This window comes from Thalassophryne amazonica, chromosome 5 (genome assembly GCF_902500255.1).
Source record: "Thalassophryne amazonica chromosome 5, fThaAma1.1, whole genome shotgun sequence".
Taxonomy (NCBI): domain Eukaryota; kingdom Metazoa; phylum Chordata; class Actinopteri; order Batrachoidiformes; family Batrachoididae; genus Thalassophryne; species Thalassophryne amazonica.
The window spans coordinates 103,107,108-103,179,196 of NC_047107.1; the positions used below are offsets into that span (position 1 = coordinate 103,107,108).

The window sequence follows — 72,089 nt, forward strand, 5'->3', positions numbered from 1 at the left end:
GTGACATATACAGAGTGAGATAAAGCTGGAAAAATAGTGATCAACACAATAAATAAACACCAAATACATCCAAAAAAAAAAACAATGGGTAAATGGGTGTCAGCCTCGGCTGGGGAACTAAATCAGAATCACAATCAGAATCATATTTATTGCCAAGTAAGTTCTCACATACTGTGCAAGGAATTTGGTCTGGTGTTATTGGTAAACAACAACAAAAAAGAAAAGGAAAAAACACTTCTGTAAGAAGTAAGAGTCAAATTATCAAATAGGCAAAACTATGTTCACTGTTAAATAAATACAACGTATGGGACTGTGCAAAAGCATGTGATTGGTGTACAGATGTACAGCACCTTTCAGTGCAGGGATGCCCAATCTGTACTTTGTGGTGGTGGTGGAGGGTGTAAATGAGGGGTTTCTGGCGTTATTTTTGCAGATGGAAAGAAGCTGTTTTTGTGTCTTGAGGTTTTACTCCTGATGAAGTTTGTGTCCTGGGTGAGAGGGATCGGCCGCTATCTTCCTTGCTCACCTCAGGCCCCTGGAGGTGTACAGGTTCTGAAGGGATGGCAGATTGCAGTCGATCACCTTATGTGCTGCGTGGATGATATCAATCAATCAATCAATCAATTTTTTTATATAGCGCCAAATCACAACAAACAGTTGCCCCAAGGCGCTTTATATTGTAAGGCAAGGCCATACAATAATTATGTAAAACCCCAACGGTCAAAACGACCCCCTGTGAGCAAGCACTTGGCTACAGTGGGAAGGAAAAACTCCCTTTTAACAGGAAGAAACCTCCAGCAGAACCAGGCTCAGGGAGGGGCAGTCTTCTGCTGGGACTGGTTGGGGCTGAGGGAGAGAACCAAGAAAAAGACATGCTGTGGAGGGGAGCAGAGATCGATCACTAATGATTAAATGCAGAGTGGTGCATACAGAGCAAAAAGAGAAAGAAACAGTGCATCATGGGAACCCCCCAGCAGTCTACGTCTATAGCAGCATAACTAAGGGATGGTTCAGGGTCACCTGATCCAGCCCTAACTATAAGCTTTAGCAAAAAGGAAAGTTTTAAGCCTAATCTTAAAAGTAGAGAGGGTGTCTGTCTCCCTGATCTGAATTGGGAGCTGGTTCCACAGGAGAGGAGCCTGAAAGCTGAAGGCTCTGCCTCCCATTCTACTCTTACAAACCCTAGGAACTACAAGTAAGCCTGCAGTCTGAGAGCGAAGCGCTCTATTGGGATGATATGGTACTACGAGGTCCCTAAGATAAGATGGGACCTGATTATTCAAAACCTTATAAGTAAGAAGAAGAATTTTAAATTCTATTCTAGAATTAACAGGAAGCCAATGAAGAGAGGCCAATATGGGTGAGATATGCTCTCTCCTTCTAGTCCCCGTCAGTACTCTAGCTGCAGCATTTTGAATTAACTGAAGGCTTTTTAGGGAACTTTTAGGACAACCTGATAATAATGAATTACAATAGTCCAGCCTAGAGGAAATAAATGCATGAATTAGTTTTTCAGCATCACTCTGAGACAAGACCTTTCTGATTTTAGAGATATTGCGTAAATGCAAAAAAGCAGTCCTACATATTTGTTTAATATGCGCTTTGAATGGCATATCCTGATCAAAAATGACTCCAAGATTTCTCACAGTATTACTAGAGGTCAGGGTAATGCCATCCAGAGTAAGGATCTGGTTAGACACCATGTTTCTAAGATTTGTGGGGCCAAGTACAATAACTTCAGTTTTATCTGAGTTTAAAAGCAGGAAATTAGAGGTCATCCATGTCTTTATGTCTGTAAGACAATCCTGCAGTTTAGCTAATTGGTGTGTGTCCTCTGGCTTCATGGATAGATAAAGCTGGGTATCATCTGCGTAACAATGAAAATTTAAGCAATACCGTCTAATAATACTGCCTAAGGGAAGCATGTATAAAGTAAATAAAATTGGTCCTAGCACAGAACCTTGTGGAACTCCATAATTAACTTTAGTCTGTGAAGAAGATTCCCCATTTACATGAACAAATTGTAATCTATTAGACAAATATGATTCAAACCACCGCAGCGCAGTGCCTTTAATACCTATGGCATGCTCTAATCTCTGTAATAAAATTTTATGGTCAACAGTATCAAAAGCAGCACTGAGGTCTAACAGAACAAGCACAGAGATGAGTCCACTGTCCGAGGCCATAAGAAGATCATTTGTAACCTTCACTAATGCTGTTTCTGTACTATGATGAATTCTAAAACCTGACTGAAACTCTTCAAATAGACCATTCCTCTGCAGATGATCAGTTAGCTGTTTTACAACTACCCTTTCAAGAATTTTTGAGAGAAAAGGAAGGTTGGAGATTGGCCTATAATTAGCTAAGATAGCTGGGTCAAGTGATGGCTTTTTAAGTAATGGTTTAATTACTGCCACCTTAAAAGCCTATGGTACATAGCCAACTAACAAAGATAGATTGATCATATTTAAGATCGAAGCATTAAATAATGGTAGGGCTTCCTTGAGCAGCCTGGTAGGAATGGGGTCTAATAAACATGTTGATGGTTTGGATGAAGTAACTAATGAGAATAACTCAGACAGAACAATCGGAGAGAAAGAGTCTAACCAAATACCGGCATCACTGAAAGCAGCCAAAGATAACGATACGTCTTTGGGATGGTTATGAGTAATTTTTTCTCTAATAGTTAAAATTTTGTTAGCAAAGAAAGTCATGAAGTCATTACTAGTTAAAGTTAATGGAATACTCAGCTCAATAGAGCTCTGACTCTTTGTCAGCCTGGCTACAGTGCTGAAAAGAAACCTGGGGTTGTTCTTATTTTCTTCAATTAGTGATGAGTAGAAAGATGTCCTAGCTTTACGGAGGGCTTTTTTATAGAGCAACAGACTCTTTTTCCAGGCTAAGTGAAGATCTTCTAAATTAGTGAGACGCCATTTCTCACAGTTAGTCAGAAATCATTTAGTCAGACAGCATTCTGACAGTTAGTGTGACTCGGGGGTGTTGACTCATTTAAACTAACATATTCATCCTGCTGTAACCAGGTTTCTGTTAGGCAGAATAAATCAATATGTTGATCAATTATTATATCATTTACCAACAGGGACTTAGAAGAGAGAGACCTAATGTTTAATAGACCACATTTAACTGTTTTAGTCTGTGGTGCAGTTGAAGGTGCTATATTATTTTTTCTTTTTGAATTTTTATGCTTAAATAGATTTTTGCTGGTTATTGGTAGTCTGGGAGCAGGCACCGTCTCTACGGGGATGGGGTAATGAGGGGATGGCAGGGGGAGAGAAGCTGCAGAGAGGTGTGTAAGACATTTCCTCTCCAACTTACGGGTTATCTGCTTTAAGCTACGAGTTTGTGAGTTATACCACGGAGTCAGACACTTCTGATTTAAAGCTCTCTTTTTCAGAGGAGCTACAGCATCCAAAGTTGTCTTCAATGAGGATGTAAAACTATTGACGAGATACTCTATCTCCCTTACAGAGTTTAGGTAGCTACTCTGCACTGTGTTGGTATATGGCATTAGAGAACATAAAGAAGGAATCATATCCTTAAACCTAGTTACAGCGCTTTCTGAAAGACTTCTAGTGTAATGAAACTTATTCCCCACTGCTGGGTAGTCCATCAGAGTAAATGTAAATGTTATTAAGAAATGATCAGACAGAAGGGAGTTTTCAGGGAATACTGTTAAGTCTTCTATTTCCATACCATAAGTCAGAACAAGATCTAAGATATGATTAAAGTGGTGGGTGGACTCATTTACTTTTTGAGCAAAGCCAATAGAGTCTAATAATAGATTAAATGCAGTGTTGAGGCTGTCATTCTCAGCATCTGTGTGGATGTTAAAATCGCCCACTATAATTATCTTATCTGAGCTAAGCACTAAGTCAGACAAAAGGTCTGAAAATTCACAGAGAAACTCACAGTAACGACCAGGTGGACGATAGATAATAACAAATAAAACTGTTTTTTGGGACTTCCAATTTGGATGGACAAGACTAAGAGACAAGCTTTCAAATGAATTAAAGCTCTGTCTGGGTTTTGGATTAATTAATAAGCTGGAATGGAAGATTGCTGCTAATCCTCCACCCCGGCCCGTGCTACGAGCATTCTGACAGTTAGTGTGACTCGGGGGTGTTGACTCATTTAAACTAACATATTCATCCTGCTGTAACCAGGTTTCTGTTAGGCAGAATAAATCAATATGTTGATCAATTATTATATCATTTACCAACAGGGACTTAGAAGAGAGAGACCTAATGTTTAATAGACCACATTTAACTGTTTTAGTCTGTGGTGCAGTTGAAGGTGCTATATTATTTTTTCTTTTTGAATTTTTATGCTTAAATAGATTTTTGCTGGTTATTGGTAGTCTGGGAGCAGGCACCGTCTCTACGGGGATGGGGTAATGAGGGGATGGCAGGGGGAAAGAAGCTGCAGAGAGGTGTGTAAGACTACAACTCTGCTTCCTGGTCCCAACCCTGGATAGTCACGGTTTGGAGGATTTAAGAAAATTGGCCAGATTTCTAGAAATGAGAGCTGCTCCCTCTAAAGTGGGATGGATGCCGTCTCTCCTAACAAGACCAGGTTTTCCCCAGAAGCTTTGCCAATTATCTATGAAGCCCACCTCATTTTTTGGACACCACTCAGACAGCCAGCAATTCAAGGAGAACATGCGGCTAAACATGTCACTCCCGGTCCGATTGGGGAGGGGCCCAGAGAAAACTACAGAGTCCGACATTGTTTTTGCAAAGTTACACACCGATTTAATGTTAATTTTAGTGACCTCCGATTGGCGTAACCGGGTGTCATTACTGCCGACGTGAATTACAATCTTACCAAATTTACGCTTAGCCTTAGCCAGCAGTTTCAAATTTCCTTCAATGTCGCCTGCTCTGGCCCCCGGAAGACAATTGACTATGGTTGCTGGTGTCGCTAACTTCACATTTCTCAAAACAGAGTCGCCAATAACCAGAGTTTGATCCTCGGCGGGTGTGTCGTCGAGTGGGAAAAAACGGTTAGAGATGTGAACGGGTTGGCGGTGTACACGGGGCTTCTGTTTAGGGCTACGCTTCCTCCTCACAGTCACCCAGTCGGCCTGCTTTCCCGGCTGCTCGGGATCTGCCAGGGGGGAACTAACGGCGGCTATGTCCAGAGATCAAGGATCCACCATGTAGAGTTTATTATGTCCAGAGTTTAAGGATCCAGTAACCAATTTCATATTTATTTACTTTAAGACTCAATAAAATGTTGTTCAATTTCAATTTAATCATCTTATAAAGCACCAAATTACAACAAAAGCCGTCTCAAGGTGCCTCACACAGAACAGTTCAACATAAAAAATTAAAATAAATAAATAAAAATAAAAAAATCAAATACCTAATTAAAAACAGAAGTAAAAGAATAAAACATAACAAAATAAAAACTACTCATAAGAAAGAGAATAAAAATAGGTTTTAAGTCTTGACTTAAAAATGTCCACGGTCTCCGACTGCCTCACTGAGGGACATGTACTGGCTAACCCAGAATGAGATTGCCCACTCAACAAACTTCCCCAGCCTTCTGGACATGATGAAGGGACTTGGGCTGTCGTACCTGGCTTTTCCCCTTTGGGTACCCCTAGAATGGCGAATTTTTAGCTTAAATTCTCAAAAGCTGCTGCCCCCCCCCCCCCCCCCGGTCGCTTCGCTGCCTCGACATTACCACTACCCTAAAATTTTATCCTAGCTAGAACCCTGTTATCTGTATATAATATTTTTTTTTCTTTGAAACAAAAATGTCCCTTCATGGACAGCGACATGACGTCTCCTAACCGGGCAAAATATTGATGAAGTACCCGGATGTTAATGCATTTTCAATGGAGATCCGCGACTGGACACACTCGCAAAAATGCTCGCAAAATACGTTACAAAATGCCATTTTGACCTGGATATTGAGCCAGTAAAATTAAATTACATTAAATTATGTCAGGAAAGTATTAAACTTACTTTGACACACACACATTCCCAAATATTAGTGTTGAAAGTTACACGGATCTGCGCTGTTTAAGCTGCTGAGCTGAGGCGTCCTGCTGCAGCAGCTGCTGTTCAAAGCAGCATGGCTCCTAAAACCATTACAATACATTTATATACATATTATATTTTTACACAATTATCCTTTATTGACTGAGTTTCATTCATGAAGTCAGTGGTGTGTGTGCACATCTCTATGTGTGGGTGTGACTGTGAGCGGCACAGCGCGGGTCATTATAATCTCATTATTTTAAGGTGCAAATGTTTGACCAGAACACTGCGTGATGATTTACCCTCTTTTAAGAGTTTGATAATCCTCTCCTTTGTTTCAATTGATATCTCTCATGTTGGAGCCATGATTCATGTCAGTCCACTTGGTGCAACAGCTCTCCAAGGTGTGTTCACTCCTTTTTAGATGCAGACTAACGAGCAGATCTGATTTGGTGCAGGTGTTGGTTTTGGGGATGAAAATTTACAGGGTGAGTACATAATTTATTCCTCAGAATTGAGTGAGTCCATATTTTTTTTCCCTCTGCTTGGTCTTAAAAAGTAACCGTTACTGACTGCCACAATTTTTTTTTCTTGATTTCTTATAGTGTTTCTTAAAGCCAGAAAGTTGCCATTTGAAATTACTTTAGTTTTGTGTCATGTCTGTGATCTGCTTTTTTTCTACAAAATTAAACAACTGAATGAACATCCTCCGAGGCCGGTGATTCCATAATTATTGCCAGGGGTTGTATTTAGTTTCTTTTGTCTGTATTAGCATATTTGATATTGGAGTAATCCAGAAGTAATTGAAAGTAATCAAATTACATTACTTTAATATTATGGTACTTGGATTACGTTACTGATTACATTTTTCAACAGGTAACTAGTAACTGTTGTTGTGTGGGCCGCTGAAGAGGAGGTACTGCTGGCCCACCACCACCAGAGGGCGCCCTGCCTGGAGTGCGGGCTCCAGGCTCCAGAGGGCGCCGCCGCCCCACAGGAGCTGCCTCGGTAACAGCTGTCACCCATCACCTGAGACAGCTGACGGCAATTATCACTGGGGTATATCAGCAGGACGGCATCTCCACCTCATCGCCGAGATATCGTTCTACCTGGAAGGCAATAATCTCAGCTGACTGCTTGACAGTAACCTTTGTGATTTTTGTGAGTGATTGCAGACTTTTTTTTCTCCAACGAGAGGTGGAGGTAGCTTCCCTGCCGTGCAGGTTGCTGGGTGCAAACGCGCCCACGTTTAATTGTGTTCTTGTTCCTCGCCAGCAGTACCAGGTCCGACACGCGGAGGCAGTGGCCACCTGGGAGTTCGGAACTTGGCGGCTCCAGTATTCCCGGGGTCCTGTGGCGGAGGAAACCGTGTGGTTCCGGTTCTACTTTGGAGAGGCGTCTCCTATCTTCGAGCCTGCCCACACGACACCTTTGTGAATTGAACTTTGTCCATTGTTGTAATTTGTTGTTTTTGTTGTGCACGTTCGCAACAGTAAAGTGTTGTTATTTGACCTATTCCATTGTCCGTTCATTTGCGCCCCCTGTTGTGGGTCCGTGTTCCTACACTTTCCCAACAACTGTATCGGAATACATTTTTAAAGTAACCCTCCCAACCCTGCAGACAGCAATGGAAGAGGAGATGATGGACTCAATGATGGCAGTGTGTCGGACTAGCGTCCTGTCAAGGGGCACTTATAGACTCCCATCTGTTTGATGCTACCAAATCAGTCGATAAGCAACGGCACCAATGGGCCTCAGGGCCTATATAGGACTTACTTCTTATTCTTCTGTATTCATACAGATAGTATTACCTCTGAGAAGGAGGCTCGTTTTTTCATCTCCATTTATCTGTTGCTTGTTTGGATCTGAATGAGGATCCTAGACTGTTTTTTAAGTCTCTATAATGCAGAAAGAGGGCATTTTTTAAAGTCAATTAATACCACAAAAAAGCAAAAAAATCAATAAATAAAATTTCCATGCTGATTTACTACCAGTGTGCACTGAGGATTATGTCTGTCAAATGGACAAAATAGCACATATTGTCCATTTAACACATCTGCCTTCATGAATATGCAATTTGTGGTGCGGCCACCCGTGGGCTAAAATTGTGGGTTGTGAACATGCAAATAGGTGAATTTAGCATATGCAATGATATTTATTAAGATCAAAAGTAAATGTGTTGGGTTTTAACTGCATGTGTACAGTATGTTACACGGGTAACAGTCTACAGTTAACAGTTTACATTGTGCTTGTTTCGTCAAGAACAAAACATCTCTATGTGTAACAAGTGGATCATAGTTCTGTGCTTTTCTGCGTGGAGCACAAAGTACATTTTAGAGCAACCCCTGATCATTGCTGTCCCTACTGTACTGGAATGTCATTTTCACGTAAAGGCTGCAATCAATTTCATGAAAACTGGTATAAAAATGAGTTTCTCTACGCATTATAGGTTTGCGGTGCATGCACCGAAAAGAAGCTTGCAATGAAATTCCAATTCACTAATTTTGTACTTACCCTTGCTTAGTCGACAAAACTCAGTCGACTAATCTTTTGATTTTATTCATTGCACAAAGCGCTTAGTCGGCAAAAGTTTCATGTTAGCTAACTAAAGTTTTTAACCTGATACAGAGGAGGCTAATCTTATTTCAGTCAACAAAACTCCAGTGTCTTACCTCAAAAATGGCGGCTATCATGTACCAGAAATTGATGGAGCAGGAAGGAAGGAGAGCCTTGCGGCGGGAGCGGGTGTTCTGGGACCAGAATAATCCATTGGAGATGTTTACAGACACCGAGGCCGGAAGAGCTTGACTCAGCCGTTTGTAGCAGATGACCAAACCTGAAGTAAACAAAACGCATTGGAGGCGTTTCTTGGGAACGGCACCGATGAGGCCACTTAATGCCCATCAAAATTGTCGAGTAACGCTAGACGGCTAATCTATAAATTTAGCCGTTGATGTGAAACAGAGATTAGACGGCTAATGTTGAGCGGCTAACCTTGGTTGACTAAGTTTAGTAGACTAAAAGTTTAGACTGCTTTATGAAACCTGGCCCTTGTGCTTCCTGTCTTACTGTAATCTAAGGCGGTGATATGCAGTCAATCTGGAGGATCCCGTGGTACTACTAGAATGACTTTGTATCAAACAAATGGTTACTTGGGAAGCATTATGAGGGTACGTCAGCTATGATATTTTAACCATGTGGTGCATTTCTCTGGGGTGCATTTCTCTGGGGTGGACTAGTTGCCTGCCATCCAAGACCCAGTGTTGCCCTGCAGATGCAGTGACGTGTGGCACCAGCACATGCTGCCAGACCTGATCTGACAAAGATCTGAATTAAACCAGTCACACAGATAAAATGTTCAGTCTTCACAGAGCCAATAATTTTCCAAGAGACTTGTCTTTATAAATCTTTGTGTCACAATCACATGTGCATTCGCTCAGTTATACCTGTTACTCCTACTGACTACAACAGACAATGCAAACAAAGATCTCGCCAGTGACCCTCATAAAAGAAAGGACAACCAAATGAGTAAAAAGAAAGGAATCGAGTTTTCTGGAAGTAATTAACATTTGGACAAATAAGAAAAAGAGGGAGAGTGATATCTTTTCTTAAGACTGGAGCTCAAGAGGGGAAATTTGATGATCCACTGGTTGTCACTTGTTTTTCTCAGTCTCACATTATTCTGTGCAGAAAATTTCACACTTCCAGGAGCGTCTGTCTAGAGAAAATTGTAAGGAGGCTTGTGTTCTGAGCTGGTAATCATCACCTTAAATACACTCTTAATATGCACTTATGTGACAGAGGCCAGCAGGACTCCCTGTGCATGTGAAAGTCAATAGCCCTCACTCCTCAGACAGCTAAAGGACACTGTGGCCACTCAGGCCAGAGCCCAGGTTTTAGCCGACTGGTCAGTGTCCGCCTCCTATGCGGGACATTGTGGGTTTGCATCCTGAGAGGAGCAAGTGGGAGGAATCAAATCACAACATAACGCAGAGCAAGCCACTACACTTACTTCCAGATTACCCATACTCCATTGCTCTTCCCATCCACCCCATGGTAGAATACGAGGTCTGTCAATAAAGTATAGGTCCTTTTTATTTTTTTTCAAAAACTATATGGATTTCATTCATATGTTTTTACGTCAGACATGCTTGAACCCTCGTGCCCATGCGTGAGTTTTTCCACGCCTGTCGGTGACGTCATTCGCCTGTGAGCACTCCTTGTGGGAGGAGTCGTCCAGCCCCTCGTCGGAATTCCTTTGTCTGAGAAGTTGCTGAGAGACTGGCGCTTTGTTTGATCAAAATTTTTTCTAAACCTGTGAGACACATCGAAGTGGACACGGTTCGAAAAATTAAGCTGGTTTTCAGTGAAAATTTTAACGGCTGATGAGAGATTTTGAGGTGATACTATCGCTTTAAGGACTTCCCACGGTGCGAGACGTCGTGCAGCGGTCCCAGGCGCCGTCGTCAGCCTGTTTCAAGCTGAAAACCTCCACATTTCAGGCTCTATTGATCCAGGACGTCGTGAGAGAACAGAGAAGTTTCAGAAGAAGTCGGTTTCAGCATTTTATCCGGATATTCCACTGTTAAAGGAGATTTTTTTAATGAAAGACGTGCGGACGGATGGCAGCGTCGGCTCGCAGCGTCGGCTCGCAGCCGCTGTGACGCTCCGCCACAGGAAAAACACCTCCGTTGGAAGCCTTAAGGACAAGTTGGAACATGTCCAGCTGTTAAACAATTTCTCATATACTCACTCCACTGAAAGCCATCAAAAGCCGCCTGGATTTTACAAATGGTTATCAACACGGAGGTGTTTTTCCTGTGCGCCGGCTGCGTCCCGACGCGCGGACCCATCCGCACGTCTTTCATTAAAAAAAATCTCCTTTAACAGTGGAATATCCGGATAAAATGCTGAAACCGACTTCTTCTGAAACTTCTCTGTTCTCTCACGACATCCTGGATCAATAGAGCATGAAATGTGGAGGTTTTCAGCTTGAAACAGGGTGACGACGGCGCCTGAGAGTGCTGCACGACGTCTCGCTCCGTGGGAAGTCCTTAAAGCGACAGTATCACCTCAAAATCTCTCATCAGCCGTTAAAATTTTCACCGAAAACCAGCTTAATTTTCGAACCGTGTCCACTTCGATGTGTCTCACAGGTTTAGAAAAAATTTTGATCAAACAAAGCGCCAGTCTCTCAGCAACTTCTCAGACAAAGGAATTCCGACGAGGGACTGGACGACTCCTCCCACAAGGAGTGCTCACAGGCGAATGACGTCACCGACAGGCGTGGAAAAACTCACGCATGCGCACGAGGGTTCAAGCATGTCTGACGTAAAAACATATGAATGAAATCCATATAGTTTTTGAAAAAAATAAGAAGGAAGTATACTTTATTGACAGCCCTCGTACATCTTGTACACACAGTCTACCTTTATTCCATCTATCACATCACATTCTCAATATACAACTGTAGTTTATTTGCATGAAGGAAAACTCAAAAATATTTTACTAATGTCATGATTTGTTTTATGTACACTAAGAAAATCTGTGGATAAATAATCCTGATGTCTGTTTTCTTCTTTTAGGATTTTTTTGATAAGTCTCTTTTTTTATTATCTTGTTAAGGCTTTATTGTGCTCGCTCATGTTTCTCCTTCCTGTTTATTATTCCTTGTGTTCTCCTTATGGTATCTCTTCCATGTTAGTATTCTACACATCCTCCAGTAAAATTCTCCTCCATGTTGGTTATTTCCCATGCTCTTATTCTGACATCTGCTATCCATGTTTACAGCAGCTTTACTTCTTGTCACTTGGGATTCTGGTTTCATGGGTACTGTTACTTCCTCCTTTATTTAATCACATACTATATAACTGTCCAAAGCCCTTCACTCCAGAGCCAGATTACCTTACTCTTATGTCTGCTTTCTTGCGTTGTTTCTGTTGTGTGGGCCGCTGAAAAGGAGGTACTGCTGGCCCACCACCACAAGATGGCGCCCTGCTTGAAGTGCGGGCTTCTAGCACGAGAGGGCGTCGGAGCGACCAGGAGTGACAGCTGTCACTCATCATCCGTACCAGCTGTCACTCATCCACTACTCATCACCACCACCATAAAGGCCGGACTGCAACTCCACCTCCCCGCCGAGAAATCAGCTACCATCCAGGTAATTTTCTCTGCTGACTCAAAACATTGAGTAATAATCTGAACTTCTTTGCAGCCGTTTTCCTGTGGTGTGTCCTTATCTGTGGGACTGGCGTTTGGTGTGATCAGCGACGGCTTCGCTTCACACCCCAACCAGATAAGTGGTTAGACAGGAGCTGCACGAGTGTGTGATTGGAGGTGGAGGTTCTCCCTCCTAATTGTGTACAGACTGTGGGATTACTGAGTGTGCGACCTCACACTCATCAGGACTATCTCTGTTCTCTGCCAGCAGTACCGGGTCTGACTGCTGAAGACAGCGGCCACCTGGGGCGCAGGGCTTGGCGGATCCGGTGTTCTTAAGCTCCGTTGGCAGTGGAAGCTGTGTGGGACCCGGCTCTTCTCTCGCCAGGCGTCTTCTATCGTCGAGCCTGCCCACACGTCACTTTGTGACTATCCAGGGTTGGGACCAGGAAGCAGAGTTGTAGTCTTACACACCTCTCTACAGCTTCTCTCCCCCTGCCATCCCCTCATTACCCCATCCCCGTAGAGACGGTGCCTGCTCCCAGACTACCAATAACCAGCAAAAATCTATTTAAGCATAAAAATTCAAAAAGAAAAAATAATATAGCACCTTCAACTGCACCACAGACTAAAACAGTTAAATGTGGTCTGTTAAACATTAGGTCTCTCTCTCTTCTAAGTCCCTGTTAGTAAATGATATAATAATTGATCAACATATTGATTTATTCTGCCTTACAGAAACCTGGTTACAGCAGGATGAATATGTTAGTTTAAATGAGTCAACACCCCGGAGTCACACTAACTGTCAGAATGCTCGTAGCACGGGCCGGGGCGGAGGATTAGCAGCAATCTTCCATTCCAGCTTATTAATTAATCAAAAACCCAGACAGAGCTTTAATTCATTTGAAAGCTTGTCTCTTAGTCTTGTCCATCCAAATTGGAAGTCCCAAAAACCAGTTTTATTTGTTATTATCTATCGTCCACCTGGTCGTTACTGTGAGTTTCTCTGTGAATTTTCAGACCTTTTGTCTGACTTAGTGCTTAGCTCAGATAAGATAATTATAGTGGGCGATTTTAACATCCACACAGATGCTGAGAATGACAGCCTCAACACTGCATTTAATCTATTATTAGACTCTATTGGCTTTGCTCAAAAAGTAAATGAGTCCACCCACCACTTTAATCATATCTTAGATCTTGTTCTGACTTATGGTATGGAAATAGAAGACTTAACAGTATTCCCTGAAAACTCCCTTCTGTCTGATCATTTCTTAATAACATTTACATTTACTCTGATGGACTACCCAGCAGTGGGGAATAAGTTTCATTACACTAGAAGTCTTTCAGAAAGCGCTGTAACTAGGTTTAAGGATATGATTCCTTCTTTATGTTCTCTAATGCCATATACCAACACAGTGCAGAGTAGCTACCTAAACTCTGTAAGGGAGATAGAGTATCTCGTCAATAGTTTTACATCCTCATTGAAGACAACTTTGGATGCTGTAGCTCCTCTGAAAAAGAGAGCTTTAAATCAGAAGTGTCTGACTCTGTGGTATAACTCACAAACTCGTAGCTTAAAGCAGATAACCCGTAAGTTGGAGAGGAAATGGCGTCTCACTAATTTAGAAGATCTTCACTTAGCCTGGAAAAAGAGTCTGTTGCTCTATAAAAAAGCCCTCCGTAAAGCTAGGACATCTTTCTACTCATCACTAATTGAAGAAAATAAGAACAACACCAGGTTTCTTTTCAGCACTGTAGCCAGGCTGACAAAGAGTCAGAGCTCTATTGAGCTGAGTATTCCATTAACTTTAACTAGTAATGACTTCATGACTTTCTTTGCTAACAAAATTTTAACTATTAGAGAAAAAATTACTCATAACCATCCCAAAGACGTATCGTTATCTTTGGCTGCTTTCAGTGATGCCGGTATTTGGTTAGACTCTTTCTCTCCGATTGTTCTGTCTGAGTTATTCTCATTAGTTACTTCATCCAAACCATCAACATGTTTATTAGACCCCATTCCTACCAGGCTGCTCAAGGAAGCCCTACCATTATTTAATGCTTCGATCTTAAATTTGATCAATCTATCTTTGTTAGTTGGCTATGTACCACAGGCTTTTAAGGTGGCAGTAATTAAACCATTACTTAAAAAGCCATCACTTGACCCAGCTATCTTAGCTAATTATAGGCCAATCTCCAACCTTCCTTTTCTCTCAAAAATTCTTGAAAGGGTAGTTGTAAAACAGCTAACTGATCATCTGCAGAGGAATGGTCTATTTGAAGAGTTTCAGTCAGGTTTTAGAATTCATCATAGTACAGAAACAGCATTAGTGAAGGTTACAAATGATCTTCTTATGGCCTCGGACAGTGGACTCATCTCTGTGCTTGTTCTGTTAGACCTCAGCGCTGCTTTTGATACTGTTGACCATAACATTTTATTACAGAGATTAGAGCATGCCATAGGTATTAAAGGCACTGCGCTGCGGTGGTTTGAACCATATTTGTCTAATAGATTACAATTTGTTGATGTAAATGGGGAATCTTCTTCACAGACTAAAGTTAATTATGGAGTTCCACAAGGTTCTGTGCATTGACCAATTTTATTCACTTTATACATGCTTCCCTTAGGCAGTATTATTAGACGGAGATGATACCCAGCTTTATCTATCCATGAAGCCAGAGGACACACACCAATTAGCTAAACTGCAGGATTGTCTTACAGACATAAAGACATGGATGACCTCTAATTTCCTGCTTTTAAACTCAGATAAAACTGAAGTTATTGTACTTGGCCCCACAAATCTTAGAAACATGGTGTCTAACCAGATCCTTACTCTGGATGGCATTACCCTGACCTCTAGTAATACTGTGAGAAATCTTGGAGTCATTTTTGATCAGGATATGTCATTCAAAGCGCATATTAAACAAATATGTAGGACTGCTTTTTTGCATTTACGCAATATCTCTAAAATCAGAAAGGTCTTGTCTCAGAGTGATGCTGAAAAACTAATTCATGCATTTATTTCCTCTAGGCTGGACTATTGTAATTCATTATTATCAGGTTGTCCTAAAAGTTCCCTAAAAAGCCTTCAGTTAATTCAAAATGCTGCAGCTAGAGTACTGACGGGGACTAGAAGGAGAGAGCATATCTCACCCATATTGGCCTCTCTTCATTGGCTTCCTGTTAATTCTAGAATAGAATTTAAAATTCTTCTTCTTACTTATAAGGTTTTGAATAATCAGGTCCCATCTTATCTTAGGGACCTCGTAGTACCATATCACCCCAATAGAGCGCTTCGCTCTCAGACTGCAGGCTTACTTGTAGTTCCTAGGGTTTGTAAGAGTAGAATGGGAGGCAGAGCCTTCAGCTTTCAGGCTCCTCTCCTGTGGAACCAGCTCCCAATTCAGATCAGGGAGACAGACACCCTCTCTACTTTTAAGATTAGGCTTAAAACTTTCCTTTTTGCTAAAGCTTATAGCTAGGGCTGGATCAGGTGACCCTGAACCATCCCTTAGTTATGCTGCTATAGACGTAGACTGCTGGGGGGTTCCCATGATGCACTGTTTCTTTCTCTTTTTGCTCTGTATGCACCACTCTGCATTTAATCATTAGTGATCGATCTCTGCTCCCCTCCACAGCATGTCTTTTTCCTGGTTCTCTCCCTCAGCCCCAACCAGTCCCAGCAGAAGACTGCCCCTCCCTGAGCCTGGTTCTGCTGGAGGTTTCTTCCTGTTAAAAGGGAGTTTTTCCTTCCCACTGTAGCCAAGTGCTTGCTCACAGGGGGTCGTTTTGACCGTTGGGGTTTTACATAATTATTGTATGGCCTTGCCTTACAATATAAAGCGCCTTGGGGCAACTGTTTGTTGTGATTTGGCGCTATATAAAAAAATTGATTGATTGATTGATTGAATTGACAGTCCACCATATTGTTATTGTCTGTACATCATTGTACAATTCACAACATTAAATTGTTACTTTTGGCTTATCCATTGTCCGTTCATTAACGCCCCCTGTTGTGGGTCCGTGTCACGACACTTTCACAACAGTTTCCTTGAGTTTGGACTACAGTTGCCGACCTACACTCACTCTATGTGCTCCCTGAGTTTTGACTGTCGTTTCCTGATCAGTCACCTTGTTATGAGGGCTAATTGTGTATTTGCACTCTGCTTATTTCACTGGATAACTTGTTTGCCGATTCTATCAATGTCTCAGACGCGCTGCTGTGGTCCGAAATGACGCATGCGCGGATGCAAAAGGCAGACCGATTTTTAGGGGCAGACCGTTCAGTCTGCAACACTGGGAAAAGCGGGGAAACCCCCTTCAACACTCTGTTTATTTCACTGGATAACTTGTTTGCCAATTCCACCATGGACATTGTTGTTGGACAGTATGTTTCATGGCCATGTCCTTGGTCTATTTGATAACTTCATATCTCCTCTGAGACGCCATGATGCATACTGTTCTTTTGCTTACCACGCACACAGACAAAACACAGTTTTATTTTTACACATATCATTTCAGATATACAAGTGGGCAGTCACCGCATTGCAAGCAGTCACCGCACATAAATTCAAATACATCTTTCAACCAATCACGTAGCTCCAATGATCCATGTGCAGAGCAACGCCACACCCATCTCAGTGCAGGGGGAAAGCAGGCAGAAAATGTAGGAAGAGCGCTGTGTGAGCAGCTTGCAAGCTGTTGTAGCAACTCTCTGTTTAGTGAAGGCAATATCTTTGAATACAACATCTGAAACTGAAGTCTGTTTCCTGTCAGTCTTCTTCTGAGTTCACTCCCCACATTAAACTACACATTAAAGCAGTGCTGCCGACCGAACGGTCCCCCTAAAAATTGTCCCCCCTGATGACGCGGTTCACGGATTATCACCTCATTTCTGCTTCAAACTGCACTCCAGTCATCATCTATCTCAGCGAGAGATATCTGAAGCTTTTGTACAACAATCATTTCCACATGAATTCAGCATTATTTCAACATAAAAAGCGGCGAAAGGGATCAGAGCGCCGCGGCAAAATGAGTTGCTAGCTGATGCATTCACTGCTCGTCAGACATTTCAACGCATCACAGAAATTTGCAGAGTTTCTGCATGAAATGGCCTTGTTTCTGCTTAAAACTGACTTTAGAATGATTTAAGAGGTTTTACCTTCATCATCTGATGGCTAATAATCCCATTAATCTATTTGATTGCTTTGGACTCCGTCTCAGACATGCTGCTGTGATCCGAAATGACGCATGCGCAGATGCAAAAGGCAGACCGATTTTTAGGGGCAGACCGTTCAGTCTGCAACACTGGGAAAAGCGGGGAAACCCCCTTCAACACTCTGTTTATTTCACTGGATAACTCGTTTGCCGATTCCACTACGGACACTGTTGCCAGACGGACTGATTTCCTGTGTACTGAATCCTCACCTGTGTTCTTGACCACTCTCATTTCCACCCAGATTACATTGTTGCACAAACATCCTCTGGTGCTTACTCTGACTGTTCCAGTAGCTGCTGTGCAGAATAAAATTATCTTTTAACAATCATCAGTGCTGTTCTCTGCTCAGGGCTCACCACTCTTGCCATTACAGTTTGATGGAAATTGGCCAAAGGATTTGGGTGGAGTAGGCAAACGAATGGAAAGATGAACGTTTCTCAAATTATTTTATTAAATTCTGTGCAAGAATATTCTTTGGCTCATGATGGAGTGAAAAAGTCTTCTCGGCCTTCAGATTTGCACATTTCAAAGCTTTGTCATAGGAATAAGCTTTTATTTAGCACACTGATACACTAGTGAAGGGTTGGGTTAACATAACCCGATTACTGTCTTGTCCTGCTGCCTGGTAGAGACGTTTTAAAAATATGCAGAAGACAAAGTTGTAATGAGACCTTGGTGGTTATGATTTGGTTCACAGTGAAGCAAAAGATGTGGCGCCAAATTCTGTGATCATACTTTCACCAAAACATCTAAAATGGTAATCAAATTATTGTGGTGAGGCAAATGTCTACTTATCGGTTAAAAGGTTTTCTTTGACAGATAATGAGTCCCCATCACTTTCAAACAAAAAGAAAAGGGGCCCTTACTAATGCCCCCATTCCACCAACATATGTAATTCCTTTTCTCCCTTTATGGTTTCAAATTCAGGAATACCTTTTATACAGTCTGTAAATATCAATCTAATGAAAAATTACAATGTATAAAAAAGAAGAATTATCTTCCAAAATCAATACAGTGATATGGCAAGAACTGTTGACAGGAACCCTATTCCATGCGGTGTCTCTGATAAGGAATTTTGTTATCATTTGAGGTTTTCAGGGCTGAAATTTCAAGTCGACACAAAATACTTCACAGCAAGCTAAGTGCTACGCACTATGTGCTAAGCACTAGCTCACCAGATGATACAAGTCTTGTTAAGTCACATTCTCAACCAGCCATTTAGACATAAATTCACCCTCCATCAGGCGCAGTTTTATGAAGTTGCACAGAAGGATGGGAATTGCTAAGATTTTATCGATATCTTGCCAATTTTTATTCTGCCTCCTGATCTTTCATGTGTCGATTCCTGTTCAAAATTTTATGTAGAAAAATCAAGTCCTACAGAGGTTTTCGTCATCAATGCAATTGTTTTCCTGACTGTTAGATGCAGAGTTTGATGTCCGCATAGAAATACTCACATACCGCCATAGGGGGTGCACTACTTGTTTTTACATGTATTTTACAAGGTTGGTAGGCTAAAGCATTTCTATCTCCACCTCCTTTGTAACCCTAGTGTGAAAAAGAAAGCTAGCGCTAACATATCATTTATTTTTGCATTTATGATGACAGATTATGGTTATTTTTGTCATGAGTTAGTGTGAAGGAGGCCAGTAGAAGTCATTGTGTATGTAATAGTCAATAAGCGAAGTGCACATCTCGCGCCGCACGGTGCATTATGGGTAGGCTAAATTTTTCGACTACCAATCCATAAGCTATGACAGCAGAAAGCAGTGAGGAGTGCTGTGAGTTGGATCATTTCAACCGCTGGAAAGTCGACGATTTAAAGCGTTTTTGTAAGCTCCGCGGATTGCCTGTTACAACCAGGACTATGTATGGCAGTGGACAGAAACGGAAGGAAGAGCTGGCTGCCTTTGCATATGCTGCATCGGTACAGAAACGACCACTGGTACCGACAATGGAGAAAGCTGCTGCCGAAAATGACCAGTCCTTGTTGATAATTGGAAATAAATTTCTGACCCCTTGAAGGCAACTGACGGATGGTTAGACAAAGTCCAGGGTCTGAAACTGTGGATATTGCAGAATATTTGCTAAGCAGGGATGAGAAATTGCTACTCCACCGGCTTCGTAATGACTACAAGGAAGGTGGGTCTCACATATAACATCTTTGGTGTCACGTTTGTTTTGATAAGTTGACAGACATACAATGATATGTGCATGCATGCAGTTTGTTTATAGAACATGTCAATATTACAATATTATGCAGCACGTCATTCATGACGCGTCATTACAGTCATAAGCCGATGCACGAAAACGGCGTCATCAACCACATTATAATTCGGCACAGTTTCAGGATATTGACAAAATAAATATGTGCAAGAAAATTACAATTTTAGTCCATGTTCTACATCCGTCTGGATCTTTCTTTTCTGTGGGGAAACTGTGTAGAGGTTTACAACCACATTTCTTCTTCTTTCCGTCTTTGTGTGGACTTGGCGGAGCTTTGCAATCATGTGTTTTCAGCCAGCTTTCAAGCCTATAAATTCCTTTTGAGCATTTGAAAACAGCACAATGCACACCTGTCATTATTGTATGCGTCGCTTAAGGCTTAAAGCCTTTGAAACAATCCCTGTAAGCCTTAACTTTTACAGTCCGCTAACGCTACTGTATACGAAATTCAATGGGAGCGGTGTGAGTTTGGTAGTTGGGATTTTTGCCCCGTTTGACTCACGCATGCGCAGATGAGTTGGGCACTTCGCTTATAGGCGTCACTCCCCAAAAAGTTAAAAGGGTTCTCTGGCCACTCAGGCCAGCACCCAGGTTTTAGCCAACTGGACAGAGCGTCCGCTTGCCATGCCAGACATCGTGAGCTCACATCCCAAGGGGACCAAGTGGAAGAAATCACAAACACAATGCAAAGTACAGCCACTACACTGGTGCCGTGACCTGGATGGGAGTGAGGTTCAAGTGGGGGTGAGTGTGATGGAGACCAGCAGGAATCGCTGTGCATATGCTAGTCAATAGGCCTCACTCCCCCAACAGCTAAAAGGATACTCTGGCCACTCAGGGCAAAACCCGGGTTTTAGATTAGATTAGATAGAACTTTATTAATCCCTTGGGAAGACTCCCTCAAGGAAACTGAGGTTCCAGCAGCATTGGACAGAGTATTAAAAGTAGAAGTAAGAAACAATTTGCAAAAAGTAAACACAAATATAAATACCAGAACTATGGGCTTACTGGCTACAACTGCTCCTTGTCTTCCTGTTACTCCTCCTCCCCCCGAGTGAGGAGTTGTACAGTCTGATGGTCTGAGGGACAAAGGAGTTTTTTAGTCTGTTGGTCCTGCACTTGGGAAGGAGCAGTCTGTGGCTGAAGAGGCTCCTTTGGTTGCTGATGATGGTGTGCAGTGGGTGACTTGCATAGTCCATAATGTCCAGCAGTTTGTCCAGTGTTGTCTTCTCTGCCACCATCACCAGAAAGTCCAGCTTCATGCCAACCACAGAGCCAGCCCGCCTGATCAGTTTGTCCAGCCTGGATGTGCCGACTGGTCAGAGCATCTGCCTCCCATGCCAGAGACTGTGAGTTTGTGTCCAGAAAGAAGCGAGTGGGAATGAGTGAGAGGGTCAAAGACACAATGCAGAATCAGAGTGAGTACTAGCTGCTACATTAGCATCGTAGTTTAATTCTGTGAGGCTTCCCTGTGCTGGTTACATGATGCAAAGAGGAAAAACCTGACAAAATATCTGTGGATGAAGGCCATCAGTTGGGTAAAATTCCCTGACAACTGCAAAAAGCAAAAAGCATGAACCCACATTTGTGTTCAATGCAGAACAGCATCTACCAGTGAACCAAAATATTTCATTTAGAACAACTATGGATTAAAAAGAGTGAAACATAAACCACAAATGGAGTGAACATTGTTGCCAGCAGACAGAAATAAACGTTGTGCAACAGCTCTTGATTCCCCAGGAAGAAGAAATGCTGCTGCCCAGCTCTCGGTTGTCTGGGCGACTGTGGGAAACAAAAATGCACTCTTGATCACCAGGAAGATTCCGGGGCGATCTTTCGCTGGTTCAGATTCCACGCCGCCAAAGGCACCCATGCAAGTACAACCATAGCCGGTCCATGCCAGACTCCAGGAGCCAGTTGTTGGTCCTCCGTTTACGACCACCACTGTTGAGTATGTTTGCTCGTTTGTGTTTGTATGAATGTCAGACATGAACAAGATAGTTTTGACTGATTTAAAACTATAATTTTATTTTTTAGATCATTCTACTTACTGCAAGAATTTTTTTTACTTTCACATTCATTAGCTCAAACTCTGTTGTCATGGAGGGGAGGGACAATTTCAGGAATATGAAAGTCTCACAGCTGAAAAAAATTCTTGCAGTAAAAAAAAAGACATGGATGTTGACGGCACACTGCATTCTGGGCTGATTTTTCCTATATGCAGTAGGGAGAAATCTGATGGATTGAAAAATTTAGGACCAATTCTTAGCTGGAAAAGTTTCTATCCCTAGTCCTGTGTGCACTGCAGTTTTAATCCGTCCTGGATGCCACTTTCAGATCCCACCAGTAGTGTTTCAGGAGCGGTGGTTCTTTTTTTGTGTGCGTGTTTAATCATGTTGAATGTTGTTATGATTGCACTGAAATGCGATCTTTAGGAGACACGGGGTGTTTTATTTTGAAAATTGACAAGATTCACTATGCCATTTGTTAGTTGACTTCCTGTCTGGTCCGATCTACTCCATGCAGTTTTAACACATTTGAGTCTACCTGCAACAGGTTTCTTTTCACGTCAAAAATTACATATGCAATTAATTTAAATTCATTAATCATGAAACAGGTAACTAATTAGTTACATTTTTGATTCACTTTAAAGCCCTAATTTTAACATGTCTGCCAAAATAGTTTTATAATTTGCCCATATAACTGAAGTCAAATGAAACATTACAGTATATTGAGACTGAATACTTTGTAACAGTAATAAACATAGCCACTTGTGCTTGAGGTTAAATTCATTATTTTCAGCTGGTTTCATATACGAGGGCTGTCCGTAAAGTATAGGTCCTTTTTATTTTTTTCAAAAACTATATGGATTTCATTCATATGTTTTTACGTCAGACATGCTTGAACCCTCGTGCGCATGCGTGAGTTTTTCCATGCCTGTCGGTGACGTCATTCGCCTGTGAGCACTCCTTGTGGGAGGAGTCATCCAGCCCCTCATCGGAATTCCTTTGTCTGAGAAGTTGCTGTGAGACTGGCGCTTTGTTTGATCAAAATTTTTTCTAAACCTGTGAGACACATCGAAGTGGACATGGTTCGAAAAATTAAGCTGGTTTTCAGTGAAAATTTTAACAGCTGATGAGAGATTTTGAGGTGATTCTGTCGCTTTAAGGACTTTTCACGGTGCGAGACGTCGCTCAGCGCTCTCAGGCAGCGTCATCAGCCTGTTTCAAGCTTAAAACCTCCACATTTCAGGCTCTATTGATCCAGGACGTCGTGAGAGAACAGAGAAGTTTCAGAAGAAGTCGGTTTCAGCATTTTATCCGGATATTCCACTGTTAAAGGAGATTTTTTTTAATGAAAGACGTGCGGATGCGCGGCGGCACAGGAAAAACACCTCCGTGTTGATAACCATTTGTTAAAATCCAGTTGGCTTTTGATGGCTTTCAGTGGAGTGAGTATATGAGAAATTGTTTATCAGCTGGAGATGTTCCAACTTGTCCTCAAGGCTTCCAACAGAGGTGTTTTTCCTGTGGCGGAGCGTCGCGGCGGAGGCGAGCCGACGCTGCAATCCGCCCGCACGTCTTTCATTAAAAAAATCTCCTTTAACAGTGGAATATCCGGATAAAATGCTGAAACCGACTTCTTCTGAAACTTCTCTGTTCTCTCACGACATCCTGGATCAACAGAGCCTGAAATGTGGAGGTTTTAAGTTTGAAACAGGCTGATGACGCCGCCTGAGAGCGCTGCGCGACGTCTCGCACCGTGAAAAGTCCTTAAAGCGACAGAATCACCTCAAAATCTCTTATCAGCTGTTAAAATTTTCACTGAAGACCAGCTTAATTTTTCGAACCATGTCCACTTCGATGTGTCTCACAGGTTTAGAAAAGTTTGATCAAACAAAGCGCCAGTCTCTCAGCAACTTCTCAAACAAAGGAATTCCGACGAGGGGCTGGACGACTCCTCCCACAAGGAGTGCTCACAGGCGAATGACGTCACCGACAGGCATGGAAAAACTCACGCATGCGCACGAGGGTTCAAGCATGTCTGACGTAAAAACATATGAATGAAATCCATATAGTTTTTGAAAAAAATAAAAAGGACCTATACTTTACGGACAGACCTCGTATATATCTTTTCATTAATTTTGGTGAATCTTGCAAATATGCAATCCAAGCCTTTTGGCCAATGTAAAAATGAAGATAGCTTTGATGGCTCAAACACAAAAGACTTGTCTTTAACTCGGAGCAGTTACCCAGTTGACTGAGGAAAAAAGTTCTCCCACAGAAGATTGTTCAGTCAAATATGAAAAGGAGACAATGAGGTGCACTCAGCAGGGAGCCTTTTATTACTGCTGTGAATCTTCTGTGAGTTAACAGTGATGGTATCAGGAGGACGGGGCCAGTCTACACTTTGGCCTGTCTTTCTCATGACGTACTTTACATGCCTCCAGTAATGACCTAATTCTTACCGATTTTCCCAGTGAGCCATTTCGTCTCCTTCACTCATCACTTCATTCAACAGCTTCTATAAATGGACTGGAGCAAAGGGACATAAATGAAGTGAAGCACCAGACACCAAAATCCAGCAGCTGCACAGATGTTAGGAAGCTGATTTTAGGACCTATTTAAACACATTGATGAGAAGTGGCTGAGGCTGGCTGATGTAGCAGATGCTCAAAAATCACTGAGAATCGCTAGAGAAAACTCACTCCAGGGGTCTAAATATCTTAGTCTAGCTTCTGTCTGTACTAATGTAAAATCTGACAATTTTACTCTGTCATGTGGTACACAACAAGGTTGTCCCCTCACCCCTTTACTTTTTGCTTTAACAATAAAGCCACTCTCAATAAGTCTCAGAACCTCAGAACAGAACATAGGGTTGCTCTGTATGCAGACGATTTACTTTTATATGTCACAAATCCAACTAGTTATTTAACATCTATTATGGCAGTACTCCAAAATTCTGGCTTTTTCTGGATATAGGCTTAACATACAAAAATGCGAATGCTTGCCTGTAAATGTAACAAACTGATCTTTCTTTCTATCTGAGTCATTCTGGTTTTAAGTATTTGGTGGTGAACTGAGGTAGCTGGCTCACCTCAGGCTCGGCGGGCCGCAAATTTTACTCCTTTATTGCCCAATATAAGGTCAAAGATGGGCTAATTTACCACTATCTCTTCTAGGTAGGATTAATATAGTGAAAATTCATGTTTTACCCAAGTTTTTATACCTATTTCAGTGTATTCCTTCATCAATCAAATGATTTCCTCATTTATATGAGGAGGTAAAACAAGTGTACATAAATCATTATTACAAAAAAATGTCAGCTCAGTAATGGTCTCTCTTTACCTAGTTTGATGATTTATTACTGGTCAGCTAACATTCAAAAATACATTTACTGACTAAAAGATGCTCATACAACTTGATGTCAATTAGAAGAAGCTCAGTCGTGATTGTCTACCTCTCCCTGCCTTATTATTTTCATCTCTCCCTGTGTCCTTGTCTCAGTACACAGATAATCCTGTTGTACTTGCCCCTCTTAAAATATGGTATCAATTTCAACTTCACTTCAAATGTGTTTCTGCTACTGCTCTTGGCCTATTATGTAAGAATCACTTCTTTCCTCCCTCCTTCTTAGACACTGCATTTCATCAATGGGGTAAGAAGGGCATTAAAGTGGATATGACACCTAAAAAATTAGGTAAAACTGATATAAATATCAAAATATATATACAGTATAGTAAGTTGAAAGTGGTTTTAATTATTATCACTGAGAAATAAAGTTTGTACAGTTTCTCAAAAGTGTGTTTCTTGGAAAGCGCGATGGTAGCGTTCCATCAGCGGTCACGTGATGCCGTGACGTCACAGCGCGTAGAGTCCCGTCTTTATCTGTTTGATTAACAACAGGAACAGATGGACCTCAGCATGGACAGTGACGAGATCGAGAACTTTTCTGACTCCTCTTCAAGTGTGGATTATTTCTGACTTGGATCCTGAGGATGTCGCAGCAGTGATTAGACCCTACAGATTGGAGCCGTATCTTTCGGATGAACATTCACAGCAGGAGCATTCTGGCAGCGAAAATAATGCCGACGGTGTTTATGGCGGAGCCGAAGCAGAGGCAAGAGACGTGCCAATTCCGATGGATTTTGAAAGGCTGCAGAATATGGAATGGTAAGGTAGGCTTTGATTTTTGTTGCTGCTGTTCAGGGCCACTGCTAAGGTTTTGGAGGCCCTAAGCATAACTGGTCAGGGAGGCCCCCCACCCCCATACAAGAGAACACCCCCCCCCCATACAACGAGAACACACACCCCCCCCCACACACACACACACACAAAAGTTCTACTCAAACCGTATACCGGACATACACAACCACAACAAATGCTAAAGTTTACCAGCAGGTGTCACCCTTTCCTTACGCTAAGGGGGAATGGAGCACTCTACAGTACCCCCACCAACTAAACTGCGTTTCTTTCCAGCATTCTGCTGACTGCACGCAAGCATGCATGTCTATTTTAAGCAGTGGATACGTAATTTACATACATATGCCTTAAATAAAAGTTCTGAAATTATTCTCACTATTCTTGGTATATTTATCAGCCTGTCAAATTTATAGTTGCTATCTGATCATGTTGTCAGGCAGAATAGATTTGGACCTAAGTAGTGCACTGACGGCTAACTAGGACTTTGTTGACTTATAAGGCACTCAAAATCTTCAAACTACACTGCCCAACTATTTGCAAACGTGCCACGTCTTGTAATATCAAGATTAGTTTAGCGTTTAAAGCTACATCAAATCAGCAAAGCCAACGCAACTTAGCTTAAGCAGCACCACTGAACATTAAGTAATCAAAACAATTTAAACCTTTAACACGTACTTACCAGCAAGGGATGCACGGGCATCATCTTTTTGTTTCTTTTTCCTCCGTTTTTCAGCTCCAGACTCCTGCTGTCGCTTCATTGTTTAATTGTGGCATAGTGGCAACTTGTCGTCTCGTGTCAGAATCGAATGTGGGCTAGCAGTGCTACTTCAGTTAGGCGCAGGGTTGCCAGATTGGGTGTTTTCCCATCCAATTGGTTTGTTTAGGGTAACAATATGGCACTGGACGAGTTTTTTGTATAGAATTGCCACACACATTTTAAAAATCAGTTCAAATTGTGCAGGATTTAGTGCCTCCATGTATTTTTGAGCATTTACTGGACTGGAAATCGTCACATCTGGCAACCCTGGTTAGGCGACACAGCGAACAGAGAAACACGCAAACAGGGCTGTACCATTTCAGGGAATCGGGGCGAGGGTGGATGGGGGCTTTATATTAGGCAAAAAACCGTTAATTTGCCCCATTTAAGTAATGGGGTAGGGGCCTACACAATGTTTAAAGACAAAAATGATGGGCCTATTCATAAATAATTCATATTGATTTTGAAATGTAATAATGTAATAATTTCAACACATTTTTCAGTCAATTGGAGGCCCTGCTGCTGTTTATAACACTCTAATTACAGTGGTCCCTCCTTTATCGCAGGAGTTACGTTCTAAAAATAACCCACGATAAGCGAAATCGGCGAAGTAGTCAGCGCTATTTTTTGCAATTATTATAGATGTTTTAAGGCTGTAAAACCCCTCACTACACACTTTATACGCCAGATTTGGTGCAGCTCCGCACAGCAGACAGGAGGGCGGTGTGAGTGGCCCAGAGGCATCAGAGGCAGTGAGAGCAATCGCAGTGAGGCCAACCAGTGCCGCGACCGGCCCGCCTGATAAGGACGCAGAACACAATGCGCTGTTAAAAAGAAAAAAAAAAGCATGCAAAATTGCACAAAAAAAATCCGCGAAACTGCAAGGCCGCAAAAGGTGAACCGCGTTATAGCGAGGGACCACTGTATAGCATTTTCAATTCGAGCGTCTGTTTACTGCCTTTGTTATTGTTTTGGAGCCGTGATAGTGTAGCTATTACTTGCGGACCACTGTCATTACCTTCGGGTTTTTGCCGTTTTCGAGTGCCTGGCATTGCATTCATCTGGGTTTAGTTACGTTATTTTCATAAAAGAATAGCAAATAAACGGCGAAAACAACACTGAACATGCCGCCGCCGTGTTTACTATGTAAGTTCCTTGACCATTTCAAGATTATTGTGAACATATTATTTGGGGTTGACATTTTATGTGTTCCTGCGAGCGGTGTGAGAACATGGAGACAGTAGAGGAAAGTGTCTGCTGTCGGGAGCAAATGCGTGTGTGCGAGCGGCAGCCGGACATTTCGTGCATCACACAACACTGCGGCTTTCGATCAATCTGCCTGGACTTGAAAAGGCTAAAACCTTTTGCCCTTGTGTTTGTGCAATATGCTGCGACACACTCGTCAGGCATATCAAAAAACAAGTCCCTGAGAGCTGTGTTAATCAAAGTTTCTGCCGCTAAAAAAAGTGTAAACAACGGCCACCAGGCGCACAAGCCGATACGGTCTACACGTAGTGACGTATTTTAGGTTTGGTGCTCAGCGGGAAGCTGGTCACGGGGCGTGCACATTTTTCAGTGGCGGGACGTTCAAATGTTATATATAACGGGAGAATTGTGTCCATTTTCCCAAAACGCTTAGGTTGACCGAATTATATAACCTTTGTTACATGTAATAAGACTATGTTGTCTTTAAGTGTCATATCCACTTTAAATGTTTCCATGATCTTTTAATGATAATACCGTTCTTAATTTTACTGATATGTCTTCCTTATATGCCTTGCTCTCATCTTATTTATTTTGTTTAGTTTTGTTTTTAAAATTACACATTATGCACCTACTAGTTTTATGAAGTTCCCCTCTCAGCCCCCTAAACAAGGAGAGGAAAATGGTGATAACACCAAATACTGGCTGGTTTTCTGACACCCCCCCCATGAAGCAAAACTGCACAGAGTTCTTTTATTGTATCCAGCCGAGGCACACAGGGGAATAATTATGCTGTCTAATCAGCATCTTGATATGCCACACCTGTGAGGTGGGATGGATTATCTCGGCAAAGGAGAAGTGCTCACTAACACAGATTTAAGCAGATTTGTGAAAAATATTTGAGAGAAATAGATTTTTTGTGTACAGAGAAAATGTTTTAGATCTTTGAGTTCAGCTTATGAAAAATGGGAGCAAAAACAAGTGTTGCATTTATATTTTTGTTCAGTATATATAAAGTCAGCATATAAATTCAGTATATATAAAGTCGCACCAGTGTATAAGTTGCATTTTCTTCGATTCTCATCATTTTACACAAGCCACACTGATGAACTCATTTTTTTTTTTTAATTCTGATTATGTCTTCATGCATTCTCTGTGTCTTAACAATTATGTCTTAATGCATTCCCGGCAGCACGGTGGATTAGTGGTTAGCACTGTTACCTCACAGCAAGAAGGTCATGGGTTCAATTCCCACCTGTAGCCTTTCTGTGTGGCGTGTCCATGTTCTACCCGTGTTTGCATGGGTTTCCTCCAGGTGCTCTGATTTCCACCCATATTTAAAAGACATGCAGGTTAGGTGAATTGGAAACTTTATAACTGTCCAGGTCTCTCTTACAAAAGAGATCTCAGACTCAATGGGACTAACCTGGTTAAAATTGAATTAAATTCACTGGCCTGATTAATTAAGAAGAAGGGCCTTTATTGTTATTGTACATACATACAACGAAATTTGTCCTCTGCATTTAACCCATTCTAATTACAGTTAGAGACAATCCAACCACTAAGAGCAGTGGGCTGCCACAGTCCGGCGCCCGGGGACCAACTCCAGATGTAGACATGCTGCCTTGGTCAGGGGCAGAGAAAGGAGCAGACCCTAAATAAGCATGTTTTTGATTGTGGGAGGAATGGCCTCCTATGGGGTAAGAGGCATGACCTTCAAGCTCAAGAGAAAATACCATGTGTGATTGAACACAGGCGACTTTTACACAAACACATAAGGTCATCATATGTAACAGCAGCCTGTCACCACAAGAAAATATAGCATCCATGATGAAGCACCCTGTTATTCCTACACTGAAGACACACTGTAATCACAAAATAAATTATTGTACGGACTCCCAGCAGCCCCCTCAGCCTGTCCTGCTGCCTGTCACAGGGACTAATCCCCTGTCATCACTGGGAAAGTGTAATAGACGACAATCCTCTGAAGCATTCCACAAAGTAATATTCTCAGTGACGAAACTATCTTCAAAGAGAAGAAAAACGGTGACACCTAAAATCGCCTTGCTTTTCACTCACTATTAATCATATTATGCTCAGTATACTGTAGTATAGTAGAGGTTGGGGGTTGGGGGGTGACATTATCAACTCCTGCTGACACCGTGTGTGTCAAATTGATAAAGCATGTATGTAAAATGGCAGCGCTGGCGTACAAAGGGAGTTAGATCATCATAATCCTCTGATAGCTGGAATCCTATTAGCCACGGGGCTGCGACTTACAATAAGAAGGGTCAGATTATTGCTGCAACCCGCCATCATCCAGTGTGGACGCCGCAGATCTCAGAGATTACAGCGCGCTTCTGTCTCGATCCATCCAAGCCGCACGCAAGGAGAACCGTAAATTCTGTCCAATAGCAGCAAAATAAGAGTTGACGTTTATTGCGGCTTTGCCCAGAATGAGAATCACAGCTGTGTGGTGCAACTGAATCTCACGTCGTATATCATAAGTGCTCGTCGTGCACGACAGCACGGGACCACATTACACCATCGGAACAACTCTTCAGAAATGTGTGTTCAATATATTTACAAAGACGTTTATGGGTTATATTTGCCGAGATAGAAGAGCTATTGTGTCCTGTACCCATGTGAAATGAAACTCGGGGGTGGAGCCCTGCAGGCTTTTTATTCAATGAAAATCAGCAGCAGTAAAATGCAACACAAATACCATATTTTCATGTGTATTTCTTTCATAGTCACGGAAAAACAAATGGTAATGCACAACTTTTGTCTGGATGTTATTGATTATGTCATTTTAGGCAGTTTAAAAAAATAATAATTACAGCAGGACTCCATACGTTCATCGAGTCCATATGTTCATCAAGGGATAACCATCTGACAGATCTGATCTCAACTCAGCTCAACTTTTGCTCAAGTTTTATTTGTCTCCAAAGTGCAGTTTCTTTGTCCCCAAAGGGCAATTACTCCTACAGCACTACAATACATTTATAACACAATAAAAGAGAAGAAATGCCCAACGGCTACATCAAAAGGGGAGCTGAACCGAATGCATTACGAGAGAAAAACACATCAGGAGTCTGGCTTGAAAAAACATTTTAAAAAATCTATCCTATATATATATATATATATATATATATATATATATCCTATATACCGCCTAATGTGCGGTTCTATTACTCTGTGTGCAGCGGTGTCAAGTGCGGCACATGCAGATCTGTCTCCAGCTGCTGTCTCCCTCGACAGATAAACTGAAGCACATGCTTCTTAGCCATGATTCGTTAGGCCAATTAACCATGAAACAAGCCATATTATTACAGTTATTTGTCATAAAATACTCACACAGAAACCATTCAGTCACTCTAACATTAGCTGATGCTGCAGATGCCGAGGCCGTAGTTTTCAGCACAGGTGAATGATTAAATCCATCAAGAATCACCGCTTGAAGGCGCTCACCTTAGTCGCATCATCAAACACGGACCGAAAATAATGTTAACCCTATAATGCTGTATGTATTACTTTTGATACATACATATCATGGGTCAGGCATGATGGTGTTAATTACAAATTAATAACAAAAGTAAAATTTCTTCTGCATGTTTATTGGGTGATCCCAAACCAGCTACAGAGGTGAATACTGCCACCTAGTGTATCAGAGTATGTGAAATCATGGCTTTACTTATTCTAAGTCAATATAATACAGAACATGAAACAATAAAATGAAAAATAAAATAATCAAAATGTGCAATAAATATGAACAAGTTTGGTAGTTTCAGCACAGTCATACAGCAATTTTAAAAGACAGAACAAGACCACTCTGTGAGTGCTGTAGCTTATTTGTAGCGTAAACCCACCACGTTGACGAGCTGACTCCAACGTGTGTTTAATTTTGTTTTGTTTTTTTATGAAAAATGCCTTCAACTTGGTCGCTTCTCTTCACCCCGGCAATGAAAGATACATCTGCTAATTAAATAAATAAGTGCAAATGAACAGATTTTTCTTATGAAACATTACTTACAATTACAATTCAATCAAATCTAATAAATATTACTTGTCAAAATATAAATCATGCTGAATAAAAATGTAAAATCAAACAATAAGATCTGTGATCTGTGTTGAGATCTGAACCAAACTGCATCTGTGATTCAAACCATTTATCAAAATATTTGCAATAGAGAAAATGGAACAAAAAGCATCCTATCTCACAGTGTCATAAAAGAGGAAAATCTGCATCTGAAAAAATGACAAAAAAATAAAAAAAAAATAAAAAAAATTCTGGGCTCTTTTACTTATGCAAACCAATATTCTGATCATCTTTCATCAAATATCTTAATTAAATTTCAAACAAGCAGCTGCAGTCTTGGTGACCACCAAACCTATGCTTTTGAAATGAAAGAAACTAACTAAGCTCATTTCAAGTGACACGTAACTTCAAGACAACATATTCCAAGACAGGGAGAGAAAGAAGAAGTGTTAGTTCATTCACACAAAATCCTTTCTGTAGGGTCGTGTGGAAATGTGACTGTGTTATTTGAGTTTTCCAATGTAACAGCTGTCAAACAATCAAAAAAACAGTCATTTATGTCTCTGATTTAGTTCATTTCTGTTCCCAAACTCTCTCACTCTCTGTCTCTTGGCCCCCATTCACTCTGTACCTCATCCTGAATTTTCAATTTCAATTCAGTCATCTTATAAAGCGCCAACTCACAACAAAAGCCGTCTCAAGGCGCCTCGCACAGAACAGTTCAACATAAAAAATTAAAATAAATAAATAAAATTAAAAAATTCAAATGCATAACAGAAGTAAAAGATAAAACAGATTAAAAAAATTAAAACTACTCATAAGAAAGACAATAAAAACAGATTTTAAGTCTTGACATAAAAATGTCCACAGACTCCGACTGCCTCATGGTCGCAGGAAGACCGTTCCACAGAGCGGGTGCATGACAAGAAAAAGGCTCTTTGACCTGCTGATTTCTTCTTCACCCTGGGAACACAGAAACGTCCCGCATCCTGCGACTGCAAAGCCCGGGCCGGCACGTAGGGTTCCACTAGACTGGCCAGATAAGACGGTGCCAGTCCATGAACAACTTTATAAGCCAATAATAAAACCTTAAAATATGATAATAAGACCTATGCTATGTAAATAATAATTTGCTCACTAATTTACTTACAAACCTCCAACCATGCGTACGCGTGGTGGAAAAGTGGCTTCATCACAGAGGTTAAGTCACCACCAGGAGAAAGGAGCATTAGGATGGATTAATGGGATTGACCGATTAATAATTGATGAGAAAAGGCATTTCATCCATGCAGTTTAAAGAGCCATTTATCTCGGTGCATTAAACCCGCAGGTCCACTGAAAATCTGGGATATTAATAAACGGAAATAAATCTACTGTGTAAATATTATTTTTGAGTGACTTTTGTGTGGAAATAAAGTTGACGTATAACTGACTTAGCACGTGTTGTTCAACAACACGGAATGTGTGCCGCAGGGGGACAATAAGTTTGAATGATTTTACTAAAACTGTATGTAAACTTGTGGTCTTTACTGTAAGCATCACCATGACATCACCACCACAGAACACTACAGGGTGAAGACAACAATTTGGTTTTTCATGAAATTAAAAATATTAGAGTCAATCATTAATTTGTCAGCTTGTAAAGACTTGATTTTTATCTGTAACAAATTAATCACAAATGCAGACGGATGCACAAACACAGTTGGATAAGTAAATCTTCTAAATTACATGTCTCACTGTGATTACGCGTGCTGTTCCATCTGTTTTATATGGTGAAAATGTAAACGTCTATTCCATGTGGGCTTGCAGCGCTCTCCTTGCTGTCTGCTGACTCCAGGACTTGTGTAACAGGCAGCAGCGACTCCCTTGACAGCCCTGCCAAATTTTAGCCACTTCCACAATCCAGACCTAAAGCGGTAGCAGGAAAGAGGGTGTGATGTCTGGATGGAAAGCAGGCAAATGATTAACAGCAGAATGTTCTGGCTGCTGGAAAATAACTGGAACAGACTTCACACCACCAATGTCACAGGCAGCCAGGAACTAAACCAGCGTGGAAGGAGATGTGGTGTAAATAGAGATGGCCATCAAAGTGGTCAAAGGTCCCCCAAATCCTATAGATACTGCAGTTCATCATGAGCACTAATGGTGCAAGAATGCATTATGCACAACAGTTGTTCCTGTCCCCGCTGTGACAAACACTGACATTGTGTGATACAGTTTGTACAAATGACCAAGAAATCAAAATTTTAAAAAATATATTTGTGATGGATTTTTATAAGTGACATCATGATGTCACATATGAAGTTAAATATACCATATTTTACAGACTACAAGTCAGGATTTTTATTTTTATTTTATTTTATTTTTTTGGTCCTATGACTTAATATATTATGCAGCAAATTATACATGAAAAAGTACTGCCTGATCATCTGTGGCAACAAGATGGTACCATCTACATGTGTGACAAGATCTGAAAGAGGTACTACGATTCCCACTGCAGAACAGAAGATGGCAGTAAACCACCATTAAGTTGGATGCCAACTGTCGTAAAACAGAAAGATCTGAATGAGAAGTATGCACTCGGTCTTTGACAATGAGTGAAATTAATAAATCATGTTCTCAAACTGAAAGACCATGTTCTTGAAAAAGAGGGAATGACCTTCATATGTTTTTGAATAAATAAAGGGAAAAACCATAATACTCTGCACTCCACTTCTTTGCACTTTGTGGAACTGCCAGAAGAGCAACGAGGAGGTCAGCTAGGCTAAGGTAAGGTTAACTGTAATGTTTTAAAAATATATAGGAGGTTTAAAGCATATAATTACATTTACTGCAGTGAGGTGAACATATCTGCCTGGCCCTTAGTGTTGATACATTACAATCACAAACCCCAGACACTGACTCAAACTCAGCTTCTCAAGTGCTGCAATTCTGGTATCCACTGATACCACAAACTACTACAGTTATACCCTGCATTGAATTTCCACCAGATTTGTTATGGTGTCTGGTGCAAATTCCTTGTGGTACCAGACAAAATGACCACACCTCACTTTGACACAAAAAAATCCCATTGGCACACACATATGCTAGGTATATGTGGAATTTAAAGTTGTATTCTGTGAGCTCCTTTTGGACAGGGGTGGATGCATGTCACACTGGTACTTTATGTAATCTGCATCAAAACCAAAAGAGGATTTCCCAGAAGAGGCTTTGTTCAGACTGACGGTAAAATTTAGGTGCATATCTTATTTGGGCAGCATGGTGGCTTAGTGGTTAACACGGTTACCTCACAGCAAAAAGGTTATGGGATCACTTCCTATCTGTGGTCTGGAGTTTGTATATTCTCCCCCTCGTTTGCACTGGTTCCATCCTGGTGCTCCGGCTTCCTCTCACTTCCACAGACATGCAGGTTAGGTGGATTGGAAACTTTAAATTGACTGTAGATGTGCGTGCCGGTGTGAATGTCTTTGTCTGCAATGGACTGGCGTCCTGTCTAGGGTGCACCCTGCCTCACGCCCTATGTTCGCTGGGATAGGCTCCGGCACCCAACCCCCCCACCCCACCCCCACCCCCACCCGGTGACCCGTAATTGGAGTAAGCAGGTATAGAAAATAAATGGATGGATATGTGATTTGAATCTGATCTTATGTTGCTAGTCTGAACAGTCAAAAGTCGCATGATCTGGATCAACCATGTTACAGATGCACAGTGTGAGTGGGTCCGGTACAACACCAGTATGCGATAGTGGAGTGAGATGGAGCAAGAGATTAATGTGACGCTCTAGTTCTTTTCAAATATGCCACTCCATACTTGCTCCACACTTCCCACATGCCCTGTGGGTGCTATGTCATTCCTATAGCAACCGATGTGGATAAGACACAAGGATCAGATCTGGTCAGATTTGAACCAGATATGGGATAAATCTAATTTGAACTGGCAGTCTGAACAAAGCTTTACTCTCGATCGACCAGCCTCTCTTTTTAGTTCTGCCCACTTAAAAGAAGGTCTAGATCCAAGCACTACGATGAGATGCTGATTGGCCAAGAGCATCTACATCATGAATGTGACCAAGTGGTCACACAAGCAGGTGATGTTAGAGGAGAAAAATAATTTTGACCTTTGACAAAGCAAGGCTCCATGCCCAAGTACCATATGACCTAAACCAAGAGCATCCATTGAAGCAACAATCCTGTCACCATTTCTGCAGTGCACCCTGATGGTCACAAATGGAAATGCACGTGTTTCACCCTGTGCGGGACGTCAAAGACTGGAAATGAGTCTACAAAGATCAAATGATGACTGAAGAAAGTGTTTTTAAGGAGGTAATGTCAGCACCCATGAATCAACAGTGGTTTCCGGTCTAAGAACATACATCAGAACACAAGAACCTGGTCTTTAAATAAAAGCCTCTGAGACGACAAACTTTCTACATGCAACTTCTTCCAGCTGGCTTCACCATTATTACTTTGCAAGACTTTGCTTTTTTCCCAGCAGAATTCACGGAAAGCCACTCTATAACGGCAGACCATAGATTTATCTCAATTTCGCAATACTCTGAAACTCAATTACAGACATGAAGAGACAAAACATCCCACAAGTTCAGATTTCAGGCTCCAGTCATGTCGCTCGACACGCCATGGACTTGACCTCTGGAGCATAAAGAAAATACATGACTTCATACTCCGCAGGCCCGTCTGCAGCCACGTTCAGACACTTATCTGATCATTAACAGTTTTTACCGAATCCAGAGGGGGCAATTACAGGCAAAGCAAAGCACGACTAAAGCTGTCGCTGTGCTCAGAGCCGAGACGGGATGTGAAAGAAGCAGCAAGAAACCGCCAATTCCTTCTGCTTCTGCTCAGTCGGGCCGGGAAAGTGGAGTTAATTTTGATTAATAGAGCCAATTAAGCAAATGAAAAGAAACTAACACCTAATGAATATATATGTCTTTAGTTTGGAGTGGCGAGGGGAGCAGTGACAAGCCTCTCCTGTTCTGAATGCATGCAGTAAATCACTCCAAACACTTAATCTGGGTTCCAGTCCTCTTAAAGTTTTCTACTAATGACCTTTGCAAAAGATCTCCCCAATTGCCGTTTCCAGTAATAGATATTAATCTGAAATATCTGCCATGTGTTACTTGAGGCTGATAATTTGTGTTTCGAAGAACCTGTTAAAACACAGACAAACAAATTGATGCCACTTATCACGAGTCAGGTAGTGGAATGTAAGCCAAAGTCAGTCAAATGTCACCGATGACGAATTTGTGGCAGTCTGAACTAAAAAAGCAGGGGAAGCTGAAGGTCTTTGAAGAAAACCAGATTGGCATCAATCTTCAGAGAGGATTAAGCTTTTCCCCGGCAGCTTTTAATACAACGGAAAAAATATTCCAGTTCAGAGGGCTGTCTCGGAATCGGAGATCAGTCATCATGTTGGTGCCTGAGTGTCTTTTTTGTTCCAACTACAGGGCTCCCACCATGGCCTGGGTGGGAGGAAATGGTAAAATCTGCCCCTTATTCGATACACCAGCAACATTTACCAGCAAAGATGGCTAATTTTATTGTAATGAGCAGACGTTGAACACCACTGCCATGTTCATTGAACAAACAAAACACCAAGATAATGGCAGTGCCTCAATTCCACCAGTTATTGAACTTCTCTTGATGTAATCTTGTGACATCACTGATGTTACAAATGTGATACATTTGTTAACTCTAGGAGATGTCTATGCAGAAAACCACATTTCAAGATCTCATGTCATTCTGTCCACCTATGGTCATGAGGGTTGGGTCGTGGCCAAAAGAACTAGATTGCGGGTACAAGCGGGCGGGGTTAATGTGACATGGGAAAGGGAACTTTGAGATCCCCTGCTGGAGCTGTTGTCCCCGCGATCCGATCCCGGATAAGCAGGTGAAGAGGAATGTATGTTGTTCCTGAGATATGGTCACTAATCTGCTTTGGTAGACCTATGACCATAATATTACCTCTACTGCAAGAGGACAGTCCAGTAGGTTTATCCACCAAACTTGATAAAAACAGCTTTGAGTAAACAGACATTTCAATCAAACCCACAGCTAGCCAACATTTAAATTACAGTGAAGGACTTTAAAATTTAAACCTCTGCAAAAAATAGTAAGGGACAGGATGCCACTCCACCTTTAAGACATGAAGTAAAAATGAAATATTTGCTGTCATAGTGAGTTACATATTCAACGACTAATATGTCACCTAGTTATCCTCAAAGTCTATGCTGGAAGGCAGGAAAACAATCAGAGATTTAATTTTTCCACTGATGCCATCGCAGGGGATGAAATCGTAGATGGTCTGTGTGTGCGCGTGCGTGTGTGTGTGTTTTCACACTGACTCAATTAAGAATTTTGACATAAAAAAGCTGTGGCACTGTGGCTTGGTCTTTTTCCCAGATCCACTTCCACTAAACTGGTAAAATCTACACTCAACAAAAATATAAACGCAACACTTTTGCTTTTGCTCCCATTTTGTATGAGATGAACTCAAAGATCTAAAACTTTTTCCACATACACAATATCACCATTTCCCTCAAATATTGTTCACAAACCAGTCTAAATCTGTGATAGTGAGCACTTCTTTGCTGAGATAATCCATCCCACCTCACAGGTGTGCCATATCAAGATGCTGATTAGACACCATGATTAGTGCACAGGTGTGCCTTAGACTGCCCACAATAAAAGGCCACTCTGAAAGGTGCAGTTTTATCACACAGCACAATGCCACAGATGTCGCAAGATTTGAGGGAGCGTGCAATTGGCATGCTGACAGCAGGAATGTCAACCAGAGCTGTTGCTCGTGTATTGAATGTTCATTTCTCTACCATAAGCCGTCTCCAAAGGCGTTTCAGAGAATTTGGCAGTACATCCAACCAGCCTCACAACCGCAGAACACGTGTAACCACACCAGCCCAGGACCTCCACATCCAGCATGTTCACCTCCAAGATCGTCTGAGACCAGCCACTCGGACAGCTGCTGAAACAATCGGTTTGCATAACCAAAGAATTTCTGCACAAACTGTCAGAAACCGTCTCAGGGAAGCTCATCTGCATGCTCGTCGTCCTCATCGGGGTCTCGACCTGACTCCAGTTCATCGTCGTAACCGACTTGAGTGGGCAAATGCTCCCATTCGCTGGCGTTTGGCATGTTGGAGAGGTGTTCTCTTCACGGATGAATCCCGGTTCACACTGTCCAGGGCAGATGGCAGACAGCGTGTGTGGCGTTGTGTGGGTGAGCGGTTTTCTGATGTCAGTGTTGTGGATCGAGTGGCCCATGGTGGCGGTGGGGTTATGGTATGTGCAGGCGTCTGTTATGGACAAAGAACACAGGTGCATTTTATTTATGGCATTTTGAATGCACAGAGATACCGTGATGAGATCCTGAGGCCCATTGTTGTGCCATACATCCAAGAACATCACCTCACGTTGCAGCAGGATAATGCATGGCCCCATGTTGCAAGGATCTGTACACAATTCTTGGAAGCTGAAAATGTCCCAGTTCTTGCATGGCCGGCATACTCACCGGACATGTCACCCACTGAGCATGTTTGGGATGCTCTGGACCGGCATATACGACAGCGTGTACCAGTTCCTGCCAATATCCAGCAACTTCGCACAGCCATTGAAGAGGAGTGGACCAACATTCCACAGGCCACAATTGACAACCTGATCAACTCTATGCAAAGGAGATGTGTTGCACTGCATGAGGCAAATGGTGGTCACACCAGATACTGACTGGTATCCCCCCCCAATAAAACAAAACTCCACCTTTCAGAGTGCCCTTTTATTGTGGACAGTCTAAGGCACACCTGTGCACTAATCATGGTGTCTAATCAGCATCTTGATATGGCACACCTGTGAGGTGGGATGGATTATCTCAGCAATGGAGAAGTGCTCACTATCACAAATGTAGACTGGTTTGTGAACAATATTTGAGGGAAATGGTGATATTGTGTATGTGGAAAAAGTTTTAGATCTTTGAGTTCATCTCATACAAAATGGGAGCAAAACCAAAAGTGTTGCGTTTATATTTTTGTTGAGTACTTTGTAAATCTTGATGCCCAAAAATACTTTTATATTTTTGAATGAAGCCCCCCTGTCCTATTGCAGAGTAGGTTGCTCTGTGGAACAGAAATTTGACTACTAATACTGTATATAGACCGGAGATCAATTCCAGGTGTGTGCTTCAGGCTACCTGTCTGTATCCTTGGACAAGACATTTCTTCTATATTATCCTCGTCCACCCTGGTGTAAATGTGTACTGGCCTTTGCTGGAATTAACCTGCAATCAACTGGTCGCCCATTCAGGGGGAGACACAGACTCATCCACATCATGCTATGGTCTTGATGGGCCTTAGACCCAGTATGCAACTTATTTCTAGTTCTACCACATCCTATCGGATATGTATAACTCCCAATATTATAACAAACACATACAGCAGTATTTGTCGGATACCTTGATGGTCGTAGTGACCTGTGACTCGAGTACAGACTGCGTTTGTCTTTCAGAGGTCAGTTGTAGTCTGTACAGCAATGAAGGTGAAACATGCAACATTGCGTCCAAGTAAACTTTTAGTCAGGTTCCTTGTGTAACTTCATTAAGGTTTTTTTTTTTTTTAAGATTTGGCAAACTATAGATTATTGTTATTATTACAACCCCTGGCAATAATTATGGAATCACTGGCCTCGGAGGATGTTCATTCAGTTGTTTAATTTTGTAGAAAAAAAGCAGATCACAGACATGACACAAAAGTAGTCATTTCAAATGGCAACTTTCTGGCTTTAAGAAACACTATAAGAAATCAGGAAAAATAATTGTGACAGTCAGTAACGGTTACTTTTTTAAACTATGGACCAAATACAAACAACATGGGAATGTTGTTAAAAGAAAACATACTGGTAGACCAAGGAAGACATCAAAGCGTCAAGACAGAAAACTTAAAGCAATATGTCTCAAAAATCGAAAAATGTACAACAAAACAAATGAGGAACGAATGGGAGGAAACTGGAGTCAACGTCTGTGACCGAACTGTAAGAAACCACCTAAAGGAAATGGGATTTACATACAGAAAAGCTAAACAAAAGCCATCATTAATGCCTAAACAGAAAAAAACAAGGTTACAATGGGCTAAGGAAAAGCAATCGTGGACTGTGGATGACTGGATGAAAGTCATATTCAGTGATGAATCTCGAATCTGCATTGGGCAAGGTGATGATGCTGGAACTTTTGTTTGGTGCTGTTCCAATGAGATTTATAAAGATGACTGCCTGAAGAGAACATGTAAATTTCCAGTCATTGATGATATGGGGCTGCATGTCAGGTAAAGGCACTGGGGAGATGGCTGTCATTACATCATCAATAAATGCACAAGTTTACGTTGATATTTTGGACACTTTTCTTATCCCATCAATTGAAAGGATGTTTGGGGATGATGAAATCATTTTTTCAAGATGATAATGCATCTTGCCATAGAGCAAAAACTGTGAAAACATTCCTTGCAAAAAGACACATAGGGTCAATGTCATGGCCTGCAAATAGTCCGGATCTTAATCCAATTGAAAATCTTTGGTGGAAGCTGAAGAAAATGGTCCATGACAAGGCTCCAACCTGCAAAGCTGATCTGGCAACAGCAATCAGAGAAAGTTGGAGCTAGATTGATGAAGAGTACTGTTTGTCACTCATTAAGTCCATGCCTCAGAGACTGCAAGCTGTTATAAAAGCCAGAGGTGGTGCAAGAAAATACTAGTGATGTGTTGGAGCAATCTTTTGTTTTTCATGATTCCATAATTTTTTCCTCAGAATTGAGAGATTCCATTTTTTTTTTCCCTCTGCTTGGTCTCAAAAAGTAACCATTACTGACTACCACAATTTTTTTCCTGATTTCTTATAGTGTTTCTTAAAGCCAGAAAGTTGCCATTTGAAACGACTTTAGTTTTGTGTCATGTCTGTGATCTGCTTTTTTTTCTACAAACATAAACAACTGAATGAACATCCTCCAAGGCCGGTGATTCCATAATTTTTGCCAGGGGTTGTATTGTTATTATTATTGTTGCTGTTGTTATTTTTTGTTTGTTTTGTTTTTATGCTGATGGAATTCAAAAAACAATGTTTCCATTCTTTTCCAAAGATTGTTATGGCCGGCATCTTGGGTTTCCAAAATTGGCAACCTCCGGAAACTTAACTTTTCACTTTCTTAACTTCTAGTTGTTTGTGGGTCAAGTTTTTCAACAAATAACAGTGCCATTCTTGGTTTAAGGGTTCATAACTAGATAGAATGCATGTTTATAAAAATAATAGGCAGTTACAAATATCTGGATCTGATTAGTAAGGAAGACACCCACATGAATCAGGTTCCTACGTTCCATGAGTCACTGACATTAGCTATGCACAATAAAATCAAAAATAGCAGCACACACTACTACTATTCATCAGAATCAGTAAAATGTAATTAGTATCTCTGGGTCCTTGCCCTCCAAATTTTTTATTTAGCTACTTCAATTAATATCCTGGGTTAATCAGAAGTGAAGAAAATGAAGTTAGTTTTCGAAGCTTTCCATTTTTAGAAATCCAAGATGGCTACCACAAGTAAAAACCTTTGACAAAAATGGAAAAATGGAAAGATGAATTTTGGCTTCTCATTTCATAAGCTTTTTTTTTTTTAAATGTATAGTTTATCAAATCTCTAAAAACGTTTAACAAAACTACATAAGGAACCTATTTTGAAGGTTGCTAATTTTGTAAACCCAAGATGCCGGCCGTATAGTTTTCCAAATCTCCAAAATATTTTAACAAAGCTTTAAATCATTACACAAGGAACCTGACTATTTGGGTCTTGGTCAAAGCTATAGAATCCAAGAGGAGGCCTTCTGTTAGTACTGTTTCTCCAGACTGATGGCTCTTGTTTAGATAACACATCATTGGTGCACTTCCATGAGGTTCAACAAAAAACAAACATTGGTATCTTTTTTGGTTGGACAAGTGGTCTTCTCCCTAATATGAAACTCTACTAGGTCAGTGGAGGGTTAAGTAACTTGCTTCAGGGTGCCTCGAGAGTTGTTGATGAAACAGCTAAACTGCTGCCATCCTTATATCAAGGACCGTGATGAGTCTCTAATCTCAAAATCACTTTGTCAAACATCAACATGCTTTTTCCTCCAGACTGCGCCACATCTTTTCTTTCCACATTAACTCCATGACAACCGCCAACGCCTCATTTGTACCAGTGACCCATAATGTTGCCCTCTTGATTTCAAAGGGTTCATTTTGTCAGGAAGGTGATTAAGAGTACTGTAGGTCACTCCAGTATATCTCAGTTCACCGTTACAGACTACAGCAGAAAATCTCAAATTGAAAAATCCTACTCCTCAAACTAAAAAAAATACAAACATAAAACACAGAGGGCCCCCCAGCAGGGCTGAGTCAGAGAGTTCCAGTCTGTCAAAAACCTACAGCAATCATTCTAAGATGTCTGAGAACAGAGATTTCTTGTCTTGGAGCCACAAGACCAACCTCTTGCTTCTGTGGTTGACCACAGAAATGAGGGAAATCATACAGCACTAAAATGAGGCCAGCCCACTCACTGGCTGTTTGTGAAGAGCAATGCACCATATCTCCGATTTTAAATGTAACTCCTCACCATAAATCTTCCTCACATTGGTATTTTTCTTGTCATTAAAGCTGCGTGGGTCCGTTGGACCGATGCCACCAGTGTCACGCATCTTGTGTCAGTATCTTCATGTTATAGCTTGGCTTATATGTGCAGAGGTTTGGGGTGAAGGTTTTTGGAATATTTTCAAGATATACAAGCCTATGTGTTCATAAGCCAAAAATGACAACTTTGCAGTAGTCTCAGGTCTCCGTGTCATGTTCCAAGAGTTCGTCTGCAAAACAGTGAATAGAGTTTTGTTTGCATTACTCAAATCCTTCCAAATTTAAGTGCATGTGTATTTGTATGCCAGCACTCTTCTATGTAGAATAGATAGTAGGATAAGGTGCTTGGCTAACAATACACAGACCTGGACAAGGCATGGTAGTGTTGTCCCAGCATCTGCATCGTCTCAGTGCCCAGACGATCCACTTCATGGTACGGAAACCAGGAATAAGCACCAACACCACTGGGCCTCTCAAGGCCTATTTAGGGCTTAACTTCAGATTCTTCTACTTCATTCTATCACAGAAACAGTCTTTGGAAATACTGCTCACTGGTGCAATAGACATTATAACATCTGAAAGATACACATATTTTTGTGCAACACACCAGTTGATGAAACCTCATTAACCAGAATTCCATTTGGTTCTAAGTGGCTGTGGAACAATAACTGGTGGGACTCAAACCAGGAAATATTGAAATACTTATTCTGCTGGGAAATAAATAATTGAAAACAAGGTCAACTCTTGTGCTGAAAATCCACTGCCAGTAAAAAATAAAAGGCATTTGAGTGCCTTGAGAAAATTAAGCCTGGCTCAAAAGAATGAATCAGTTCATATACTTCTGCTCTATGCCTAGGTTATGGGCTAGGACCTTGACAAATGTGGTTTGGACAAAATGTTTATTTTTTTTTGCTATTTTCAAGGCAACATTTACCCATAAAGACCACCTTCTAAGTTCCTTCCTATCATCTTCATGTGAACTCCTTCCACCCACAATCCCACATACTTGTCCTTTCTGTGCTGTAACTCACAGTCAGATGTCCTCATTCCACTTTAACACCCACCTTTCAAATGGCACTCAGTGGAAAGAACTATTATCACATCTTCCTCATAGGAGAATCCAGATGGTCAAAGTGCAGCAGTCTTTGAACCTGAGAGATCAAAGCCTGAAGTGCACAAACATGCTGTTTATCCTACATACATAAAAAAGGTGAATATTTAGACCTAGTCATTATTAAAAAGAAGTCCTGTGCAGTAAAAGTTAGATGACATAAAGTTTAATGAATGGCTCATAAAACTAGATTTAACCCAGCAGATCATCCAGGATCTCTCATACACGTTACAGTAGTGAACAAGCTGTTGCAAATTTGTAGCTTTAAACTTTGTGTGTACACTCAGCACGCCACCTGTGCACAAGACTCCATCTGAAGAGCGACATTTCTCAAGAATCTGAAAACATTTTATGGCTTCATACTACAGCATTTGAAAAACTAAGTCAGGCATTAGAGTGTCTGGGATTACAATTGTCTTAGATGAAGACAAACATCCAGACTTTCAATAACTTCCTGAACTCAGCCAAGAAAAGTGTATCTGTATGCAGTGAAAGTGTTGAACTTATAGAGACATTCGCCTAACTCGGCAGTGGCGTTCATGTCTCTGGGTCCTCGACCTTTAAGATCAAGAGATGCCTAGGATGCACTTAGAACTTCTGGAGTCGTGAGATCCCTAGACAGAGATGTTTGGCGATGTCAATACCTTTGCAAGGAGAATGACGGTCCACGTCTTTAAGGTCTTGGTGTTTCCTGTCTTAGTACTGAATGGTTGTGAGACTTGGACACTCAGTGACCTAAGGGGACAACTAGATGTGTTTGATACTAGAAGGATCCTTGGGTACTGCTGGAATGAGTGTCAAAGGAACAGATAGTGAAACAAATGAGGAGAAAGACTTAAAGACGGTACAGGATCATCAGCTGGAACATTTTGGACATGTGGTGTATTTCTTTGGGCATATCTAGCATGCAGGTGCCTCAGTGCTGACAAGGTGGAGAAGTCAAAATGGATGTCCTCTTTGGCTATGGCAGATAGATGGTTAGTTAAGAGAAGCAGGGATACATTGGTTGTCTGCCTAGGTGGTTGCCATCAAGGACCCAAGGCAATTCTGTAATGTGGTGGATGCGGGAACATGGTGCACCAGCGCATGCTGCCAGACCTGATCTGTCTTATACTCCCAAAATCATAAAACACACAAAAAATTTATTACAAAACGCATGTGCAGAATAATAAACACACAATTGTGCTACCGGAAGACCACATTTAGAATCCAAATTATAGGAATTAAACTTCAGAACATGACTTCAACCCAAATACATCACACGCAACAGGCACCCATTTCACAAAACACTAACATCTGTTTAGCAGTCCGCCAAGCACAAAGCGAGGTGAACAGGTCATAAAGCGTCGGTCCAATACAGAATGTGTGATAATGAGAACCATGCAAGCTTTCTCCTTCAATGAAGGATTTCAGCTTTGCTCCACAAACATCACGTAGTTGGGAAAGCTCTTGACGTTATTCCGCAGCAGCTCTATCAGTGAGAGTGCAAGGCCTCAAAAGAAAACAGTAGCCAATGTCAAGGAAAACATGGTTCTGTGAGAGGCTCTGCTGCTTCCAGCAATGAAAATAAAGCCTCCTCTGAGTCCAGACCATCTACAGACAGACAGACAGACAGACAGACTGACAGACTGAAGCTTCCCTCAAGCCAACCACAAGATGATCTGAAAGGGATCAATGTTCTCTTGTAGAACTTTGGGAAGAACAGAGGCTTTATGAGTGGACTGCTGACAGAAAGAGAAAATACTGTTTGGTTTTAAGGATACTATATCTGTGGAAGAGCAGAATCCTGGACGGGGAGCAGCGAGGAGCCTTTGTCTCTACAACCATACCGCAGGGTCTGGATTGAATTAGAACAACTTAATTGTCAGGTCTCTTATTTCAGTCCAGATGGCCGCTGATCTACAGGCTATGTATCTACAGGATATGTTTAGACAAAATATTGTAAGACCGGCTTCAGCATTTTAAATGATAATCACTTTAATTTTTTGAACTGTACACAATTTCTTTCATCTGATTTCACTTTCAGTGAACATATCACTATTTGTGCTTCCATATGACTACTTGCTGTCATTTTTTCTTTTTTTATTAGTATGGCATTTTCAACCAAGTATTCTTTTTTCTGCACCCTGCTATGTTCAGTGTGTACCCTGTTATTATCACTGAATGCTGGACATCAGTGTTTCCTGGCAGGTCTGTATTATTATAGGGCAATTGGGTGAGTTTTGCCAAGAATGTTGAATTTCTGGTGGTTTGTGCCATCATTGTTTATGAAGATGTATGACCACAAATCAGAAAAAAAAGATGTGGTGATATGGAAAATGCAAATTTAAAAAGAAAAATAAAACAGACACAGGGATCCTTGCATTTCCTATGATTTCTGTTTCATTTCAAACATAATGAAGCCAAGATATTTCATGTTTTGTGTGGCCAACTACATTCCATCTATATATTAATAGCCAAGTGGCCTCTGTGTGAGTGTGTGCACTGTGTGTGTGGGGAGTGATGACATTTGCTGTCTGGCATGCTTATGTATTTTGGGTCAAGGATGAATGCTGTGAAAATGGAAAGATGATAGGACTAATATTTTTTGACAAATAAGTGATTTTAGCTACCCAGTAAACAATGGATATTGTGCTGCAATGCACCATGTTCAGGGTTTGGGGGTTTTAAATGTTATTGTGGGTCATGTTAGTTGAACAGTGTTACTGTTATTGACTTATTGTGTTTTTATAGTTTGATTGGTTTAGTTCAGTTTAGTTAAGTGTCATGTTGCTATTACCATGAGCGACACAAATGTAATGTTGGCACCATGAGTGTAGTGCTTTTAATGGCTTCCACCACCATCTTTGTTTGTGAAATTAAAAGCACCTGCTTATAGCAGCTCTGCATGCGTGCAATTTTGATCACGCACAAACTGGGGAGAGCTGCCATTTACCATTTAGTATATGCTTATGTATTTTGTGTCAAGGATGAATACCGCCAAAACCAAACGTTAATAGGACTAATATTTTTAGAGAAGATGCATATATTAGCTAACAACAATAAACATTGATACTTACATTCTGGATTCCAGCAGGGGGCAGTAAATCATCTCTATATTAAAAGTGTGAGTGCATGTGTGCGTGATTTTATTCAGTACGTTCAATGTAAGTACATAATTTTGTAAATACATTAGAAAGTAAAAACACTTAAATCCACTGTGATCCATTTAAAAATCAAATGACAAAACAGAATAATAATAATTATCATCATGTGTACATAACAAGAACCTAAACATTTTACAAATACATTAAGACAGTAAATTAACATTACTGTAAATTAACACTACATGACATAATTAAGAAATAAAAGGGTTGCGTTCTTCTTCAAAAAACTGGTGAGGTCTAAGGTTCTAAAAACATCCTGGACTCACATGCCATTCCAACTCATTAAAGAAACTGCACAACTTATTACCACCCTTGAAAAATGTCATCTACATATTTTATAAACACTACCCAATCTAAAGCCCGTGGATCCCCACGGGCAACATGCTAGTTTGTTAATATAAACTCCTGCAATTAAGGCCTGCAACATATTCCAAAATATTAGGATTAAATCATCACGTTTACAGCCAGTTTTCTTGAAACAAATCAGGGGATGGATACATGAACACGTAATATGTCTTTGACTTCAATGACTTCAAACATTAAGAAATACAGCATATGGCACTGTATGGTAACCCTGTGGTAAGTAGATGGTAATCAAAATAATGAGTGACCATGCTGGAAGGAGACTAGTGAGGGAAGCCACCAAGGCCTCTGTGTGGATGTGAATAGAGAAACTGGGAATGGTGCAACATTTGCCTGTTTCATCCCTGGTTCTAGCTTCCTGTTGGAGTGGAGGATGGAAGACTTGTAAAAAAAGGAGAACAGCTTAAATCTGGGCTGGTGTTTTGCTTGTGCCTTCCAGCAAACTGCAGCTGAGATTTTGCATTTTCTTTTAAAGAAAATCCTCCTCTACACCCCTAAAAACTGTGCATAGTGCAACTTTTGACTCTTGCATTCCCAGCAATACAGCTTCACATGAAGAGAGGAACCTGTAGGTCTTTTGTTTTTTTACTTTTTTGTAACAGATTATACATTAAATTCTCTTTTACCTTGCATGGAAAAGTGAAAAGCATGTGTACTATCCACAGAAAGTTTAATTCTAGATTGGAGAGATTCGCTTCATTTGACTTATTGAATGAAGCCCCCAGTGTAAGTGCACATCCATAGTAACATCTGAGTGTGGAGCAGTTGTGTTTTATTAAAGGATTCTTGTCCTAAAGATCCTTTAATATTGTACATATGCAGAGAATTGTGATCTTATCCCTTATAGTTGCTTTACACTAAACATGATATAGTTTTCATGCAATATATAATCCCAAAGAATGGAAACTTTACTAAGATGTAAACCAAGCTACGACGACATTTCAGTCATTAAAATCTGCAACCATTTTCGTCATCAGCCGAGAATCTTTTCATTGCTGGAAAACTATATATATGGGAAAGTATAACATTATGCACAACAGAACGATTTTATTTAAAACTAAGGACACCATCTTAAAAACCTATAACGCATTGTGCAAGCGTATTCGGGTCATGCCCAACTCAACTTTATTTACAAGCCACCTAATCTCCGCGCAAAGTAAGACACAAGGCTCAAAGGGTTGTTGTAGTTTAATTATTTCATCAAAAGTGTGTTTGAGGCATAAACTACAGAAGCGTCTTGCATTCACTGGCTAAAAAAAAATTGACCACTGATCTCATAATTATGAGATCTTTTCTCGTAATTATGACATCAGGATCTCAGAAGTACGAGAAAAGATCTCAAATTACGAGATCAGGATCTCGTAATTAAGAGAAAATCTCATAATTACGAGATCAGGCTATTTTTATTTATTTATTTTTGTGAGTGTGTGTGTAATCACTTCTGTGCAATGTGCTTCCTTACTTCCAGTCCCTCGGTAAAGACAAGCATGAGAATTCCAGAGTCATAATCGAAAATTGGCCACTTTGTAACCTCCGACACTGCACTGTGATCACACACCACAGTGCACTCAAAGTATGGATTTCCCCCTAAACTATTCCTGGATGAGTGAAACTCCTCCAGCAAGGTGGGGCACGGGGCACACAGACTGGCATGCACCCGGGTGGGAGTGAGCCCAGCTTTGTCCCTCAGTGATCGGTGGGGCTGTGTGAGTGAAAGCTGGAAGACGCCCCGTGGTCCTCCCTGGACATTCATTCAGGAGCACTTCAGGGGAAAATCCACACTTTGTGTTTGACTGCAGTGTGTTATCTCGGCTGAGCTCAGCCCGCTTCTTTACTGAGGGACTGGAAGTAATTACGAGATCTTTCTCGTGATTGCGAGATCCTGATGTCGTAATTATGAGATCTTTTCTCGTAATTACGAGATCAGTGGTCTAATTTTTTTTATCTAGTGAATGCAATACGTTTCCATAATAAATAAACCAATCATATTGTCATTGCATTGAATTCCAGTGTGTACTGGAACAAGGTGCATTACTGCTTAGCTGGTGGAAATCGCACGCAAGAAAATAATTTATGGGAGTCTCACATATGCGCCAAAGCTCAATGAGCTGAAGCAGTTGACTTCCTTAGTCTTGCAACACAACCTCCTACTCCAGCAAACCACCTGATCTCTTCTATGTCATATCAGGTACAGGCAGACCCCTGCTTCTCTTGGACCTTCTGTATACTCACAGAGGAAGACTAACAGCTTGAAAGTGTGGTATGAACCAGGGATTTTAAAGATTTGTATTTTGCATTAGGTCTTACTTTAATTTAGGCTGTAATTTTTGTTTTCAATTCAGTTTTGTGTGAGTGTGATGGAAACAAGTGTTAAAGAACTTCACTGTGTGGACCAGCCCTCTGGGTCTGGTCTGCTTGAGGTTTCTTCCTCAAGAACACTTGAGGGAGTTTTTTTTCCTTACCACTGTCGCGTATGTGCTTGCTCAGGGACTGGTAAGATTGGACATATTGATTGGGCAGCTTTGTTGTGATTTGGTGCTATATAAATAAAATAAATTGAACTGGATAATCTGAGTGCACGTGTGTCAGGAACATGACTACGCAAGGTTTATCTGAATATTGTGGCATATGTTGTTTGCCTTGTGGTTGCTCCAGTTTTTGTTCACTACAGTGGATACAGCACAGATCCACATTTGGATTTGGCACAGGTTTTATGCCGGATGCCCTTCCTGATGAAACTCCAGTTGTACCTGGAGAAACACACGCCCTGGTCTTAAGAGGTCTCCCATCCAAGTACTAACCAAGACCCACAATCTCTCAGATCTGACAGGATCAGGCTTCCACAAAGCAGACTGGCTGCTGAATATTACAGCATATAAATAGCAGAAAAACTCACCGCGTGACTAAGAATCACCAAGTAAAACAGTACACCATTCATACTGAATAGGAAAATCTTCTCTTTTTTGTCCACGTCAAAGACAAATCTATCTGCTTCATTTGTGACTAAGCTGTGGCTTGAAACATCACCACAAATTATCCAAAATTCACAGAACATTACTTGTTTAAAAGCCATGTGGCATGCCAGGAAATTGCGTTGGTTGAAGTTGGAGCTGAAGGTTAATGGACAAAAACCGAGGCTTCTCTTCATCTGAGTCATCTTTTGGTTAAATGACTGTACTGCTAATGGCTTTTGTGCAGACCTGCTTCCAGTGATTTCACACCAAAGGATGTTCTCAGTATTTTACCATGGAAGAGGAAGACCTGAGGATATTCACAGCGAGTTCAAAGAGTTTATGATGAATCAACTGCCAATATATGGTTTGGTATAAATGAAAAACTGCTTCTTCCCACATAATTCATAATAATAATTCATAATTTTTATTGCATCAGCAAGATGTATACAGAAATGTATATAAAGACAATAAATAACACATCATAACAATATATATTGCCCTAAAAACAATATTAAAAACCATTTTAAAACCTGTTGGTGTATGTGTAATAATACAATAATTATAATAATACAATAATTTACATTTTCAAAACCATGCATAATTTTATAAATCTCGATTAGGTCACCTCTACTACGTCGGTCTTCTAAGGTAGTTAAACCTAATTCTAAAAGTCTCTCTTCATAAGACGTGCTGCAATTCTGGAAACAACTTTGTGGCCCTTCTCTGCACTTTTTCGAAAATATTTTTATCCTTCTCAGTGTATGGTGCCCAAACCTGAACACACTATTCAAGATGGGGATGAACAAAGGTCTTATACAAAAAAAAATTACTCTGTCAATAAATGAGAATGCCCTTTTTATTATGCCTAGAAGGCTATTTGCTTTGGATGTTGACACAGCAACATGCCTAGAAAAGGACAGGTCATGTGAAATCAAGACTCCAAGATCTTTTTCCTCTTTTTTCTCAGTCTCTAAATCTTTTTTATTCTTAACATAATCAAAACATGGGTTTTTCTTTCCCATGTGAATAACTCTACATTTGCATTTATTAAAATCAAGTAACCACTCCTCAGACCAAGCAATAAGATTATTTAAGTCTTTTTGGAGATCCTCCCCCACAGTCTTTAGCAGTGGTGGGCACAGATAACCAAAAAATTAACTTTGATAATAGATAATCAGATAACTGATAAACCACCCAAAAATGTACTGAAGTTACAGATAACCGATAAATTCCCGTATTGTCTCCGGTATAGTTGCAACTACTAACAAGCTGATTTTGAGTTTTAACACCAGGATTGCTTTTGGAAGCATCAAAAGCGACAGCAGACCCAAACAATGAATCAGCACTTTTGTCTTTCAGTGTCCTGCCCCCTGCTGGAAGTTCCAGTTTACTACATGGCTTCCAGCACAGACGCAACTGAGAGAAGCCAGAAAGCTCAACTCTACTCGATCACAGCACTGCCATCAGGCCGAGGTCTTGGAAAATAAAGCAGTGCTGACTTATGGTTTGGTGTATAAATAAAATGAATACTGATAGAATAACTCCATTAATGTCAAATCTGTCATTTGTGCAAAGTTAAGATATAACATATATCTTTTAATGTTGAATAATGCAGTAATTCTGAAGTTTTGTAACAAACAGACAGATGGCATTCTGGGTAAAATGTGCCTCTGCTACACTGATTGGTTGATTAATTCTATGTAGACTAACACAATGTGAGGTGTGTCGTGTGTTGGTGTTTACAGATAAATGTGCTTTTGTAAAATATGCCATTTTTTATTTGCAAAAAAAAAAAAAAAGAGCCACTTTCAGAAAAAAAAAAAAAAAAAGCCAAGTTGTAATTAGATAACCATCTGATATAACCGGTGTCAAAATAAATAGAACACTGCCAACTACTGGTGCCAGTGCGAGTTTTGGCCCCTTTTCAGCTGATTTTTAATTTGTGTGAGAATTTTTTGGATCGCACAGAGTTTCAGGTTAATGGTGCGTCCTGCATCGTTTAGTATACATGGAGTAACAAGCTGCGTTTAACATCTCACGACCACCTCTTGCACTGTGTCTGTGCAAACACCACAGACCTGTCTTGTAATGTTTTTTGTTTTGCTTTTAAACTTTGATGTCTCCCATCGAGAGTTTTTGTAAATTAAGTTTGAAGAAAAAAAAAAAACCCTTCTGTTTACATTTTGCTTCTGGAAACATGAGTCCGAAGTGTGGTTTTTGAACATACAATGTGTGTGAGAACATAAATCTGGCGCTCTGAACTTTTACACCATGTGGTGCTGTGGTACAGTGTCTGCCCAGCTTCACTCTGAATACTGCCATGAGAACTACTAGCCAGTAGATGGCAGTAGAGACCTTGAAAACTTGCCAAAACAAAATTCCAGATAATCTATGTTGCTACTTGCTATGTTTACGATCTGTGGAATTTAATAAAAGCAAACACAAAAACAATGTCTATAAACCCAGAGAATATATTCAAGAGAGTTTTAGGCACTAGAGTTTAATGCTGTTGTCCTGATCAGAGTGTATCAAATGCATTCTCCTGTCGTGAACATACTGAGATTACCCTATCACCCATAATGCACCTGGACAAAGCATGCCCACACTAAAACCTTAAAAATATGCGCATTACTTTAAAACTAAAACATATATCTGCTATTTTCACTTTATAAAACTTCAGAAGTGACGTTAATTTAAATAACTTGCCCGAAATAAGTTTGGTTAAAATTTGAACCATAAGTTAAAAATGTATGCCTCTGGATGACTTGGGTGAAATTAGCCACGTATCAGTAAAAGTTAAAAGAAATGGGATTTTTTTTGGTGACCAGTTCTCCTTTGTCTTCAGAGGACTAGCATGGTTTCTTCTACAAGCAGCTCTCCTCTGTTTGCAGAGGGTAGAACTACACATCTGTTCACCTTTGTTTACCACGTTAACGGTCTAAAAATTATTGGACAAAAATTTATCGGAAGATAATTAGTCCGATAATGGTTTTCACCACTGGTCTTTTGACAGATTCTTTATCATCTCAGGTCTTAAAGAACTTGATCATCTGCCATATGTAAGTGGAAGCCCTACTCCACCTTTTCCCTACAGTCAGCTCAGCTACAAATGAGGGCAACAAGCAGTTTGCATTTTCCACTTGATGGTGTTATTGGACGTGCCCAGCGCATGACGACTTAATTACAGAAGCGTGATAGATGCTATCACACTATCATTGAGCTTTTTGTCCATGCTTGACTGCATGACAGAAACAAAGTTTGATTTCTTTAAGAAAAATGTGTGACAATAGCTAGAGGCAAGATGTCTGGTAAATCACCATCAGAGGTATTATCTGGTTAGACAAACTGGGTTTTTACATTTAAAAATGTTTATTTCTTGCAAAGATTTACAAGATATAAAAGACAAAATGCCAAACACACTTATAAACAAATACACCTGTCTAGGAGCATATTCTGCTGACTTAGTTTATTTTTTATCGAGGAACCAATCAACATACATCCAGAGGTGGGTGCCCTGGCTTCACTCACGAACCTACCATCCTACCATGTGTTGTTTCTACCTCTGAACCTGAAAGAGGGGATTTCACTGATTAGCACCACTATCTATCTGCCTAAAGAGTTGAACTAATTACAATCAGGTGGTTTAATAGGTGGATAGAACAAATATCTGGTGGGACTTTTACTCACTGAAGCTTGGATTACGCACCACTGCATATGTCACAAAGCATTCACTCGGATTGGCATTTGCCTAAAATCGACTTCTTGTCTATTTTGGCCCTGCCCAGTTGGTTGCATAGCAACCACTTGTGCCTTGTCCCTGTAAAATGCCCACACTGATTGAAAATGAATGGCAGCTGGTCGCTTTGCCTCTGTCTCATGTAACTAATGTGCCATTTAAAAGATGTGTTCAGACATTTCACTGCCTCTGTGTAACTGTGCTGGCTGTAAAGGTGAAGCATAAAAACTGGTCCTGTGACTCCACCAACTGTTCCATGGACTGGATGCATTCCTCCATCATGAGTTGGTGTCCATCAGCATTACTAGCATGACTTGGGTGACAACCTTATTTAAAGTGGCATTACAGCACCATTTAAAAACATCATGTGGAAGTCAGATTCTTTGCTCAAGACCAAAAGGAAAAGAAAATCTGATAGCTCTCATGATGTTTCCATGTCATGGAGATATGAGGCAAACATAAATAAATACTGCACATTTGTATCTGAAAGCCGGCATCCAGATGTTTCTGAAATGCTTGTCCTCACAGTGTTTATGGAAAAGTCATACACAAGGGAACCTAGGTTGCTCTCTCACAACTTTATCAATGCTGTTGCCATGGCACCACAAACATAAGGTTTTGCAAAGCAGATTTTCAAGGTGCAGAAGAAGTTTGACCTCCCACCATCTTCTGTTCCATTCCCGACAGCTGGTTGCTGAGTGCATCTGTTTCAAAGTGTGTGTGCGTCGAATGGGGGCATTATGAGAATGTGTGTATTAACCACATCAACAGGAGAACCAGAGCGAGGAGACTGAAATCTGGGAAGTGACCTCAGTCCACCAGAATGTGGGTTTCACTGTTAAACGCCACATGAAAGGGGCTCCTCTGGGTTTTGTGGGAATCCATGATTTTTTTCCCCACTGCAGGAGTTTTCCAGTCATGGGCTTCATGTTAATCGTCAGGTCAATAGTGTTACTGAGTGATATATGATACATGAAAATGGTTACTCTGCTACTGTTCATATTACCTCTACAGACAATTCAATATACACGTAAGAGCTCAATCATTTCTGCAATTATTTCTCACTTGTCTTCACGATTACACTGGTTGATCCATTTCCAGGTAAATCAGCTTATTAAGCCTCAGTCCCACCGAATAATAAGCCATGAATAATGAGCCACGCATGGGTGTGTCAGCGTTTATTCGAAGAATGGTCCACATTTTAAGCCGTCATGTATCCTCTACTAAGACGCCTCTATGTGCCTCTCTATACCTCACATGCCACGTATCAGCCTCTATTGACCCACGAGCGACCTGTCATTTGAGCCCCATCCAGCCTTGAATGGCTCATCTCACCGCATATGATCCATGTAGCACCACGATAACGCAACGTTTGCGCATGTTTAGGCATGGGTTTGGTCCAAACCTCCAGCCCTCCCACACTTGGACCCTTTAAAGTGAGGGATTTCAATTCACAGCATCTATTCAAGATGTTGTAACATTTTTTAACAGCTAATCAGCTAACTGAAAAGTTATCTTTTATGAAGCTAAACCCACGAACCACCCAAAAAATTATCAAAAGCTACAGCTAACCGATAACTTTTATTGTCTCCGGTACACTTGCAACTACTAACAAGCTGATTTTGAGTTTTAACACCATGATCGCTTCTGGTAGCATCAAAGGTGACCACAAACCCAAACAATGAGTCAGCACTTCTGTCTTTGTGCACCCTGCCCACTGCTGGAACCTCCTCTTTACTACATATCTTGCAGGAGTGAAGCAGTTCAGGAGCTCAACTCTACACACACACACACACACACAAAAAAAAAAAAAACAGCATATAGCAGTGTCGCCATGAGGCAGAGGTCTTGGAAAATAAAGCAGTTTTGACTTATGGTTTTGATTTATAAATCAAATTAATCCGGATAGAATAACTCCATTAATTCAATTCTGTCATTTGTACAAAGTTAAAATACAACACGTCTTTTAATTTTAAATAATGCACTAATTTTGAAGTTTTGTAACAAACACAGACAGATGCCAAAGGGCTTATGGGTAAAATGAGCCACAGCTTACACTGATTGGTTGACTCATTCATTATATGTAAAAACCAACACGTTAATGTGAGGTGTGTGTTGCCGTTTACATATAAATGTGCTTTTAGAAAATATGCCATTTCTTATTTGTAAAAAAAAAAAAAAAAAGCCATTTGCAAAAGCCAAAAGTCAAGTTGTGATTAGACAATCGTCTGATATAACCGGGGTCAAAATAAATAGAACACTGCCATCTACTGGTGCCCAGACACTCAGACCCTAACCCATAATCCTTTGCATGCCAGACAGTTACTGTGTTTTAAACAACACAGAGAGAAAACACGACCATGCTTGTAAATGAAGGTTATACAACCAAAATGTACATTTTTATTTCTTTAGCTGCAGCAAGAGGCTGCAAAAACTCTCTGGCATGCAAAGGATTATGAGATATCTCAATACTTAGGGCAAATACTGCCATGAACACTACTGGCCAGGAGATGGCAGTAGACACCCTGAAAACATGCTAAAACAAATAATCCATGTCTGCGTGGAATTTAATAAACACAAACCAAATTTCAGACATCTTATATGTATTACTCTGGAACAAAGAGGACAGACAGTGTTTGACATAAGCAAACCGTGTGAAGCCTGATCAGAGCATCTCAAATGAATTTCTGCTGTCATGAACTTTACGGTACTCATAATGCACTGCGGATACACCATGTCCACACTAAAACATTTAAAATTAGTGCAATATTTTAAAACTAAAACATATATCTGATATTTTCACTTTATAAAACTTCAGACGTGACGTTAATTTAAATAACTTGTCCAAAATTAGTTTGGTTAAAATTTTAACCATAAGTTAAAACTATATGTCTCTGGATGACTTTGGTGATACTGCCAGCTAATTAGTCAAGATAAATTATTTTTTCCTGATCTCATTTTGTTTCAGTTCTCCTCTGATTTTATAGGATACAGCGGTTTCTCCTGAAACCAGCTCTCCTCTGTTTGCGGTGGATAGAAATATACATCTATTAAAAACCATTTAACAGGTAGGCTCTAAAATCTTTCATATCAGACTTCAAAAATGTTTATTAACTGTTAAAACTTTATTCACTAAGTCTGCAATAATATATTAGCGGTCTAAAAATTAACAGACCAAAAGTTATCAGAAGATAATTGATCCGCTGATGGTTTTCGAATCCGATAATGAAAACATTAGCTTCGATAATTAGCAGTTAGCGGATTAGCAGAACTGTGCCCACCACTGCTTCCAGAGTCATTAAATGCAGCAGTTCTGCATGTTCACTCAGCTCTCTATGACCAAAAACAAAAAAAAGAGACACCACAATGAGGTGGCCGCTTTAATTATATACACCCGCAACTGTGTGGATCACCCCCCCCCCAAAAAAAAAACACAACACAACACAAAACACATCCACAGACCAGCTAGAACCGAACCACGGGTTCCTGGACAGTCACCTCTGTGCTTCTCACTGGCTTTATTTCTTCTGTAGCTTAGTCGTTTTGACACCGGTGATCCAACTTTTAACTTTGTTTTCATCCGTTACTCTCTGTAAAATCGTTCTTTTGCGCACTCGCGTTCTACATAAATGCTTGTCTTGAGTGCAAGTCATTCTGTCAGTGCGCACAGAGCGCGCCTCATCTGATCCACTATAACAAGACTTTAAATTTATCATAAACACACTTTTACAGCTGCTTATAAAGAAGGAATGAACATGCCACTGTTTTACCAAGCTATTAGCCTCTACTGGTGGTTGGCTCTCACTGCGGTATTGTATCACTTCCTGTTCTGGAGCACAGCGGTATTTTGCTGTATCTGTTAGCTGTTTAATCTGCGTAGTTAGATTGATCTAGATAACTAGATAACGATTTGTTTTACAGTGTAATCTTCACGTGCCTTAACTAAAGCACTCCCTCTGCTGAATCACCTCTAAATTATTTACACATTATTCACTTTGTGTGTTTTTAGGAATCTGCTAGCTTAGCGCAGCTACTAGCTCTTAGCCGGTTTAGCATGGCGGCTTCTACTGTCTCTCCGGCACTTCTCTGCTCTGGGTGTGAAATGTTTAGTTATTCCTCGGCCTCCTTTAGCAGTAATGGTACTTGTAATAAGTGTAGCTTATTCGTAGCTTTGGAGGCCAGGCTGGGCGAATTGGAGACTCGGCTCCGCACCTTGGAAAATCCTACAGCTAGCCAGGGCCCTGTAGTTGGTGCGGACCAAGGTAGCTTAGCCGCCGTTAGCTGTCCCCCAGCAGATCCCGAGCAGCCGGGAAAGCAGGCCGGCTGGGTGACTGTGAGGAGGAAGCGTAGTCCTAAACATAAGCCCCCTGTACACCACCAACCCGTTCACATCTCTAACCGTTTTTCCCCACTCGGCGACACACCCGCCGAGGATCAAACTCTGGTTATTGGCGACTCTGTTTTGAGAAATGTGAAGTTAACACCAGCAACCATAGTCAATTGTTTCCGGGGACCAGAGCAGGCGACACTGAAGGAAATTTGAAACTGCTGGCTAAGGCTAAGCGTAAATTCAGTAAGATTGTAATTCACGTCGGCAGTAATGACACCCAGTTACACCAATCAGAGGTCACTAAAATTAATACTGAATCGGTGTGTAACTTTGCAAAAACAATGTCGGACTCTGTAGTTTTCTCTGGGCCCCTCCACAATCGGACCAGGAGTGACATGTTTAGCCGCATGTTCTCCTTGAATTGCTGGCTGTCTGAGTGGTGTCCAAAAAATGAGGTGGGCTTCATAGATAATTGGCAAAGCTTCTGGGGAAAACCTGGTCTTGTTAGGAGAGAGGGCATCCATCCCACTTTGGATGGAGCAGCTCTCATTTCTAGAAATTTGGCCAATTTTATTAAACCCTCCAAACCGTGACTACCCAGGGTTGGGACCAGGAAACAGAGTTGTAGTCTTACACACCTCTCTGCAGCTTCTCTCACCCTGCCATCCCCCCAATACCCCATCCCCGTAGAGACGGTGCCTGCTCCCAGACCACCAACAACCAGTAAAAATCTATTTAAGCATAAAAATTCAAAAAGAAAAAATAATATAGCACCTTCAACTGCACCGCAGACTAAACAGTTAAATGTGGTCTATTAAACATTAGGTGTCTCTCTTCTAAGTCCCTGTTAGTAAATGATATAATAATTGATCAACATATTGATTTATTCTGCCTTACAGAAACCTGGTTACAGCAGGATGAATATGTTAGTTTAAATGAGTCAACACCCCCAAGTTACACTAACTGTCAGAATGCTCGTAGCACGGGGCGAGGGGGAGGATTATCAGCAATCTTCCACTCCAGCTTATTAATTGATCAAAAACCCAGACAGATCTTTAATTCATTTGAAAGCTTGACTCTTAGTCTTGTCCATCCAAATTGGAAGTCTCAAAAACCAATTTTATTTGTTGTTATCTATCGTCCACCTGGTCGTTACTGTGAGTTTCTCTGTGAATTTTCAGACCTTTTGTCTGACTTAGTGCTTAGCTCACATAAGATAATTATAGTGGGTGATTTTAACATCCACACAGATGCTGAGAATGACAGCCTCAACACTGCATTTAATCTATTATTAGACTCAATTGGCTTTGCTCAAAATGTAAATGAGTCCACCCACCACTTTAATCATACTTTAGATCTTGTTTTGACTTATGGTATGGAAATTGAAGACTTAACAGTATTCCCTGAAAACCCCCTTCTGTCTGATCATTTCTTAATAACATTTACATTTACTTTAATGGATTACCCAGCAGTGGGGAATAAGTTTCATTACAGTAGAAGTCTTTCGGAAAGAGCTGTAACTAGGTTTAAGGATATGATTCTTTCTTTGTTATGTTCTCCAATGCCATATACCAACACAGGGCAGAATAGCTACCTAAACTCTGTGAGTGAGATAGATTATCTCGTCAATAGTTTTACATCCTCATTGGGCACAACTTTGGATGCTGTAGCTCCTCTGAAAAAGAGAGCGTTAAATTAGAAGTGCCTGACTCCGTGGTATAACTCACAAACTCGCAGCTTAAAGCAGATAACCCGTAAGTTGGAGAGGAAATGGCGTCTCACTAATTTAGAAGATCTTCACTTAGCCTAGAAAAAGAGTGTGGTGCTCTATAAAAAAGCCCTCCGTAAAGCTAGGACATCTTACTACTCATCACTAATTGAAGAAAATAAGAACCCCAGGTTTCTTTTCAGCACTGTAGCCAGGCTGACAAAGAGTCAGAGCTCTATTGAGCCGAGTATTCCTTTAACTTTAACTAGTAATGACTTCATGACTTTCTTTGCTAATAAAATTTTAACTACTAGAGAAAAAATTACTCATAACCATCCCAAAGACATATTGTTATCTTTGGCTGCTTTCAGTAATGGTGGTATTTGGTTAGACTCTTTCTCTACGATTGTTCTGTCTGAGTTATTTTCATTAATTGGACAATGCTTGTGGCGTCCCACAGGGGTCAGTATTGGGTCCAAAACTGTTTCTAATTTATATAAATGATATTGTCAATGTTTCCAAAATATTAAAATTAGTATTATTTGCAGATGACACAAGCATTTTTTGTTCAGGGGGGGATTTGCAGGAGTTACTGAGGAGGATCAGTATGGAAATGGGAAAATTGAAAATATGGTTTGACAGAAATAAATTATCATTAAACTTAAGTAAAACAAAATACATGTTATTTGGCTATTGTAATACAGATATACAGGTTCAGTTACAAGTCGAGGGGGTAGATATTGAAAGGGTACATGAAAATAAGTTTCTGGGGGTGATAATAGATGATAAGATAAACTGGAAGACTCATATAAAACATATACAAAGTAAACTGTCAAGAAGCATTTCAGTTCTAAACAAAGCGAAACATATTCTGGACCACAACTCACTCCGCATTCTTTACTGCTCACTGGTTTTACCATATTTACAGTACTGTGCAGAGGTATGGGGTAATACTTATAAAGGTACAACACAATCACTGTCAGTAATGCAGAAAAGAGCTATAAGAATTATTCATAATACTGGCTATAGAGATCATACAAATCCACTATTTTTACAATCCAAATTCTTAAAATTCACAGACTTGGTTCATTTTCAAACAGTACAAATTGTGTATAAAGCAATAAACAATTTACTTCCAGCAAATATTAAAAATATGTTTTTTAACAGATCAGGGGATTACAGTCTGAGGGGGAAATTTAATTTAAAGCATCAGTGGGCACGAACAACATTAAAAGGTTTCTGTATTTCTGTCTGTGGGGTGAGGATGTGGAACAGATTGGGAGTGGGGCTCAAGCAATGTCCAAGCATGAACCAGTTCAAACAGCGGTACAAAAATATGGTTTTTTCTGGGTATAGGGAGGAGGAAGGGTAATGAGGGTTAGGGTGTTTTTGTTGTTTGCTTCGGCTTGTAAATATATAGTATTTTGTATGTAAGTAGGTATGTGTAGGTGTATATTTATGTTTGTGTATATATATGTGTATATATGTATATGTGTATATATGTGTATGTGATGTGTATATGTATGTGTGGTATATATGTATATATATATTGATATCGGTTTAGGTGTGTAGGAATTTATGTGTATATGTGGCAAAGGGTATTACTGGTTGTGGGGAAGAAGGGGTAGGGATAAATAAGCTGATGCTTCACCCTACCCCTTTTCGGACATGTTGGGTACACAGTAGGAACTTTTTTGTTGTTGTCTTTACTGAGCTATCTTGTAATTGTTGTTGTATCAAATGTTCGAAATAAACAGTTTTCATTCATTCATTCATTCATTCATTCATTCATTCATTCATTCATTCATTAATCACTTCCTCCAAACCATCAACATGTCTATTAGACCCCATTCCTACCAGGCTGCTCAAGGAAGCCCTACCATTAATTAATGCTTCGATCTTAAATATGATCAATCTATCTTTATTAGTTGGCTATGTACCACAGGCGTTTAAGGTGGCAGTAATTAAACCATTACTTAAAAAGCCATCACCTGACCCAGCTATCTTAGCTAATTATAGGCCAATCTCCAACCTTCCTTTTCTCTCAAAAATTCTTGAAAGGGTAGTTGTAAAACAGCTAACTGATCATCTGCAGAGGAACGGTCTATTTCAAGAGTTTCAGTCAGGTTTCAGAATTCATCATAGTACAGAAACAGCATTAGTGAAGGTTACAAATGATCTTCTTATGGCCTCAGACAGTGGACTCATCTCTGTGCTTGTCCTGTTACACCTCAGTGCTGCTTTTGATACTGATAACCATAACATTTTATTAAAATTTTATTACAGAGATTAGAGCATGTCATATGTATTAAAGGCACTGCGCTGCGGTGGTTTGAATCATATTTATCTAATAGATTACAATTTGTTCATGTAAATGGGGAGTCTTCTTCACAGACTAAGGTTAATTATGGAGTTCCACAAGGTTCTGTGCTAGGACCAATTTTATTCACTTTATACATGCTTCCCTTATGCAGTATTATTAGAAAGCATTGCTTAAATTTTCATTGGTACGCAGATGATACCCAGCTTTATCTATCCATGAAACCAGAGGACACACACCAATTAGCTAAACTGCAGGATTGTCTTACAAAGACATGGATGACCTCTAATTTCCTGCTTTGAAATTCAGATAAAACTGAAGTTATTGTACTTGGCCCCACAAATCTTAAAACATGGTGTCTAACCAGATCCTTACTCTGGATGGCATTACCCTGACCTCTAGTAATACTGTGAGAAATCTTGGAGTCATTTTTGAATGAATGAATGAATGAATGAAAACTGTTTATTTCGAACATTTGATACAACAACAATTACAAGATAGATCAGTAAAGACAACAACAAAAAAGTTCCTACTGTGTACCCAACATGTCCGAAAAGGGGTAGGGTGAAGCATCAGCTTATTTATCCCTACCCCTTCTTCCCCACAACCAGTAATATCCTTTGCCACATATACACATACATTCCTACACACCTAAACCGATATCAATATATATATATATATCAATATATATATATATATATATATATATATATATATATATATATATATATATACACATACACACATCAACATACATACACATATATATATACATACACACATCAACATACATACACATATACATACACATATACACACATATACATATATACACATATATACACAAACATAAATATACACCTACACATACCTACTTACATACAAAATACTATATATTTACAAGACGAAGCAAAAAACAAAAACACCCTAACCCTCATTACCCTTCCTCCTCCCTATACCCAGAAAAAAACATTTTTGTACCGCTGTTTGAACTGGTTCATGCTTGGACATTGCTTGAGCCCCACTCCCAATCTGTTCCACATCCTCACCCCACAGACAGAAATACAGAAACCTTTTAATGTTGTTCGTGCCCACTGATGCTTTAAATTAAATTTCCCCCTCAGACTGTAATCCCCTGATCTGTTAAAAAACATATTTTTAATATTTGCTGGAAGTAAATTGTTTATTGCTTTATACACAATTTGTACTGTTTGAAAATGAACCAAGTCTGTGAATTTTAAGAATTTGAATTGTAAAAATAGTGGATTTGTATGATCTCTATAGCCAGTATTATGAATAATTCTTATAGCTCTTTTCTGCATTACTGATAGTGATTGTGTTGTACCTTTATAAGTATTACCCCATACCTCTGCACAGTACTGTAAATATGGTAAAACCAGTGAGCAGTAAAGAATGCGGAGTGAGTTGTGGTCCAGAATATGTTTCGCTTTGTTTAGAACTGAAATGCTTCTTGACAGTTTACTTTGTATATGTTTTATATGAGTCTTCCAGTTTATCTTATCTATTATCACCCCCAGAAACTTTTCATGTACCCTTTCAATATCTACCCCCTCGACTTGTAACTGAACCTGTATGTCTGTATTACAATAGCCAAATAACATGTATTTTGTTTTACTTAAGTTTAATGATAATTTGTTTCTGTCAAACCATATTTTCAATTTTCCCATTTCTATACTGATTCTCCTCAGTAACTCCTGCAAATCCCCCCCTGAACAAAAAATGCTTGTGTCATCTGCAAATAATACTAATTTTAATATTTTGGAAACATTGACAATATCATTTATATAAATTAGAAACAGTTTTGGACCCAATACTGACCCCTGTGGGACGCCACAAGCATTGTCCAAGCATGATGATGTATATTCCCCCAACTTCACAAACTGTTTTCTGTTACTTAAGTAGCTTCTCACCCAGTGCAACACCAACCCCCTAATCCCATACTGTTCAAGTTTATTGATTAATATGTCATGATTAATTGTATCAAAAGCCTTTTTAAGGTCTATAAATATTCCAACTGAATGTAATTTGTGGTCTATGGCGTTTGTAATCTCAACTGATTCTATTAATGCAAGTGATGTTGAACTATGTGCTCTGAATCCATATTGACTATCAGTAAGTAATTTATGTTTATTTATGAATTTGTCTAATCTATTATTGAATAACTTTTCTAATAATTTGGAAAATTGTGGAAGCAAAGAAACAGGTCTATAATTTGTGAAGTGGTGTCTATCCCCAGTCTTATACAGCGGCACAACCTTAGCTATTTTCATTTGATTGGGAAATTTACCGGTTTGAAATGATAAGTTACAGATGTATGTTAATGGTTCTACAATCCATTCAATGACCTGTTTTACCACCACCATATCAATTTCATTTAAATCGGTAGATGTTTTATATTTACAATTATTCACAATGTCTATAATTTCATTTCCATCCACTGCTGTGAGGAACATTGAACAGGGATTTCTTTCTATAAGATTATTATCCCAATCCTCAGATTGGGAATCAGGGAATTTTTTCTGCCAAGCTTGGTCCAATATTTACAAAAAAATTATTAAAACCGTTGACTACCTCATCCTTATTTTCCTTCTTGACATTATTATCAATGAAATACTGAGGGTAACTCTGTTTTTTATTACCATTTTTGATAATGCTATTTAATATATCCCATATTCCTTTAATATTGTTTTTGTTATTATATAATATGTTCCTATAATATTCCTTCCTACATACCCGTATAATATTAGTTAATCTATTTTTGTATTTCTTATATCTATTTTCTGCCTCTTTAGTCTTTAGTTTTATGAATTCTCTATACAGTGTATTTTTCTTATTACATGCATTTCGTAACCCTTTCGTCATCCATGGTCGAGCTTGGATTTTTTGTTTTCTGTAGTCTTGTTTAATTGGACAATTTTTATCATATAATGATGTAAATATTTGTAAAAAAGTTTCATATGCACTATCAACATCACTTTCACTGTATACCTTTTCCCAGTTTTGCTCCTGTAAATCCTTCTTTAGTGTGTTCATGTTTTCCTCTGTCCGCACTCGCCTGTATTTTATTTTCTCCTCTGGCTGATTCCGCCGATGGTTTCTATTATAAACGATGAAAACTGGTAGATGATCACTAATGTCATTGATTAATAATCCACTCACAGTGTTATTCTCAATATCATTGCTGAATATATTATCAATTAAGGTGGCACTATGGGATGTAATTCTGCTTGGCCTGGTGATTTTTGGATATAAACTCATACTGTACATTATACTGATAAATTCATCTGTTATTTTATGCTTATTTGGATTGAGCAGATCAATATTTAAGTCACCACAAATGAACACAGTTTTTTGATTAGTTTTTGAGAACATTTTTCCCATACAGTCAGTGAATGTTTCAATACTAGATCCTGGTGCTCTATATATACAGCTGACTAATACATTTTTGCTTTTTTCTTCACATATTTCAATAGTTATACATTCTAATAAGTTATCAATCACAGTTGTCATATTGTCTACTATTTTATAATCCATGTTCTTATCCACATACACAGCCACTCCTCCTCCACTCTTATTTTTTCTGTTTACACAATTAAATTCATATCCATCCAGTTCAAAATCCATTCCTTTATCTTCATTGATCCATGTTTCTGATATAGCAATTATGTTAAATATTTTTTTAAACTGACTTAAATATTCTTTAATGTTGTTAAAGTTTGCATATAGACTTCTGCTGTTGAAATGGATTATTGATAATTTGTTATCCGTTCTAATGATCCGATTAAACTGTTCATCTGTATAATAGCAACAACTGTCATTGATATTTGAGAAGAAATTATTGTCCGGGTCTATATCATGCTCCAAGTCCAGTACATTGTGGTCTGTGTATTTAAATGTTCTCAGTTCTACTTTTCCATGATCAGCAATCCTTTGAGTTATATCCTTCTTGTCTCCAGATGTAGATGAATAGGTAGTAGATGAATAGGTTCCTCTGGTCTGTGTCATGGTGTTGTGATGTGTTTGTGTCCTCATACCTTATTGGTCATATTTGTCCAGATCCTCGCTTTAAGAAACACTATTGTTCATATTTGTCCAGCTCCTCGATGTTCCTTATTGCCATGACTTTTGCTTGTTCTGGTGATCCGTTCAGTTTGATGAATATTTTACAGTTTGAAGTCCATGTGTGCTGGATTTTTCCCTGTTTCTTCAAGAAGCGTGCTTTCCTGGCGATGTCGGCATTCCGTTTGGTGAGATGTTCATTGATGAATACGTTTGTCCCTTTCAGTTTTCTTCCTTGTTTTAACAGTGCTGTTTTGTGTTTTCTGTTGATGAATCTCATGATGACGGTTCGTTTATCACCGTCATTTCTCCGGGGCAGAGGGTGGCACGCTTCAATGTTATTTAAATCCATTTCTATACCTTTAGATAGGAGGAAATCAGCAACCTGTTTTTCCACAGAGCTGACCTCCTGTTCACTGGGCTCCCCTCCGCTCTCATCTGTTACCGCCCGTGCGTAGGACCGTGGTTTGATATGAAGACCTGTGATGATGACGTCGTTAATTCTGGTGTACTGCTCCAGTTCAGCCACTCTATTTTCCAGCTGCACCAGATGCCGGTCTTTCTCGGCATTCTGGAGCCGTAATGCCTTCAACTCCTCCACCAGATCCATGATTGATTTCTGTTGCTGCTTCACAACAGAAATCTCCTCTGATAGAAAGTCCAGAGATTTTTTAATATCGTCACCTTCCTCCGCTGTCAGAACCTTCTTAGGCCCCATGGTCGGCTTATGAGCAGCTTGTCGATCGCCGATGTTAACAGCCTGCGTTGTTTGTCACCGGGATGGATCTGCACTGCGCTGGTGCCGCGCGGCCTCGGTGTTTCCGCGCTGATGGATCCGCGGTGGCTGCACGAGGCCTCGGGGAAGCGGCACTCATGACGCGCGGCTGTAATGACGCAGCGCGCGGCCTCAGTGAATTCACCACGTTGGGCCTCGGACGTTGTTGCTGTCCAGTCGCGGGGCTAAGTTGCCGGTTGAGGTGGTATTCCCACTGTCCGGGTTGGCAAACACCGGCGTGGCAGATGGCAACTACAAACACCACCTCTGAAAACTCAGGTACAAACTTTTTGCAGCTCGCTCTGACGACACGCAGCTCTGACTGACTGTGACTGACGCAGCTCTGACTCTCCTCCTTTTGATCAGGATATGTCCTTCAATGCGCATATTAAGCAAATATGTAGGACTGGTTTTTACATTTGCACAATATCTCTAAAATTAGAAAGGTCTCGTCTCAGAGTGATGCTGAAAAACTAATTCATGCATTTATTTCCTCTAGGCTGGACTATTGCAATTCATTATTATCAGGTTGTCCTAAAAGTTCCCTGAAAAGCCTTCAGTTAATTCAAAATGCTCCAGCTAGAGTACTGACGGGGAGTAGAAGGAGAGAGCATATCTCACCCATATTGGCCTCTCTTCATTGGCTTCCTCTTAATTCTAGAATAGAATTTAAAATTCTTCTTCTTACTTATAAGGTTTTGAATAATCAGGTCCCATCTTATCTTAGGGACCTCTTAGTACCATATCACCCCAATAGAGCGCTTCGCTCTCAGACTGCAGGCTTACTTGGAGTTCCTAGGGTTTTTAATAGTAGAATGGGAGGCGGAGCCTTCAGCTTTCAGGCTCCTCTAAGGTGGAACCAGCTCCCAATTCGGATCAGGGAGACAGACACCCTCTCTACTTTTAAGATTAGGCTTAAAACTTTCCTTTTTGCTAAAGCTTATAGTTAGGGCTGGATCAGGTGACCCTGAACCGTCCTTAGTTATGCTGCTATAGACTTAGACTGCTGGGGGGTTCCCATTATGAGTGTTTCTTTCTCTTTTTGCTCTGTATGCACCACTCTGCATTTAATTATTAGTGATTGATCTCTGCTGTCTTCCACAGCATGTCTTTTTCCCGATTCTCTCCCCTCAGCCCCAAGCAGTCCCAGCAGAAGACTGCCCCTCCTTGAGCCTGGTTCTGCTTGAGGATTCTTCCTGTTAAAAGGGAGTTTTTCCCTTCCCACTGTCGCCAAGTGCTTGCTCATAGGGGGTCGTTTTGACCGTTGGGGTTTTTCTGTAATTATTGTATGGCTTTTGCCTTGCAATATAAAGCGCCTTGGGGCAACTGTTGTGATTTGGCGCTATATAAACCAAATTGATTTGATTTGATTTATTACAATATAAACATTACAAATAATTAGCTTTCAGCCTTTTCCAAATATGTTCTCCACTTCAGTGCACGAGACAGAGAGCAGAAAAAAGCTCCAGATGTCCTCTGTGATTCCAGAAGCAATTAGAGGTGTTTTCAACATCCAAACTCTGACAGTATAAATAAATGGAACTGAACCATTTACTGTTCTCAACGTTGCAGTCAATGCTCTGATCTTTGTAGAATCAAGGATACCATGATTGCAGCAAAAGAAAAGTTGACAACAGAGCAGGAGTGTAAGCTTGCGCAGTTTCCCTAGATCAAGAGAAAAATCTAGGCTTTCAAGTGACTTCCGGGACTCAGCTATCAGAAATGCATCTGTTTGTAGTGAAGGTGTCAAACATATTCACTTACCTCTAGCAGTGTCTCATGAAGTGTATGGACAGAGATATTTCATGATGCTACGATATATGGAGAAGAATGAAGGACCAAGTTCTTTGGGTCCTGGCACTTTCCATTTTACTGTATGCCATACGGTTGTGAGTTCCGGAAACTAACCAGCTACCTAAAATGACAACTAGATGTCTTTTGTACTAGGTCTTGTTGGTAGACACTTGGGTACCATTAGAACAACTTTGTGTCATATAAATAGCTAATTAGGAAGACTTATAGGAGGTGTACTGTTTGCATTGCGAGACAATGTCAGCTATGACACTTTGACCATGTGGTGCTTTTATCTGATGTAGCACACATATGCCTCGGTGTCGAGGACCACAGTAACTGAAAAAGGCCAAGGCAACACCCATATTATCACCTGACCACAGCAGATAGATGGCTACTTTCAGGAGGTGGTGATGGACCAGCTGTATGCCTAGGTGGTCACCACCCAGAACGGTTCGGTAATATGGCATTTGTAGCAATGCATCAGTCCTCTAGATATGTTGCCCCCCGAAGGACAAACAGACTGGGATAATCACGGAATTGCTTTCACAGAGTGGATTTCTTTCTATAATTAACAATCCAGCATGAGGTTTATAGTTTCTCATTAGTGTGAACATTAAAAAGTATGCATATGTTGACCTTTTCATGTTGACGTACAACTTCACTGTAAATTATGTGAAGCTGAACGGAGGTGAACATATACGTTTTCCATCTTAGCAAAAATATAGCAGGCACATCAAACTTCAGCTCAAAGTAAGACGTGATGGGAGAGTGTTCATATAGCCAGCACTGTTTCTCAGTAGGCAATCCTTTCCTGTAATGATGAACGCCGCAGCAGGTAGAAACCCGGAAGACTCCAGCGGCGTCTCCTGAATGCTTTTCAGTCTTTCTATTGAGTAGTAAAACAGCTGCTGGCTCCAAGATAAGTAGCAGAGTGAACACACATCACGGTGCATCTTCTCAAGGAACTCTAAAAGCAGTAACAAAAAGTGATTATCTAGAGCTGCGTGATCCAAGCGAAACATTAAAGCCCAATACTTCAGGTACTATAAGTTGCTCCTGGTGTTCCACAGTTGAGTTGAAGTTCCACAAAGAAGTCACTGTGGAACTCGACTAAAATGCTAAAGATCCTGGTGCCTTTTACTTTCTGTAAAATGGAGCCTATCCCAGCAGTCATCATAGGGTGTGAGACAGGGGACACCTGGACAGGATACCAATCTTTTGCAGGGGTACACATATAGACAGACAAACACATTCACACTCACAAACACCTACAGTCAGTGGCTACATTTACATGCCGTTAATATTCGGGATAAGGTCAATATTCCAGTTTCTGAATAATTAGAATAATCCGTTTACATGCTTAAGCAGACAGAACTACTCCTGTATACATGGTCACAGGCAGTGGTGGGCACAGTTCTGATAACAGATAATTATTGAAGATAACGTTTTCATTATCGGATTATCTTTTTAGATAACTTTAAAAACCATTATCGGACTAATTATCTTCCGATGAATTTTTGTCCGATAATGTAGTAAACAAAGCTGAACAGCAGCAAACATTTTTAAAATTGAAAATCAGTTGAGCACTTACCTGATAAAAGTTTCCTAACAGATGTATGGTTCCACCCTCTACAAACAGAAGACAGCTGTTTCTATGAAGAACACTATCCTCTGCAGGCAAAAGAAAAACCGTTTTTTAAGAAGAAGAAAAAAATCATTTCCTTTAACACCATACTGACAACATCACCCAAGTCATCCAGAGACATACATTTTTAACTTATGGTTCAAATTTTAACCAAACTAATTTTGGACAAGTTATTTAAAATTACTGTCATGTCTGAAGTTTTATAAAGTGAAAATACAAGATATATGTTTTAGTTTTAAAGTAATGTGCTAATTTTTAAGGTTTTAGTGTGGACATGCTGTGCCGAGCAGTGCATTATGGGTAGGATTAGTACGTTCACGGCAGGCCAAATGCATTTCCGACACTCTGTTCAGGCTCCACGGACAACAGCATTAAACTCTAGTGCCTAAAACTCTCGTGAATATATTCTCTGGGTTTATAGACGTTATTGTATTTGCGTTTGTTAAATTCCACGCATCTCAAATGTTGCAGCAGATATGGATTATCTGGAATTTTGTTTTGGAAAGATTTCAAGGCCTCTACTGCCATCTACTGGCCAGTAGTGTTCATGGCAGTTCATAGCAGTATTCGTCCTAAAGATGAGCAGACACTGTATATTTTTAATCACAAGTTAAGTTTTTTCAAACTTAATTTACAAAAA

The 72,089-nt window shown here is 40.3% G+C and overlaps 1 long non-coding RNA gene across 2 annotated transcripts; it reads right to left on the reverse strand.

Annotated features, from left to right (window-relative positions):
- Window positions 1-25,056: 25,056 nt before the first annotated feature.
- LOC117509856 lies at window positions 25,057-45,799 on the reverse strand. Of its 2 annotated transcripts, none has more exons than XR_004560569.1 (3): window positions 45,788-45,799; window positions 30,673-30,676; window positions 25,057-25,195 (listed from the first exon to the last, which is right to left on the reverse strand). It is a non-coding gene; the product is annotated as an uncharacterized LOC117509856 (long non-coding RNA). The 2 variants fall into 2 exon arrangements; XR_004560568.1 differs by having other exon boundaries at window positions 25,111-25,198.
- Between the last annotated feature and the right edge of the window lie 26,290 nt (window positions 45,800-72,089).